Genomic DNA, 69,491 nt, shown 5'->3' with positions numbered 1-69,491 from the left:
TCAAACGGGGCGAGCTCTTTCCTTCCAGAGCAATCCTCACCTCTGCCTGTCTGCATGCTAATTTGCCAAAAAGCTCCAACTGTATTTGCATGTTTTTCCATCTAATTTAGCCGGATCGCAATTTAGAGCAGGTGCAATTCCAGCAGGCGACCTGAGCCATCCGCCAGGTCCCGTCGCGGGGTGCGCGGGAATTCACTTAAAGGGCCTCTGCCTGTCTGCAGCTGGCACAGATCGTGCAGCAAGGCCATCCACACACAAGACATGCGTGCCATGGTTGTTCCCACCATCACCTCCACTGGGTGGACACTGGGCACCAAGGACCCCTGAGGAACTACGAGTGTACCAGGGACACCCTCTGCCCTCCACATCCTTGGATGCCACCGCTGGCCACGAAGTCACGGTAGGGCGTATGCTGAGATGCCGCGGGGGCCCTGGGGCCACTGCTCTGCCTGCAGGTTGCCCGGCGGGACGGCCACAGACCGCGCTCCGTGCTACTCCGCATTTAACCTTCGCGCGTGTTGCTCAGCCCGCAGCCAGCGCCACGGAAACCAGCTGCACAGAGCCTGTCCACCGTGGCCCACCCACCACAGGGCCCCGGTGCCCTCCTGCTGTTCCACCTGCCAGAGAAGACAGCCACCTTCCCACCGAGGTACCCTGGAAGGAGTCCTCACCTCCTGCCAATCTGCATGTGGAAATGACCCGCAGCAGGGCACAGCCGGTTCTCCCAGAGACCGGGGACCAGCTGCTGCATCGAGACGGGAGGCCGACCCCTGGCTGCACCCTAGAAGGGAAGGAACGCTGTGAGCAGCCCCCCAGAAACCTTCCCAGGTGGCTCTGGGAGGCTGGATATTTAGTTAATGTTGGGTATTTGCCACCTGAGGGCCCACAAACGTGGTGCTTTCCCCGCAAAGACCAAGTGCCTGGGTTCCAGACCGGTGCCCACTTCCTATTCTGCAGCCCGCTCCCAGGTGCACGGACACACACACAGTCACACACACAGTCACGTGCTCGTGGACAGGTGCACACACTCACACCCCCTCACACTCATACACGCTGGCACACCAACGCACAATCACATGCTCATGGACACGCTCACACGTTAGTGGACACACACACGCACACACACGCACACACACGCACACACACGCACACACACACACGCACACACACGCACACACACACACGCACACACACGCACACACACACACGCACACACACACACACGCACACACGCACACACACGCACACACACACACGCACACACACACACACGCACACACACGCGCACACACACACACACGCACACACACGCGCACACACACGCACACACACACACGCACACACACACACACACGCACACACACGCACACACACACACACGCACACACCACCTAAGGTGCATGGCTAGTCCTAACCTCGGTGTGCGGAAGCGCAGAGGCCGGTTGAGCTGACGCGTGAACGCAGCCTCAGGCCCTGCAGGCGGCTTGGCCGTGGAGAGAGGAAGCTGCCGAACGCTGGCACCTGCGTGCAGCACGAGACGTCCCCCACCCCCAGGGCCCGCCCCCCATGGACGTCATCACCCAGCTCCCGGGTGTGGGCCCCGCCCGGCCCGGCTGTCCCTGTGTCTCCAGGTCAGAATTCCCCTGGGACGCTGCCGAGCAGCCACCGCTGCCCCAGCCCCGGCTCTGCCCATAGCGCCCTGGGCCAGCCTCCCTCCCGGGGACCCGCGGCCCCAACCCGGCCACGCCCCTCGGCCTGCTTCCTCCACCCACTGCCCCGCCCCCGTCGTAACCCCTCCCTCCTGGCTCTGTGGCTTAACCTGACACCCGCCCCTGAGACACACCACACACACACACACACACACACACATGCACCCCGCATACATATACACACATACACACACCCCACATACAGATACACACATGCACACGCTGAGATGCACATTCACACATAAACACACACACATCTATATACACCACACACACCACACACACACACACACACACACACCCCGCATACATATACACACATACACACACCCCACATACAGATACACACACACACAGGTATACACACACCATACACACTCACACATATACACACATACACCTAACACATGCCACATATATACATACACGCACTCACATATACACATACACACACTCACATATACACATACCACACACAGATGCACACATACACACACCGAGATAAACATTCACATGTAAACACATATACATCTATACACACCACACACACATACACACACAGCCAGTTCACTGTGCTCTGAGTCTGACACTCTCTGAACTGAGAACTTCATCACAAAGGACTCTTAAACGTCTTTCCCATCAGCCTCACCCCTGGGCAGCCCAGGGCCCCGGACCCTCCTGACTCCCTGTCCCATGTCAGGGAGCCTGAGTCAGATGGGCCTGCCCAGCACACTGTATGTAGCACCTTAACTTTCAGAAGGCCCACCATAGATCCCTGCTGGGTGAAGGAATTCAGAATCCACCCTCATGTTAATCCCACCACCACCTCCTCCTTCCTCATCTCCACCCACCACACCCCACACCTCATGAGAAATCTGTGGTCAGATTTGTAGAGGTCAGTCTTTGGTCCCACCCTCTCTCTCACACTCTCTTTTTTGCACCCTTGCCTAGACCACCAGAGGAGTACTAAGCATTCGGGCAGACTGACCCAGCAATGATGGCCATGGTGGTGATGATGGTGGTGGTGGTGATGGTGGTGGTGATGATGATGGTGGTGATGGTGGTGATGATGATGGTGATGATGATGGTGGTGGTAAAGGTGATGGTGATGATGATGGTGGTGGTGATGATGGTGGTGGTGATGGTGGACATGGTAGTGATGATGGTGATGGTGATGGTGGTGATGATGATGATGGTGATGATGGTGATGATGATGATGATGGTGATGATGATGGTGGTGGTGATGATGGTGGTGGTGATGGTGATGGTGATGATGGTGGTGATGATGGTGATGATGATGATGGTGGTGATGATGATGGTGGTGGTGATGGTGATGGTGATGATGCTGGTGATAACGATGATGGTGGTGATGGTGATGATGGAGATGGTAGTGATGATGATGATAATAATTGTGGTGATGATGGTGATTACGGTGATAGTGGTGATCATGTTGTTTCAATTCATTGAGAACTTAACCTTAAATTAAACCTTAAGTGTTTTATCAATACATCTTCTTTTAATATTTAAAACAATTATCTGAGATAGACACTATTAGTGTCATTTTGCAGAAAAGGAAACTGAGACTTAGAGAGCTTTGACAACCTGCCCAAGTCCCATAGCTAACAACGATGGAACCCAGGCCCGTGCGCCCCAAAGCGCGTGCTCGTACCACTGCCCCTGCTCAGCGGGATGGAAAGAAGCCAGGATATTTCCTTTAGGATGCAAAGAGGAGTAGACCGGCAGGGCGCCTGGGGAAAACGTGGGTGGTAGCAGGCGGCCCCCTCTCGGTGCTGTCCCAGTGCCCTGGGCCTTCCAGGCTTCTCCGCAAGGAAACCCCACCCTTAGGTTCTCCTGGTCCTTCCCCTGTCAGCCCCGATGGAAACGTCTTATCCAGAGACCCATCCCCCCCACCCCTGTCCCAACCCCATTCCAAGGTGCACCCTGCTTTTTTTTCTAATTAATGTATAATCGTCATATAACATTGTATAAGTTTAAGGTGTACTGGCCTGTTGATTTGATAAGTTTATATGTAGCAATATGGTAGCCACCATAATTAGCTAACACCTCTATCCCTTCACATAATTATCTTTTTTTTTTTTTTTGCAGTGAGAACAATTAAGATGTAGTCTCTCAGCAACTTTGAAGTTCATAATACAGTACTGTTGGCTATAATCACAGGGCTGTGGGTTAGATTCCCGGGCCTCATTTATCTACCAGGAGCAAGTTTGTGCCCTTAAACAACACATGCTCAGCTTTCAAAGGCTTCAGCTCAGAACCTGCATCCTCTCCTGGGCTGTTCAGCATCCTTGGGACCGGGCTGAGCTCAAAGCTGCCAAGATGGAGCAAGCCGCTGTCACCTCCTACCTCGCAGCTGGTTTCCCCAGCTCCCTGTTTCCTTTTTCTTCTCCTTGTCAGTTCTTTTCATCTGAAAAGGTCAGGGAGGCTTCAGGGGGTTCTGGCCCAGCAGCCCCCGCTCCACGCTGTGGGGATGGAAGCCCAGGTGCAGAGCCCTCCGGCTCAGCTCTCCCGGCAGGGGTCCTGACTCCTGGAGAGCACACCCCCACCACGCCCCCTGTGCATCCCGTCGGTCCTGGGGGGTCCAGCTGGTGAGACACGGAGGGGACGGTTCTGTGGGGAGTTCACACTGCCCCAACAGGGGCTGGGCTGGGTGGTCTGGGTGACAGGGTGTCCTGCAGAACGGAAGGTCCCTTCCACCCCCAACTCTGAGATCCTCCCACAAACAACCTATTTCAAAAGCAAAGGAGCCAGCCAGTTCCAGAAACCGAGGGTCCTGCCCTCACCCCAGCAGCAAGTTCTAGCCCCCCAGGCCCCCACCACTGGGCACCCAGGGGCTGCCCCCTCATCGCCCTTCTGGACATCTCATGGGGGTCTCCCACAGGAGAGCGAGTGCAGGTGTCTGAGCCAGTCTGGGGGAGGGGAGGTCAGATGCTCTCCAATCAGCCCTGTGCCCCCAGGGCTCTACCCAGAGGCCAGGGACCAGGAGGGCCGTCGCCCCTTTCCTCCTGACACATGCTCTCAGCCTGGAGCCAGAGCAGGGCCCAGAAGGGGAGGCCTTGGCCCAAGAACCTCCCCCCTGGGAAAGCCGCCCCCTGGGGCCTACCTCGAAGGTCTCCAGAGGTACCAAAGGCCCCACGCAGGGGTGGGGGGTCAAGCTCAGGAAGACTCCATCTGGACCAGTGCTCCCCACTCCCGCCCGTGTGTCCGGCGGTGCCCTCCCTCCCCCATGCCTGGCCGTCCACACGTGTCATGAGTACAGACAGATCACCGTGGAGAGAACACCCACAGGCCCTTGGCCAGTGGTGACAAACAGAGCAGAGAGGAGATGGGCTTGGCTGCAGACTTCAGACCCAAGCCCACCAGAGCCCTGGCAGCAGTGGCACCCTCTACCCAGCTGCACCCTCCACCCACAGGTGACTCGAGAAGGAAAATCCACCCTGCACCTCCCAGACGCAGGACTCTCCTGTGTTGTAACAAGCATGGGGTGAGGGGAGGGCAGGGAGAGCCTGGAAAGCCCTGACAAGAGGCTCAAAATTGAGTCACGGTACCCCTGGGGCAGAGAGAAGCGCCTTCCCTGGCTGGGCTCCCAGCTCAGCTGCAAAACTGAAGGAGGGGAGCGGATAAGGGCCCACCCCTCTGCAGGGAGTGTGTAAAGAGTCCTGGGGTGGGTAGACTGTGGCCCCAGTGTCCCAGGCCTTCCCACATCCATGCTCTCTGCAGCGGGACCCTGCAGCTCCTCCACCAAGAGACGCAGGCTAGCCCCCTTCCACTTGAATCTGGGCTGGCCTTGCACAGTGCCAGACTGGGGCAGGAGACCACAAGCCCCATTTCCCTCTTCTTCGCTCATGGCCCACCTCACACCAGGGGGCAGAGTCCCTTTCTCAGGAAGAGGTGCTGAAAATGAAGGGATGGACATAATGCCACACTGTGAGGTCAGACAGCAGCAACCAGAACTAAACCCTCGGCCCCCGTGTCAGAGGCAAGGCTGCTCTGAGGCCCTGAGATTTGGGGCATGCCTGTTATGCAGCACAAGCAGTCTCTGCTGACTGCTGCAGGAAAAGATGCTGGAGGGCACATGTCTCACTCCTCCCCAGCTCCAGTTAAGGCATCAGTTCGCATGGTAGCTGTATCTTTCCATTTATGTCCCACCTGCCTCCTGCCTCCCCCACCTCCTTCCCTTCCTAGTAGAGCATTTTCCAAGGACGAGGACCTACCTCCCCAAACCAGGCCAGCCCAGAATGCAGTAAATGCTCAATAAACCACTGGTGAACCAATGAATGGGTGAATAAGTGAACGAATCCAGTATCCTGCCTTGGGCAGAACACGCTATTCACAGCATGAACTGTGTCAGTGACCAAGGCACACATCCCCTAGCTGACCAAGCCCTGTGTGTGCTGAGCACACGGTCTCCTACACACAGGCTCACCACACACTCAGAAACACGGGCTTAGCTTCAGGGGGGACCCACAAGCCATGGATGATCCCATGAAAACCAGGCTGCAGCCACTCTGAGCGCAGAGTTCTGAAGGAGGTCTTGGTCGCTGTCATGGAACTAGGGCATTTCTACCCGGGGGCTGCATATACACACGTCTACACATTCATAGGTGTGTGCACATGCACACACGCACACACGCACACATGCACGTACGTGTGCATGGAGGTGGTACAAAAATGCATGTGGGCACATGGCACAAATGCATGCGTGCACACGCATACACACATATGCACACACACTCAGGATCCCAGGCCCCATGGACTGCACCTCAGTGGACATGAAGGTGTGGCACTGCCTCTCGCTACTAAATGTGGCAGTGTGGGTGGCCTGAGACTCTTCCTGAGACTCTTCCAGCCTCTGTTTTGTTGAACCAAATGTGGGTCTGTGACAACTTAGCCAAGCGACAATCGGCATGGATCTTGGTGGCCAGGCCTCAGTTGGCAGCATCGGATGACTTCACCCTTTGGTTTCCACACACTTGCACGTGTGTAGTGGGCACATGCGTGCCTGTGTCTACAGGCCAACAGACCTCACCTGGGCTGGGCCCACAGGAGGCCAAGGACAGGCGTGGCTAGGGGACTGAGTTTGCAGGACTGGCAGGAGGGGTGTCAGCCCCCAGCACTGCCCTCCTCGGGTGTGGGTTATATGTGTCTACACTGCAGAGACGCGGGTGTCCTGGAACAAGAGAAAGCACAGGAACGGCCATGGAAGCTCTGCCAGCTCCTCCCCTGTGACAGGTGAGGGCACAGGTGAGCCCAGGAGAACCGAGCCTGCTCCCCAGAAGTTCCTACCCTGTGTCCACACCCCGCTGCAGGTCTGTGCCCCTCCCTTCCTGGCCCCAGGAATCCCCCAGGGCTAACTCATCACCACTGACCTGCCGAGTTCTGTCTGATCCCCCAAACCCCATGACTGTATTGGGATTCCCATCGGTCAGATGAAGAGACTGAGGCCCAGAGAGGCCAGACAACTTGGCCAAAACCCGCACACCCCCACTCGGCATGTGGAATAGGCTGGGTCCCCAAGGCAGAATCCTCAACCCCACCACGCTGGAATCCACTTCAGTGGCTTTGCCGGGAAGCCAAGCTTTCTGATACCCAGGCCAGGCACTGGGCCCCCAGCCACACTGCTTTCTCCCCAGCGAGCAGGGCTCAGGACCCCCCTGCACCCAGGCTGACCCGCCCCAGCAGTACAGGAGAGGGCCCTGCACGCAGAAGTCGTGTGCCAAGTGTCAGGGCCGTTAACGTGAAGATAGGGGACACCCTAATTAAAGAACGTTTTATTGAACTTTAAAATGGTGAAATGCATTAAAGTCACTGCCTTTGATTGGTCACTTTCAGACTCAATTTAAGGTTGTCACTCTTCCCCTTTCGAGGTGCAGATCTAGTGTCTGTTCGCTCCTGCACAGGCGCTCTCCAAGCTCCCGTGGGTCTCAGCTTCGGCTGCCTGCTGACAGTGACCTTGCAGCTTGCTCAAGGTCACCGGCTTCTAAGGGATGTGGTCCACAGACTCCCGAGGCACTGAGATGGGGGTGTGGGTCATCTGTTCACAGGGGCCACATGGGGAGATTTACCTGGGCAGCAGTTGTGGCGTGACCAGGAGGGTCTGGGCATAAGCGGTGTCTCTGAGCACTCGGGGACCATGGGCTGTGGGGATGAGTCATCTTTCAGCCCCCGTCTTCCCCTTCTGCGATAGGGTAACCCCATCTCTTGGGCACAGTTGGGAGACCAGCGGGCACAGAGTCACCTGGAGGCTTTGTGAGAACCCAGCCGCACCCAGCAGTTTTGGGGCCGCCTCAGAGTCAGAAATCTCTGCCAATGCAGGGATCTGCCTGGAAACCCACACCTGCAGGTCACTGGCAAGGTCAAGCCACCGGTGGGGAGGGCATTGTAGACGGAGAGCCGCAAGTGCGGATTCCCGTGGTCCCAGGGGTCAGAGCGTAACAAGAAGCCAGCCAGGCCCCGCCACCAACCTGACTGTTGTCACGGGGTCGTCAGCCTCGGCCCGGAGCCCCCAGGTTCACCAGGCTGGGCAGGAAAACCTGCTCTGCCCTTGGGGAGGGGGCCCCATCCTAAGGCCGGCCCTGAGAAGCACCCAGAAAGCAGAAGCACCCTCCCTTCCAGGTCCCAAAGGTCGCCCCTTTTCCGCCTCACCTCCAGGTCCTCAAATCACCCTCCCCGAACCAAACGTGCCCCCCAGGGACTTTCCGTCCCAGCACTACCTTCTTCTTTTCTCTCTCCCACCCAGGAAACATTCCACTCCCCCACCTGCCTAACCCAGCACAGTGTTCGGAAAAAGAAACAGGCTCCGCCACCAATTCAGACTCAAGAGTGAATGGATGATGGGACCTGCCAGACCTGCCGATTAACCTAAATGCCTCTCTAATTGGTCGAGGATTGAAATAAAGCCAAACCAGGGTCCTTGACCCCGTCTGCACATAGAATCGCCTGAGGGTTTTTACGACATACCTGTGGAGGCCCGCCCAGACTATGTCCAAATGGGGAAGCAGGGCGGTGGCCTGGGTTCAGTAGTTTTAAAAGCTCCCCAAGTATTGAGGGCCAGCCGGGGCCGAGAACCGTGGAATTGGGGAAAGGTTAACACACTGAGGGGAAGGGAGGCTTGTGGGGCTGACCTTCCCATGGGAACTTCCAGGACTCACTCAGCTTCTGATTCTACCGCCCCTCCACCTCTGACCATCACCCCATTCATTCATTCACTCATTCATTCTTTCGGTCATTCGTTCCCAGCACTTATGGAGCACCTTTGTGGTGCCAGGCTCTGCCCGAGGCCCTGGAGGAACAGCAGTGAATGAGACAGACCCGCCGCTGTGCTCGTGGGGCTCAGGTCCTACAGGGGGGCTCTGGGCTGTCAGAGCACGGGATGCCGTGACGGGGTGGGAAAGGCGCTGTCTAGATGGCGTGCTCAGCCAAGGCTGTCCAGCAGGGGGGCTCGGGGCCGGGAGGGAGGGAGCCCTGCACAAGGGCCCTCCAGCCAGAGGGGCGGAGCATGCCAAGGTCCTGGGGCAGGAGCCTGCGGTGAGGGGCAGGGCGGCTGGTGCAGAGGGCGACTGGCCCAAGCCTGGGGCAGGAAGGAAGTGGGGACCCTGTAGGCCTGAGAGCAGACCTTCTTCCTCCTCAGAGGACGCTGGGCCACCCACGTCCAGCAGGCCCCATGAGGTCAGTGTCAGCGTCCCACTTGACAGATTCAGAAACTGAGGCAAGAAGCCCAAAGCTCCAAGATTTGCCCGGACCTGCTGGCCCCGAAGGCAGGGACCCGGCTCTCCCCTCACGTCCTCACTGTGAGCACCCTGGCCCCCAGTTCTCCCCCGACAAGGGCCAGTGGCTCAGAGTGACTCAGCGTCTGACCGCCTGCAGTCCCCTGGGTGACGGAGGCCACAGATAAGGAGCCCCCTAAGGGGCCCTGCTCCCCTCCCCCAGCCCCGCCCACCAGGTACAGAGCTCGTGGGAGGGGCTGGCGGGGGGAGGGGAAGCCACAGCAGGCAGGGTGTGTGTAGGCAGCAGTGTGGCCGTGTCCTCCCGGGTCGCGGAAGCCACAGGAAACCACTCCTTCCGGTAGCTTCCCTCTGGGGAGTCCCTCAGGGATCGGAGAGCAGGCAGAGGAGTTTCTGGGTGAAGCCCCCCGCCCTTTCTTAGCTGGAGCTTCCCCAGCTGGCAGCTTCGGGGGGCCCGGGCCCATTCCCTCCCCGCAGTCGGGACCTCACCTGTCACCCCCACTGGCAGGGGCCACGGGGATTTCTCCCCCAGCCCAGGGCTACGGTCATCCAGCCGCCCAAGTTCAGAGGAGAAAAGACCCGGCCTGAATGAGCTGGGGCCCCCCAGGGCAGCACGGGCCCACGATGCCCCGAGGAACAAGGAGGAGTGACCAGGAGCAGACTGGGGGCTCAGACCAGGGTTCTAGGACCCCCCCCCACCGCCTCTCAGCAACCAGACGTGACCCAGAAAGTTCCTTGTCCTCTGCAAACCCCAGTTGGTGTCTGCAAAGCGGGGCTGGCCGCAGGAGCTGGCCCCCGGCTCGGACTTGGAGGGTGAGGAGTGGACGCATTTGGAGAGCTGGCCTTGTGGGGACAGAGCCGGGAGCCTGGTCAGCCCAGGGCTCCAGTGTCCCCGGCGTCCTCCCTGCCCGGCCCCCCCCCACCCCGCACGTGAGGATCATCGATGGGGGAGGGCGTCCGGGCCCCACGGCAGGCTGCGCGTGAGCCCCAGGCTTCCACAGTGCCCCCTACCCCAGGCTGTCCCTGCAGACGCCCCTCATGCTCTTCCCAGCTGCACGGTCAGAAAGCGGGCCCAGGGTGACTGGGGGCTGGGACCAGGGAGGACCACCTGCAGCCCTGACGCCGCAGGCCCGACGCGGACGAGACTCCTCCCCGCTAAGTGCTGTCCACTGCGGCGTCCTCCCCGGAGCTGGTTCCAACGCGGGGCGCAGCCTCCACCTGCCGGGCCTCAGCCTCATCCTCAGGTGATGGCCAGTCATGTCGGGGAAGCGCTGCTCTAGAAAGCAGAGTCCGGACCGAATACTGAGCAGCTTAAATTCAGAAGTGCAAGCCCAGGCAGCGACAGCCAGGAGGGAACTGAGGCAGGAGAAGCCGCGAGGCCACGGACGCAGCGCCCTCAGCAGCCGTCACCCCCGGGCACGTGGGCTCTGCACGCGGGCTTCCACGGGGGTGGCCCCCAGGCGGGGAGGCGCAGATCCACCCCCTCCCGTCATGGCTTGCCCTGTGGAGCCTCAGCCCCAGCACTCGCTGCCCCGTGGGCCTCTCGGGATGGCAGAGCCCCTCCCGTGTGGCCTCTGGTCCAAGCCGAGCTCAAGGGGTGTGACACCAAGACGGGCACGGGAAGCAGCCACGGGGTCGTGGGGACACAGCGGCCGTGAGGCTGCCCCAGCCATTCACAGCCACGGTTGGTTTCCCACAGCCGGCACTCCTGCCCACAGGTGGTGGGCGGGGCTCAGGACAGGTGAGCCGCTCCTGCAGGCCACCTGGGCCCGAGCTGCTCTCTCACACCTTGGCGCCTGGCTCTCCCGTTCCCTCCTCGCGGGACCGCCGGGAGGAGGGGCCCATGTCCCTGCTCCACCCTGGTGGGGGCAGCCCCAGGGGCAGGGCAGCTGCGCCCCTGGTAGGGGGGCTCCCCATCTCTCACTCCCACTGCCGTGCAGGCAAGTTCCCGCCAGACCCAAGGGACTGATGCCCACCTTCCCCGCCGTCCACCTGCCTGGGAATGGCCTACGGAGAAGGCCGGCTTTGGGTGAGGATTTGCATCTCCTTGTTTTCCAAAACGGAAATCCTCCCGAGCACTGCGTCCAGGGGCCTGAGTTCATCCGTTAGCCCTGAGTCGCGTTAATTAGCCAGAGGAGAGGGAGTTGTGGAAGGCGCCTAGCGTGGGCAGAGGGAGGGGGCCTGGCCTGGAGCTCAGGGAGTCCGGTGGGTGTCCAGGTGACCTGGGGAAGAGGACCCGCAACGCCCGGGGTGGGGGGGCTCTCACAGAAAGGTCCAGCGCGGCAGGGGTCTGGGACCTGGGACCCCCAGCTCCCCCAGGTTCAGCGCACAGGAGAGAAGTCACCAGCCACATGGGGACTCGCCTGGGGGCTCCCACAGCTCCCCTCCCCCAACCCCACCCCGACTCCATCACCCACTAAACCCCGGGCTCCGGGGTGGCGACCAGTGCAGCCAGGGGCGGGAAACGCTGAGGTGGGCTGAGGGGGGGGCCTTGGAGCAGAGGGAGGGCCGCCCAGCAGGGCCGGGGGGGGAGCGGGGGCTGGCCCCAACCCCTCCCCAAAGGGGGGCTCTGGGCGCCCCACTTCCCATCCTTTACACCCCAACAGCAGGGCCACCTCTGCTGCCCACCAGGGCCTCCCTAGTCACGGCCCCGCCAACACACCATAGGGTCCCCGTGGCCGTCAGGCAGGGTGCAGGTTCCTGGGGCTGGCTGATGCGGCCCAGGCCAAAGGCCACCTCCGTGAGGCGCGCTGTGGAATGTTCTCTGCCACCCTGCAGCAGGTCTCGGCCCATTTCCGGAGACCCACGTTGCCCCCCGCCGGCACATCCAGCCCCGAAACACCTGAGTCCTCAGGACACTGGAGGAAGCGGTGTCTGAGGGGCACTGAGTTTATCACGTGGGCCCTTCCCCGTCTCCCCTTGACGTCAGGCCCCACATACGCACACAGACACACACAGAAGCCACATGCCACTGCTCCCCTCTCCCCCGTTCTCACCAGAAGTGGGGGGCAGGGCTCGAGCCCCCATCACCCAAGCCCTGGCTCTCCTCTCTGGGCAGACAGGCCGAGGGTGGAGGTGTGTCAGGAAGCCCCCGGGAGCGCCCGCCCTGGGGTTAGTGGCGACCCAGAGTCCCCTGGGCCTATCCCGGCCACCTGGGCCCCAGGCCTTCCCTCACCCTGCCCCCTCCCCGGTGCCCAGGGCCCAGCAAGGCCTCCTTTGCACTTGGTCTTGGGGGCCACATCCCTGGGCAAGGTTCCGGACCAGGTCCAGGACCGTCTTGCTGGCAGGGTGGGGATGTTCCCTGAGTGGCGCCCGCCGGTCTCCTGGTTCCGGGCAGGAATGTTTGGGGCCCCGTGGGCGGCAATAACCGGGCCCGGGTCAGCGGCTGCCCCACAGCTCTGTTAATAGCTGGTGAATCATTGACAGACACAGGACATCGGGTCATCCATGGCTGGGCAACAGAGGGTTGCCATAGCAACGCCTAAACCAGAACCCCAGGCCTCCGAGTGTCAGGATGAAGGCTGGGCTCTGGGGGAGCCAGGGTGGGGGGCACCTCAGACGTACCCACCCAAACCCAGCTCTTAAAGCAGAGGTGCGGCTGCTGAGGTGGAGGCCACGGGGCGGCCTGGCCTGCGGGGGGCTGGGGAGGGGTCACCAAGTGCATCGCAGACCCCTCACTTGCCTTTACCAAGAAATCACAGCATTTCCTCACAAAGGAAGCTTAGGAGACTGCCCTTCACTTCACGGTTACATCAACTCAGGTTAACCCGGCCAGTGGCCACGCCGGGGCTCCCCCCACCCCCAGGCCTCCTGCTCCCTGGCTCTACGTTTCTGAGCCTCAGTCTCTCCTTCTTTAAAATGGGCTGGTGTCCGTCCTGCCAACCTCAGAGACTCCCTTCCTGGACCAAGAGGAGTGGTGCACCTGAAGAGTCCCAGCAGGTGAGGGCCGTGTGACTTGGGGGGTGTCAGTCCTGGCCGTGGGCAGAATAGTGACCCCTAAAGAGCTGTCTCAGTTCTAAACCCCAGAACTCCCAAACGCAACCTTATCTGGAAAAAGGGTCTTTACAGATGTAATTAAGGTAAGGATCGAGATGAGATCATTCTGCTGCATTACCCGAGTAGACCTTAAACCCAATGAGTGGTGTCCTTAAAAGGAGAGCAGAGACACAGACGCAGGAAGAAGGCCACGTGACCTTGGAGGAGACAGAGACGGGAGGGATGCGGCCACAAGCCAGGGTTGCTGGCAGCACCGGGAGCTGGAAGAGGCCGGAAGGACCCCGCCCTCGAGCCCCTGCGGCAGCAATGACCTGCCCACACCTCGATTTCACACTTCTGGCCTCCAAATAAATTTCCGTAGCTTGAAGCCGCCCAGTTTGTGGTCATCTGTTACGGCAGCCCCAGGAAACCTGCACAGCCCTGCGGGACATGAGCTGCCCACCAGGGGAAACAAGCTCTACACTGGCTGCAGGACGGGCGGTGGAGAGAGCCAGGACCGGGCTCAGGAGGAGACAGCTGGGATTCACATCCCTGCACCCCCTCGGAGGCCAGGTGTCCTCAGACCCTTTATTTAACTCGGTTTTTCACAGGAAACAAGCAGAAGCAGCAGCAACAGCCCCTGGTAAGTCCCCACAGGTGAGCCCAGGGGTGCGCTCTCAGCACAGACCGGCACAAGAAAACCCCAAACTTCGCTGTTACCAGCCATCAGGAGGAAGTTGGCCCCCAGCCCCTCCAGGAACCGTTCCCCTTCGTCATCAGCCAGACGCTACCAGGCCAGCACGGGGCCTCCCAGTTCCCACCTCCCACCTCGATCCCCCAGGTCTGATTGGTGTCCTTGGCCGGTGCCCGGTGTCCCACCCCCCAACTTAGCAAAACTCTGCAAACCCACCCTTGCATGCAGTGAGCCTCCGTCTGAAAAGTCTTTGGAAAGCTGCGTTTTGGAGCCAGATCTTTTTTTTTTATTGCTTTCCGGCTCCTGGCAGGTGGGGTGGGAGTGGGAGTGGGGGGAGTGCAGGAACGTGCTCACGGGGCTCCGAGTAGCTGACAGCTCCAGGGAAGGAGGGGCCACCCCACTCCTCACGCTCCTTCCCTGTGACCTTGGAGTACCCTTGAGCACACCGCCCCACCTTCTCTCTTGCTAATCTCTAGCAGCGGAAGGTCATCAGGTATCTCGAGCCACACAAAGAATGTCGGGTCTCCCTAAAAGCACCTTGGTGTGAAAGGGTCTGCTGACCAGAGCACACGGGAGGTTTCTCCTCGAGGTGGAGAAACAAGCAGGAAACGTCTTTGTGTGATTGTGTCTTCAAGTACTAATCAGACACAGAGGGAAGCCAGTGAGAGGTAGGATATAGAGCCTAGACCCTGCTCGTGTCTGTTGCAGGCACATAGGGGTGGTGTGTGTGTGTCCTCTGTGTGCACGTGTGTACATGTATGTGCAGGTGTTGTGCGCGTGTGTGCGTGCCTGTGTGTGTGCGTGTGCATGTGACTTGCTCTGTGTGTATGTGTGTGTGTGCGCGTGTGCACGTGACTTGCTGTGTGTATTTGTGTGTGTGCGCGTGTGCACGTGACTTGCTCTGTGTGTGTGTGTGCACACGTGTGCATGTCCTCTATTCGGTTCTGTCTTCCTGACAGCAGCCTGCACACACAGGTGTAGGGCCGGCTGCCCTCCCCTGACCCTGCAAACTCAACCCTCCGCCCGGGATCGTGGGGTAACCCCGCAGCAGCAGAGCCCCACCCGCAGCCTGGCGAGCCCGGCATCAGGGAACTGACCCCGATGTGGGCCACGTAGGGGCTGTAGTCTTCTGCAGGCCACGCTCATCTGGCCCTGGCCTGGGTGGGAATCCACTTCCCGCACCTCCACTCCCGTCCTGAAGGCCGAGGCAGGTACTGGGGGCAGGCACCGGCCCCTGGAAACAGGTGCAGGCCTCATCCCTCAGGTCCCATCCCTCGGGCCCCCTTTCAAACTGAGGTCTGACACGTATGCATAAGCCTCTGGGTCTCAGCCCGCTCCCAGGCGGCCACATGCAGCATCTGGCTGGCGGGACCTCTGACCCCGTGATCCGGCCGCCTGTGTCAGGCTCTGGGGCTGCCTGCCGAGCCGAGTCCCTTCCTGGGACGTGGCAGGACCAAGGCTGCTCTGAGTCTTCCCAGCAGAGGCCGCGGGGGCCCGGGAGGCCGGTGGCCTGGGAGGGCTGACATACCACGTCATTCTGTGTGGGAAGAGACCCCGCCAGAGCCGCAGGGACCCCAGCACAGTGCCGGCCTGCCAGGCAGAGACTGCCTCTTTTTCAGACGATTTTGCAAACGAGCAAATGAAACAAAAACTGCTTATTATAAAGAAATACCACTGGCTCCCTTTGGGGTTTTTTGTGTCTGTTTCAGTGTCCTCTGCTGGACACTGGCTCCCTGGGTCAGGATGGGGTCTCCCAGAGCTCTGCGTGGCCAGCCCAGCCCACACGAGCGAGGCCCTCTGCGGATGTGTGCTGCGGCTGCTTCCCGAAGGCTGGACCCGTGAAGGTGACCTTTGAGACAAGATCCGCGCCTCCTTCCGGCGAGGTCTTGGCGGCCAAGGCAAAGCCTCTGCTGCCATCTGGTGGTGCCTCTTGGAATCGCAGGTGGTCATCTGGGAACTGGACACCCCTGGGAGAATCTAGTCCACCACCCTCGTGAACCAGTAAGGACGGGAATCTGACACCCAGAGGGCTTGATAAATCTGCCTGTGTTCACGCAGCGAGCCGCCTGCAGAACAACCAGCCTGGCTTCCTCAGTGCCTCCTGACTTACTGGTTAGGGGTGAGGCTGTATAATACCCATCGGGTAGGGGTTCCGAGTCCTGCCTTTGAGGTCAGGCAGACGGGCCGGGTCCTGGCCAGGCCCTCATCGATGGGGAACGCCGGGCAAGGGACTCAGCCTCCAAGCCTGGGTTTCCTCCCTAACAGTGGAGCCTGTTACAGGCGGCTGCTTGAGGGCTGCCAGCTGCCAGGGCGGTTGCCAGGGTGCCTGGCACACAGTAGGTGCTCAGTAAATGCTCTTCCTGCTGCTGAGGAGGAGGAGGAGGAGGAGGAGGAGGAGGACGTTATGACGATGGTGCCGAGCTTGCTGCTCAGGATGAAAACGGGACCCCAGGAGGGGACAGGGATCGTTCCTGCTCCAGAAGCACGACGTAACCACAGCCCAGCATCCTGGCGGCTGAGATGAGCAGCTGCCCCCTCCCCCTCCCAGAGATCCACAACGCGACCTGAGCCCTGAGATGGGAGAGGCGGCCTCTGGCGAGACTGCTCTCCCCGCACTCGCCCCACCCCTGGAGGCGACCACTCTTACTCTGGCATGTCCCGGATTAGCCTGGTCGTAGGTCTCTCTTGGAGAATTATCGGACACACAGACTCCTGGACTCCAGCCCCACACGGTCCGATTTGCTGGGTCTGGGACAGGGCCCAGGAATCTGTCTTTGTGCAGCACTCTGGGTGGGTCCCAAAGGCCGACAGGTTTGGGGGACCCATCCCACCTTCATGGTTCTGGTAGAGGGGACAGACACGCGTCCTAGAGCGGGCAGGGCCAGGCTCTGGTGGCCCAGGACTGTCTGGGCAGTGCCCCCCCCCAGGAGAGATGTGACCAGAGGTAGACCCTTGTCACCTAACCTGGGTGAGGAAGGGCCGGCAGGCAGAGGCACAGCAGCAGGCGGCGGGGGCCTGGCACCTGCCCAGGTGATGAGCTCGGGCCCTGCATCAGTAGACGGACACGAGCTTGGACGGAGCTTGAAGGGAAGGGGAGCAGACAGTCCTCGGGGTTCAGAAGTTCCTCCTGCAGCAGCCCGAGGGGCGGATACCAGTGGGAGCACCACGGTCAGGGATCTGGTGGCCGTCAGATCCCAGAGCGCGCCGGGCAGCCGCAGCCCAAGCTGTGCTCCCTGCTTGCGTCAGTGCGGCCTCCTGTCCAGCCAGCGTCAGGCAGACTCGCCCTCGGCTCTGCAGAAGACGGTGGTCAGCTGGGTGCTTGCACAGAGTCCGCGTAACTTGGCTGACGGCAACCATGGTGGGTGGGCCGTGCGGGGAGACTGTTCCAGAACAGACCCTAAGACGAGGAAGCTCGGACGCCAGCTGACGCGGCAGCCCCAGACGGGCGAAGGCCACCGGGATGCAGGCTGGGCCTCCTGGGCCCAGGAGGGGCCGACCCTGGCCCTCTGTCAATGGCCTCAGGAGCTGGTCGTGCCCCAGAGTCCCAGGCATCTCCGAAGGTGCAGAGCAGCTGTGGGCCAGCCCTTGGGCCCCTTAGCTTGAGAAACGCCCAGGCAGGGAGGAGAGCAGAGAAGGGGCGTGTACCGCCCGGGGGCCCTGGGAGGACAGCGGGGCGAGGCTTTGCCTCAGGAGTCCAGGCAAGGTGGGGTCTCTCAGAGTGCTGCCATCAGGGAAAGTCCTCTCAGCTCCCTGCCCGGGCTGGGCCCCAGTGCTCCCTGCAGATCCCCAAGGAGCTCCATCCCGGATTCCCTGAGCCTGCTGCGAGACCTCACACCCCTCCCCAGAGGGCCAAAGTCTGCATATTCAGGCCTGTATTAGTCAGCTCGAGCTGCCATGAGGAATGCCATAGACAGGGAGGCTTAAACAACAGAAGTTCATTTTCTCACGGTCCTGGAGGCTGGAAATCTGAGATCAAGGTGTCACAGGCGAGGTTCCTCTGATGTCTCCCTCCTGGGCATGTAGACAGCTGTCCCCTCCCTGTGTCCCCGCATGGTCATCCCTCTGTGTGCGTCTGGGTCCTAACCTCCTCTCCGTGTGAGGACACCAGCCCTATGGGATTAGGAGCCCCCTTCATGACCTCATTTTAACTTATTCACCCCTTTAGAGACCCTCATCTTCAAAATAGTCACATTCTGCAATGCTGTGGGGGAGGACTTACTTACATATGGATTTGGGGATCACAGCTCAGGCCGTTACCAGGCCTGGGCAAGAACCACAGTGAACGCGAGACCAGCAGCATCTAATGACAGCTCAGTTCTGGCTGCGGCCAGACCGACAGGACCTCTCAGCCCCGCAGACCCGGTGCAGTGATAGGCCAGGCTGTACAAAACGGAAGGTGCCCTCTGGGGGGACCCGGGAGGAACAGGGGCTTCAGAGACTCTGATTTTCCAAAATACCTGCCCAGCCCCCAAGTGCAGTGGCCATTTATGCCGCCTACCCAGGGCATGCCCTTCTCCACGGGTGTGGATGAAAAGGCGGGGCGGCGGCAGGGGGGCTTCCTGTTGGAAGGAGCCTGGGGGGGCGGGTGGAAAGGAGTCTGGAGAAGCTCCCACGGGGTGAGGACCCTTCCCTAGATGGGGCCAAACCCAGAGTGACCCCAAGCTACAAGGGCGCAAGTGTGTGTGTGTGTGTTCTCACGAATGCCCTGCTTTCCACTTAAATCCACGTGACAGCAACGGTTTCCCTGTGTGTTAAGCAGGGCTCACTTTTGGAAATTCTCCCGTGTGCCCTCCCCTCCTGGTGTCCAGTTTCTCCCAGGAAGGGAAGCGTGGCACCACCGCAAGGAGCGTCCCGCTGGGCCCCATCGGGGTGCCCAGGGCCCCGGGCCTCCGCTCCCCAGGAGAGCGCCCTCCACATGGCCTGGCAACACCTGCAGTGCCCGCCAGCCGGGGCATCCGCTCGCTCTCCGCTCCCAGAGGCCACAGCTGGCCGCCCACTGCCCTCCGCACGGTCACCGAGCAGCGGGCGGGCCCTGGCTGGTCCGCCCACCCCCTGCCGGCTCCCCCGAGGAGGCCGCTAGCCTCTCGTCTCCTCCCACAGCGGGGGAGTCTGGGCAGACAGCACGAAGGCCGCCCCTCTGGGTGGGTGACGCTCAGACCTGGTCACCAGAAACCCCCGAGGACCCCGTGCCTGTTCTGGGAAGGGGGAGCCAGAGTGAGGGGGGCCCCCAGGGCGTGGTACCTAACAGGGATGGACACTTCTGACTTCCAGGGAGCAAAACCCCAAGGGAGCTGGGACAGAAGTCCCCAGGGGGAGGCCAGCGGTCAGGAAATCCCCACCTGGCACCTCAGTTCCCACACAGGGTTACAGAAGGGAGCCCAGATCCTCTCCCTCCCACGTCCCCCGCCCCCTCCCCTCCTCCCTCCATCCCTCAGGGCTCTTGGAAGAACCCCCTCCTGCCTGCACAGCTGACTTCGAGGAAGCACCGGGTCTGGGAGCCAGGAGGTGACCTGGTCACTTAGAGGCAGCCGGGGCTGAACAGGGACAGGCGGACCAGTCTCCCCCGCCCCTCCCTGTCCCTCGCCTCCCCACTACGGGTCCCCTCACGCCTTCTCCATCGCTCCCCAAACCCCGTCCCTGAAAATAGCACGGCCAGCCCAACCACCCCCGCCCCCCAGAAAATAGCACGGCCAGCACACAGCTAGTTGCTTGTGTCATCTGCTCTTTATTGACTGCCACGGGCTGCCTTCTCGTGGGTGACCAGATGCCCCAAGAGCGGCACTACATAGAGGAGGGTCGGAGGGGAGGGGGTCTGAGAGGTGCAGCCTGCAGAGAGCCCAGGCGCCCGGGAGCCCCCGCCAGATGGACCTCACGGCACCCGGCTCGGCCCTGGTGCAGGCACCTGCCACCAAGGGCTGAGACGCACCTGGCTGGCCCTGGAGACCAGAGGTCACCCAGAGATTGCTCAGCGAGGGGTGTTCTCTGACCTCCCGGGCAGCCTAGATGGCCCGCAAGCCCGGGAGGACGGGGAGGCCGTCTAAGAAGCTGGGATGGCGGTCACTTCCACCGACTGGCTGGTGTTGGAATCGGGGTCGCTCTGAGGTCTCAGCACCTCTGGCCAAGGCCCCGAGCTCTCCAGGCTACTCTCTCAAACCCTCATGCCCTCGGAGAAGAGGAAAAGGAAATGGAAAAGAGGGAGGCGGGGGAGACAGACGCCCCACTTTCTAGGGCTCCCCCGGAGGGATGGGTGGCAGCCGAGGCCGAGGCCGAGCTTAGGACGAGGGCGCGGAGCTGGGCTTCTCCTCCCGCGACACGGGGATGGCCCGCTCGCTGTGGCCGGCGTCCATGCCAGACGGGACCTTGGGGCCGGAGAAGGTCAGCATGCCGTCCGCAGACAGGGAGCAGGAGAGCGCGGACTGGTCCACGTTGGAAGGCAGGCGGTAGCGGCGGTGGAACTCGCGGGAGATGTAGCCGTGGTCATCCTGGGGGGCCAGGGGAGGGCGCGGTCAGAGACGCCGCTGCAGCGGGTGGCGGCGGCCTCGCACAGAGGAGGCCCTCCTGGACCGCACGAGGATCAGACCCACGATACCCTCACGGGGCGGCGGCTGGACCGTGTCCAGGGCCCTGGAACCGCCCTGCATCCCTGCATACAGTCTGGGCCTGCCTGGGGCCCCTGGCTCTTCACAATAATGTCACCCTAACGTCGTGTGAGTGGTCCTGTCCCTGGCCCTGCCCTTGGCTCCAGCTATCCCTTCACCTCTGGCCTCACAGACTGCTTGGGCTCAGGTCCCTGCCGTCCATCTAGCTGGGTCAGAAAGCCATGCTTCGACGTTCCCTTCTCCTGACGCCCTGGACCCAGCTTAGCCCCTGGCCCGACTCCCTCCCCTCCAGGTGGAAAGACCCAGAGCCTCAGCGTAGTGTCCGGGCATCTCCAGGGGCCCAGGAGGGGAGAGCAGCAGATGCAGCGGGGTCTCTCCCCCGCCTCCAGCTTCCCCACTACTGGACAAAGCCCTGGTCTCCGAGCTGTCCTGGCTGGGCCCCTGCCCCCTCGAGATAATGGGCTCCGGGCCCTCGGGCTCCGACACGAGTCAGCTGCACCGTCCTCCCGAGAGAAGCTGGTGTGAAAACCTACGTGGCTTGGAGCTCGCTCCCTTGGTGCTGGCGTCTCCTGGGGCCTTTCCTAGTCCCACCCCATCACCCAGGGGATTTGGACAGGGCCCAGGATGCCGAGCAGTTCCTGAGTGGGGCTCCCCACGGGCCCCCGCTGGCCGTTCACCCGCTGCCCAGGCCTGCTGCGGGCTCGGGGTGGCCTCCTGGTCACCAGGAGGGGGCCTTGCTCGGGGATGCAGCCCCTCCCTCCGGGCCCAGCCTCACCTGCCGCTCGTTGTGCTTGCCGTGGATTTCCACGAAGTCCTCCTGCACCTTCACGGTCAGGTCCTCGGGAGAGAAGTGCTTCACGTCCAGGAAGATGACAAACTTGTCCCGGTCGGATCGGACCTGAAACCAAGTATCTGTGTGGGTCTCCACAGGGCTGTGGCTCAGGGAGGGGGCTGGCCGAGGCCCCTGCAGGGCTGGCCAGAGCAGCTGGAGTGCGGTGGCCGGGGCTCAGTCCCCAGTTATCAGAACAGAACCTGCGGTCAAGGCTCTAACCTCTCCCTCCACGTGCCCGGGGGAAAGAGGGACCTGGGACTCAGGACACTGTGGCCACTCGGCTGACACCCAGAGCCCCGGGGGTCTGTGGCCGCCTGGTAGGTGAGGGGTTGCCTGGCTGACTGGTACGGGTTGAGTGGCCGGTGACAGATTGGTTGGCTGGCTGGTTATGTTGTTTGGCCGGTCGGTGGGACTGAGCACTTGGAATGAGGTCGCGGCCCCTGGCCTCTGCCCGCCTCTCCGTGAACAGCCTGGGGCCTTGTCTCTGCACACGGGCGTGCATGTGATGTGCCCGGCGGGCTACGCAGGTCACCCAGCTCCTCGCACAGAAAGTGCTTCCAGCCTCCTCCCCTCCCGCTCCCCTCGCTTGGGACACTCCTGTGGGCCCTGTCGGCCCCGGAACGTTCGGCGTTTCACCAGCTCCGAGCAGGCCCCTGTGTTTTAGGCAGTGCTGACCCCTGGCACCTCCAGAACACTGGACCCTGGGAGCGAAGGCCGGTGGACCGCCCTGCCTGCCCTCGGGGCCTGGCCTCGGGCGCCCGGGCAAACTCGGGAAGAGCCCACACACTGCAGCTCTGTGGCCGCAGAGGGCTTCAGACAGGAGGCCTCCTGCCAGACCTCGCTGCTGGAGGGCAAGGGCAGCCCCAGGCTGCACAGAGCTCCGTCCACCAGCGCCCGTTCCCCGGGCTGCTCGGGGGTCTCCCAGCATGTGGAGGGATGCCACCCACCGCATACGGGTCCTGAGCTGATGACAGGAGGAAAAGGCAGCAGGCCGGCTCCCCCTCCCACCACCCCCGGAGGCACGGGAGGCTCTGCCGGGGGGTAGTTGGCCTGGCCTCTGTGCGTCCAGGACGGACGAGGCAGGCTGAGGCGGGAAAGTGGCCCCGCGGCCGTCACCAGCCGCTCCACAAAGCAGGACAGGAGCGCACAGAGCAGAGGTGCCACGCCTGCCCCAGGGCCGGCCCTCACAGAGCCCCGCTTCCCGCCCGGGCCCCCTTGCCGCCGCAGGAGGGCGCAGCGCGCAGCGGGTCTCACCTCGGAGATGCCGGAGTCCAGCACGGTGCGGAAGAGGGACTGACGGTAGTAGGGGCTGATGGTGGAGGACAGGAAGGGCAGCAGGTCGTACTCGAAGAGCCCCTCGCCGAAGAACTGGTCAAACAGCCGGCTAGGGTAGAAGGGGCCCAGGGCACGTTTGAACCAGGGGTGCTGGATGGCGATGTCCATGGCGGGCGTTGACTCTGCAGGGACCCGGGGCTGGCGGGGAGTCAGGGCAGGGGCCTCTGTGCAGCGCACTGAAGAGCTGGGGCGCACGCCCTCCCTATATACGGCGGGACAGAATGGAGGCATTAGGGGGATTTGTCTGGAAGGCGTGAGCTCAGGAGGGAGGCCGCCCAGTCAGCAGAAACGTGGGCTGGGCTGAGCGCGCACCTCTCCCAGCCCCGGCTGCAGCGCTGACCAGCCCAGAGCTCTGGACGCCAGGAGAACGGCGTCCCCAAGGGGCTTCTCTGTGCCCCCCACACTCAGCCGGTGCTGCAGAGAAGGCTCGCATCTCCCCTTTCCTGGGCGAGGGTGCTGTGTGCCAGGTACCTGTGTCTGCATATGTGGTCCCCTGTGACCCCACGGCCACCTTACGAGTGGGAGCTCATACCCCTGGTTCACAGACGAAGAGAGTGAGACACAGAGGCTAGACAAGTGGTCCCCAAATCCCACCGCTGCGAGGCAAGGCTGCATTGTGTTTTATAACAGAATTACCTCTATTACTTCTTCCTGATTACAAACATTATACATACTTGTAAAAAAATCTCAACAAAGACAGAAAATGCAGAGAAGAAACTAAAACGCGCCCATAATGCCAGCACCGGGGAGCCCTGCTGTGGGGTCTGTGTGCATCCAGAGGGGAGGCAGGTTTGGTTTGACAAACATGGAAACCCTGCATCCCGGGGTCTCCTCTGGACACCATCCCTGAGAACCTCGGGGCCTGGGAACAGACAGAGCCAGGGTCGTTAGAGCAGGTGCCCTGTCCCTGTTACTGGCCTGGTGACTGGTTGGCTCCCGTCTCTGTGGCCCATCCAGCTATGGCCCAGGATGCGCTCCGGGGGGACCGGCCACAGTTGGGGCACTCCTGGTTTTAAGGCTTTCATACTTTTCAGTAGCTTGGCCTCTGGGAGCCTTAGACTGACTCACCACCCCCTCCACACCCGCAGCACAGGAGCGTGCCGGACCCACGCCCTACCCGAGCCAGCTTTTTCATGCACAGTCCAGACGGTGAGACGCTTCTAATTCACCCTGCGCCTCCCCAGGTCCTCGTGCAGTTTCTGACCAGCGTCCACCTCCTGTTTGTGGGGTCAGCGCACCTTCAAAGCACTCAGGATCTTTGCAAATTTACCTCCAAGCCCTGGGCTTAGTGGGTCAGGAAAGAGCACTCACCCTGTACCTAAGGAGGATTTTGTCTCACACATCTAAGAAGCAACTGGTGTCAAAAGTGGGAATTTCAGCGCCTCCCTCACACAGCCCCTCCCTAACTAGCGGTGCACAGTATCAAAGCCCACCCCCCTGCCTCTCTGAGCACCTGTGATATGCATCCAGCCAGTGGTAAAGGGCCCAGAAAAAACTGGAAATGCCACCCTTTGCCCTGCACGTCTACAATTCCCTAGGGTGTCAGGCAACAAGGGCCAAATTAGGGGGCAGATAATCAATACTCTGAGGGGGTAGAGGGCACTCTCCCTGCCCCGGGCCTCCCTGAGCCCACACTGATGGTGACCTCATGGTCCCTTGCAGCCACCCTAAATGGCATGTAGGTCCCAAATCTCCCCACTTCATAGACAGGGAAAGCAGGGTATAGAAAGGTTAAACAGGTCACTTAGCATGGAGGAAGGGGAGGGGGCTTGGGTGCAGGCTGCCCACCCAGGCTGGGAGTCAACCGGGGCATGGGCAGGGCTGTGGGCGACCCCACACAGCATGGGCTGCCTGCTCCTGGGCGTGGGGCAGGGGGAGGAAGGGCACAGGCATCCAGCTGGCTGCTGAGGAGAGGGTCCAGCTGGGCCAGGCACACGGTCAGTGCGGGCCAGAGCCACACTGAAGCTGAAGACAGAAAGCAAAGCCAGCAGTAAGGATCCTGCCTTTATGTACAATTTGATCTTTTGTTCATCATGGATTTTTTGCACCCATTTTGATTTGTTTAAACATCACATTAAGATGTGATGTATCCTGATGACTGCGTTTGGTCCCCCTGACACTTGGTACCTTCTCATCCTACACCTGGCTGTCCATGTGGCCCTTCAAACAGGCTGGGTCTGCAGGCAGGGGCGGGGTACAACCTCGGCCCACGGGATGCACGGCCCAGGGTCGCTGAGGGTCCTCCAAGGTCCTTCAGACACATAGGGGTGCCCAGGCACTCACCCATGCCCCCAACCCGTGGGCTGCAGCCAGTGGGAGCCCAGGGCTGGCCTTCAGAGTGAGCCAGCACCAAGGTGGCAAACCCAACCATGCAGGCCCCAGACAGGGGGCCCAGGATGGTCACAGAGCCCTTGGGGACCTTTCCAACCCAAGATGACGGTGCTGTATCAGTTTCCTGCAGCTGCTGTAACAAAAGACCACAAACTTGGTGGCTGAAAACAACACAAATGTATTACCTTGTAGTTTGGAGGTCAGAAGTCCAAATGGGTCTCACTGGGCTCAAATCAAGGTGTCGGCAGGGCTGGCGCCTCCTGCAAGCTCCAAGGGAGACTCCATTTCTTGCCTTTTCCAGCTTCCAGAGGCTGCCCATCCCTTGACCCATGTTCCCTTCCTCTGTCTTCCAAGGCAGCCATCACATCACATCCCTCTGGCTGTCCCCCTCTGCCTCCCTCTAGTAAGGACCCTGTGATTTCTGAGCCCACCCGGGGAATCCAGGATCACCCCCCAGTCTTACAGTCTGCTCTTGAAGGAACCTTATTTCCCCCCTTGCCATGTAAGGTGACACATTCACTGGTCCTGGAATCAGGGTGGGGAGGCCATTAACCACCTGCTGCAGGGAGGGAAGCACTGTGATGACAGGCGCCCTCCCTCAGGGCAGTTGGAGGGACCCTCAGCTCAGGAAAGGCCCACCAGTAGTGGCCAATACAAACTCACACCACTCAGAGCCACCACCTCGTTCAAGTCAACTTACATCTCCATCAGGTGTCTGAGCCCTTCCAACTTCCTCTCTGGTTTGCTGACCTCGCCTATCGGCCAAACCTGTGGCCCACACGTGCTATGGCAGGCGGTCCAGAGCTCCGCAAAGTGGCCACAGGGATGGGAGGTGATGCGGGACGGAGTGATGGGCGACCGGCTGTTGCCAGCTCACCTGTGCGAACTCACCCTGCCTCACACCTGACCTCACACAGCCCAGACCCTCCCACCCTGGATTCTTGGAAAACAAGACCATTTTTCTCCGGGCCTGTGTTCCTCCTTGAATTCACGACCATGTGCTAAGGGGTGCGCTGTCTGCATCTGCGGAGCTTTAAAACAATAACAAACCACCCAAAAGTCCGTTCTAATCATGCAGGTGCAAAATACCCCTCCTCTTCTGTTAGTCTGAGGTCTGAGCAATCCATACATAATAATACAGTTGGTTCTCCTCATTGGAGGTAGTGATGTCCTATAAAGTTGCCGTGAACAGTGGACTGGTAACTACTGAGCCATTTCTCCCAGGGAAACACAGGGTCAGGTCCTACCAGCCTCTGGTCACAACATTTTCATCAGTCACTACGTGGGCAACATTTTCATCGATCAATACATGAGCTTGTTTGGTGTGTGTTTCTGCGCAAAGACAGCTAATTTCATACGTGTTGTTGATTCTTTAACACTGAACCCACGCCAGCAGCCCCATAACTCACTCCTGTAGCGAAGCTCACCTGACACGTGTTTTCTCCGGGGAGGCACGTCCCAGCCTTCCTGCACTTGGGACACTAGACAGCCCTTCCCGCTGTGCTTGGGACCATGTAAACAGTGAAGCCACAAAAAGCAGAAAAATGTGGGAAACGGGATACTAAACAGACCCTGGAAAGGACGCTGGTTTGCAGCACAAGCTGAAACAAGTAGGCGGAGTCGCCCTGTCACCCTCGGCCGGGGACGTGCACGTCCGGCCATGCAGATTTTTCACCTCTGCCGCTCTGCTCAGTGAATGACTGTGAAAAGGGCCATGAGCATGGATTTGAGGTCAAATTTCAGAGAGCAGATATTATGGACTGAATTGTGTCCCCCCCCAAATTCTTATGTTGAGGTCCCAACCCCCAGTACTTAGAATGTGAACTTACTTGCAGAGGGGTCTTTTAAACAGGTGATCAAGCTAAAATCAGGCTGCTAGGGTAGGTCCTATTCGAATCAGATGGTGTCCTTATGAAAAGAGGACATGAGGACACAGATACACACAGGGGAAGACCTTATACAGGAGGGCTGGTGTCCTTATAAGGGGAAGAGACACCAGGGGTCCCCAAACACATGAAACACTGTATGAGGACACAGGAGAAGACAGCGTCTACGCGCCAACGGGGAGAGGCCTCAGGGGTTCCAGCCCTGCCCACACCTGGATCATGGCTTCCAGAGTCCAGACTGAGAGATAATTTCTGTTGTTTAAGCCACTCGTGTGTGGTTCTGTGGTGTGGTGGCCTGGGCACCTAACACAGGAGACAGACCCTCAAACGCAGGATCGCAAATACAAGGAGGGCCTGCATGTGTGTAATCTTCAAACAAGCAGAGTTTTCTTTCTTATCCTTCTCTAAACAGGTGCTAAGTGGAGATCACCCAGAGAACTCACAGTGACACGGCCAGCCCGAGGCTGGCCCACCCTGCTCTGCGCGTTTGTTCTGGAGCCGGTTTCCAAGGTCAGGAACTGCTCAGGCTCCCAGGGCGGTTCTTACCTCCAGCCTCTGACTTCTGTGCTTAAACACGGGGTTTCAGGTTGGCGAATGACAGCCCACGTGAAGACAGCACCAGAGTTATCCCAGTTCTGTCATGCTGTGTGACATCTTGGGACTTTTATTGCGTGTTTAAAATATAAAACTGTGAAACAGAGCACAGGCTGTGAGGTGTGATGTTTCAGGGCAAACGATAGTCCTCAATGGAATATTTCACTGGTTTTGAGGAATATCTTTAAGATTGAAATATATTCTATTTTATTGTTAATTGTTTGTTTTAAAGAACAAATCAGGAAACTCATGATTATTCATGATTATTCCCTGATTACACTGGAAATAGCTGTGTCGTGTGGAGGAGGAAGGTGACCTGCTCCAGGTGTCACATGCACCAGGCACACCACTGGCCTCAGGCTCCTCCAAGCTCTCTGCTGGCATCCCAGGAGCATCTTGCAGATCTGCAACAGTGACGTGGGCCCCGCAGCTGTCCAGGGCAGACCTGAAGCCCACCGTACACGCCCCGCTGCCCGCAGCTCTCAGAAAGGTCTTGGGTGGACACACACACATGGAGCCCTTTGGCCAGGACCTCAGCTCTGCCTCTGTGAGCCCCAGGCTGCAGCCCGCTTGGTCACCAGCAGCCTTGGAGCCCCCGGGCGGAGAGGATGCACGAGGAGATCACACCAGCGTGTCACAAGAGTGAAGTGCCACCCTTCCCTTGCCTCTCGGTGGGAGGGCCGCCTGGTAAACCAACCTGGGACAGCGGCTCCGGCGCCACAGCCCTTAATGGTCAGACTTGAGCTCTGAGGACCACACAGCCCCATGGACGTCCCCGGGTGCCCGAGGCCCCTCTGCACTGTCCTTTCTATCATTCCCATACACAAAAGCAGACTGCTGACGAGGAGATGCTTTCTCGAGAAGGTCTTTGTGTACTAAGTCTTTAGAAGAGGACCGATGAACCCTGTGATGCTCATTCTATTTCAAATAACACTGCTGTTATAAAAGCGATCCGTTGTCATTCAGAATCTGGATAAATCCAATAAACCTAAAAGTGGGGGGAATACCCATAAGCCTACCAAACCCTGAGTATTTGTTACAGGCTGTCTCAGAGGAGGTGGCGAGTCTTCCCCATTTTGGTTGTTGGGCTATTTATCAGGGTCTTGGGAGCCGACCAGAAAGTTGTGCCCGAGGGAAGCCGGAGCCACAAAATCCCAACAACGTGCTCCTGAGACGTGGAGGGGCCAGCAGCTGAGGACGCCCCAAGGGGAGGGGTGCTGGGGGCCTGACCACCCACCCTCTCCGTGACAAAGACGCCCCCTTCGTGTCTGTGCAAGGACCCCCGGGTGCCCTCGCGCTGAGCCCTGAGCCAGGCCCCCCCGGGCAGCACCCTGCCTTGTGCAAACCCCTAGTGACCAGGACGGCTGTGCTCCAATGCTCCCCTCCCTCCAGCCTGTCCTGGAGACGCCAACAGAGGTCTTCCCACTCGGCCCCGCCATGGCATCTGGAAGGCCACAGAGCTGACCCCAAAGCCACCTGCAGCGCAGGCGAGGGAACAGAGTGAGTGCACAGGTGTGTGTCTGGCCTGGGCCCGGTCTGTGCAGGGGCGGCCCTGGAGCTCCCGCCTGCAGAGGGGGGACCGGGCCCACGGGGGCTGCAGTGGGGGGCGGGGGCTGGGGCCCTCAGCTCCCAAGCGTGTGGCTCTGTGTATGTGTATCTGTGTGTATAGAGGGGGTGCACTGTGTGCCTGTGTGTGTATGTATGTCTGCGTGTGTGTGTCTGTATGGGGGGTGCATGTGCGGTATGTCTGTGTATCTATGTGTGTGTTGGTGTGTACGTCTCTGTGTGTGTGTGTGTCTATATGGGGGGTGCGTGTGTGTGTCTGTGTGTCTGTGTGTGCTTGTGTGTATGTGTATGTGTGTCTATATATGGGGATGCACATGTGGTGTGTGTGTGTGTGTCTGTATGGGGGGTACGTGTGTGTGTCTGTGTGTCCGTGTGTGCTTGTGTGTATGTGTGTGTGTGTCTATATATGGGGATGCACATGTGGGGTGTGTGTGTGTCTGTCCAGTGTGTGCATCTGGGGAAGCGAGAGCCCCAGTCCCTGAGACCATCTTTCTCTAACATCTAAACGGATCGGGACCTGTCAGGAGTTTGGTGTCGGACGCTGGCAAAGCCCTGTGCCGGCAGGAAGTGGGGCCTGGAGGGTGACCCCCAGAGACGCGCCGGCCCCTCTCGCATTGTTCCCGTGGCGGGTTAAGCCTGCTCTCAGCAGTTTTGCGTCCCGCTGCACAGCAGCTGAATGCCAGCCCTTCTCACACAAAGGCTGGTATTTGCTTTATCTACAGGATTCCCGGACGTCAGCAGTCTGCAGGCGCAGTCACAAAGCCCCGGCACCCCGATTTTCCACTCCAGGGCCCAGCGGGGCTCACCCACAAATCTGCCCAACGCAGGCCAACAGGCATTGCTGTGGGTCAGCGGGCTGAGCCCTCGCTCGCCCGTGACCCTCCGTGAGGCCGGCAGGCTGGACAGACAGTCCCCTGCCCACACCCACTGCAGCCCCAGGGAGGGACGGGAGGGCCGGCCATCCTCCTCCAGCCCCTTCCAGGACACTGGCATCGGCAGACCCCGCAGAGGCCCCCCAAACACCGCCTGAAGGGGAAACGAGCAAAGCTGGGGACTTGAGACAGTTCTGTTCCAAACACACCAGGTCGTGTTTGACCCAGTGAGTCACCCACTTCTGCCCACGACACTTGGCATTTTCAATAATTTTTGCCATGAGAGTAAAGTACTATTTCATTGAGTTTATTTTTGTTACAAAATTTTTCATACATCTAAAAAGTAGAAAAAGTTGTACAATGAACCCCCATATACTCATCAGCCAGTTTCAACAATTGCGATGATTTTGGCCCCATCTGCTTCATCTTCGTTTTCTTTCCTAGAGTATTTTATTTTATTTCTTTAATTTTTATTTTATATTGGAGTATAGTTGATTTACAATGTCGTATTAGTTTCAGGTGTACAGAAAAGTGACTTAGTTATGCATATACATGTATCTATTATTTTTCAGATTCTTTTCCCATATAGATTATTACAAAATATCGAGTAGAGTTCCCTGTGCTATAAAGTAGGTCCCTGTTGATTATTTTATATATATATTAGTGTGTGTATGTTAATCCCAAACTCCTACTTTAAAGCAAAGCCCAGACTTCCTGTCATTTCACCCCTACATACTTCAGTAACTTCTCTTAAAAGATGAACATTTCCTTGTATCAGCACAAATACCATTTCATATTTGATAGTCATCATTTCTTGGTATCATCTACCACCTGGTCCCTAATCAAACATCCTGATCATCTCAAACATGTCCTTTTACAATTGATTTCTTTAAATCAAGACCCAAACCAAATCCACTCCCTTCTTTGGTTGTTAGGGAGGTATCTTTTTTCCAAAGCTTTTTCTGCATTATGGAGAAGGTCTCACGTGTTTTCCTCTTTTGATCTGTTAAATGGTGAACCATATGGATTCATTGTCTACTGTTAACCAATCTTCCAAGGCTGGAATCAACTCAGTTGAGTTGTCTTAACCCAGGCTTCCCAGAAAACCAAGCAGGGGCAAAGCGTGGGTATTAACACTTCACCGGGAGGTGCAATCCCAGGGAAGCAAAAGTGAGGAAAAGGAAAGCGGGATATGAAGGGATGCAAAGAGGGTGTGACATGATACATGATAGAATAGAATAGAATAGAATAGAATAGAATAGAATAGAATAGAATAGACTAGACTAGACTAGACTAGACTAGACTAGACTAGAATAGAATAGAATAGAATAGAATAGAATAGAATAGAATAGACTAGAATAGAATAGAATACAGTATATGGTGGTGCTCTCTGGAGCTGGCAGCAGCCCTCACAGGAGCACAGCTGGTAGAACAGAATTTAACTGCCGGTTGCTTCCCATGTTATCGCTCTCATGGGCCAAATCTGCTCCAAAGGGCACTAACTCCCTGCATTTCTGCCCTGTCTTCCCTGGGCGCCTCTGGGCAGCCTCTGGAGAGCCCAGCCCCTGATCAGGGAAGTCGGCCTGAGGGCCAGAGCTCCCGCAGCCCCACCGTGTGGAGATGGGGGCCCAGGCCCAGCCTTGCCCCCAGGGCTCTTAGGAGACGGCCAGTGGGTTTATAAGTTTGCTTAGTATGTTTATGACTTTGCATCTATGCTCCGAATGCAACTGGCCCATAATCTTTCTCTTACTCTCCTTATCTGGTTTTGATAAAAAGGTTATGATTCATAATAAAATGGGGGGCAGGGACATGTTTTCTATTTTTCTTTTCTCTGGAAGAGTTTCCTTAAACGTTGGCAAACTCACCTGTAAACATCTGGGCCTGATGTTTTCTATTTTGGGGACATTTTTTCTACCTATTCAATTTTTGTAATGGTTACAGGGGACTTCCGATTTTCTATTTTTTTTTTTCCTGAGTCAGTTATGGCAACTCGTGTTTTCCCTTCTTTTTACACACAGTTTTGTGTAGGTGCCCAGAGTCACCAGCATTAGGAGCTCCTGCTGGACTCTGACTGCACCTCCTCTGGGCCCCATGAGCATGACGGGGGGCCCGTTCCCCTTTTCCTTCCCACTGCTGTTTACTTAGGTCCGCTTGTTTTTTTCCCTTGTTCATCTGGAGAGGTCTGTCAATTTTTGTTTGATTTTTCAAGAATCAGTTTTTGGCTTTGTGGTTTTCTGTTGCACCCACTCCTGCCCCTATTATTATATTCTTCCTTCTGTGTTTTCCGGATTTATGCTGCTATTAATTTCCTTAACGTTACGCGGTTACTTAGGTATTTGGTTCTTCCCTTTTCTTCGTCTCTCATGTGGGATATCAGTGTCCCCATCCCCTCAGCTGCATCTCGCAGGAGTCGGCGGGAGAGTCAGGCCGCATGTGACGGCAGCCTCCCAACACGGGAGCCCAGCACACCGCCCAGCTCATGACACTTCAAACAGAGCGCAGAGCAGGCCAACCACAGGAGTCTCCGTGAGACCCCTTGGCTTGACTGGAGGCCCACTTACATGTTTACCTTGATTCCACGCTGACCCCAAAATGCTTAGAGGCAGGTAATGCGGACTCAAGTCCTGGCATCCGCTCTGTTCAGAGGAACTAGCAGTTCTGGGGGAAATGCTGAGATGAAGGGAGAGGCCTTTGGAAAAGCCCCCCTGTGACAGTGAACTTAGCCACCCTTCCATCGGGGTAAGTTTCATATCTGAAGAGCGTGTGTGCACGTGTGAATAGCAAACGTTTCTGAGCGTTGTCGCCACGCCTGGGGTGGACTCAGTGCTAGCATGAATGACACTGCAGCCCCCATCCTCAGCGCAGGGGCCGAGGCGCGTGGATGCCAGGAGGCCCATGGGGCCCACAAGCGGGCTGTGTGTCTCGTGGTCCCAGCGTAAAACGCTCTGCTTTTCTGGATCAGTTACGCCTCTCTGACAGTCATCACAATCGGATAGCCAGAGCCCACACCGCCCAAACCTTCACTTGACCTGCCCAGACTTTTCGGCGGACAATCTCATCGTGACCTCCACCTGGATGGGAGCGATCAGGCGGCCGGCAAGAAGCGACGTGAGTGTGTATCGGCCTGGCCGTGGCCAAGGGGCTGCGCGCGGCTGTGCACACACGTGGGTGCTGGTGCTCAGGGATGAGAGGAAGTGGGCACAGGGACAGGGCAGCAGCGTCCCAGGGTCAGCATCCAGGGAGGGAGGACAAGGCCGGGCGGTCAGCCTTTGTTTCCTGAGCCACAGACACAACTTCCCTAACCAGAGACTCTACCCCGCTGACTTCACACGGCAGCCAGATGCAAAACGGGAGAAGAGTGTCTGCAGCTCTGTGTCTGCTTAGAAGAAGGAGGTGGTCAGCCGTGCACAGCATCTCCCAGCCTGGACGCTGCACCCAGAGAGAGGTCCTGACCCCTCCGTCTCCATTGACGCTGTCACGGAGAAGCAGTGGCACAGGAGGGGATCTCTGCCTGGCCCCCCAAGAGCAGACCCTGAGGGAAGGTGCAGGTGCTGGTCCCTTAGCTGGGGGTGTGGGGGAGGACCCAGGAAGCAGAAGTGAGGCAGGGCAGTGAGACAGGAAAGGAGGGAAGCCAGTAAAGTGTCCCCTGATGAGAAGGTCACTAAGGTGGGGGACTGGGGCTCAAGCCACAGGGACCCCTGAGGAATCATGTAGGATACACATCAGGATCTCCCCCCAACCGAGGGACAGAGCTGGGGCATTTATCCTGACACAGCCCCTCCTGGTTGAAGGTTGCTCCTGAGGACGCCGACTCTGGGAGTTTCAAATGGGCTGAGTGGATGCGGGGGCCCTGAGAACAGAGAAGCAGGGGGACCATGCCCCCCCCAAAATGGTCCATTAGCTGCGGTGGGTTCAGAGGCTGCCCAGGGCTCTGGGCAGGGCAGCAACAGGATCTACCAATGGTGTGAATGGTCAAGGAGTTAAAGACCATGAAAGAGACCAAACCAGGTATGTGAGTCAGGGCTCTCCAGGGAAACAGAACCAATAGGATGGATGGATGGATGGATGGATGGATGATGGATGGATGGATGGATGGATGGATGGATGGATGATGGATGGCTAGATGGATGGATAGATGGATGATGGATGGATAGATTGATGGATAGATGGATGATGGATAGATAGAATGATGGATGGATGGGTGGATGGATGGATGATGGATGGATAGATTGATGGATAGATGGAAGATGGATGGATAGATTGATGGATAGATGGATGATGGATGGATAGAATGATGGATGGATGGACGGATGGATGGATGGATGGATGGATGATGGATGGATGGATGGATGGATGGATGTTGGATGGATGGATGGATGGATTTTGGATGGATGGATAGATGGATGGATTAGGAAACTAATACACCTCCCATACCTGACTTTTCAACAAATCTTGTCACTTCTCCCTGCAAAGAATATCCAGAATTCACCTACTACTCACCAGCCCACAGCCCCCCATCTGAGACACTACCGCCTCTTGCCTGCTTTTTCGCAGTTACATCCTCACTGGGCTCCCCATTTCTGTGCTTGTCCCCCCAGAAGCTATTCACCCAGCTGGCAGGGTGATCCCTTAAAGTCACATAGGCCACTTCTGTGCTCCAAACCTTGCTCACTTCCCGTCTCACCCGAGCAAAAGCCCAAGTCTTTACCATGACCTACGATGCCTTTCAGGTCTGGCCTCACCCTCCCCTCACTCCTGAGGCTCCAGCCACGCTGGCCCCTGGTTGCTCAGATGTGCTGCTGCCTCAGGGCCTTTGTACCTCCTGCCCCCTCTGCACAGAAAGCACTTCCTTCAGTTACTGCATGGCTGGTTTACACACTTCCTGGAGGTCTTTACCCAAAAGCCACCTTGTCAGGGAGAGCTTCCACTGTGACGTTGTCATGGTCCATTGCAGGCAGAGCTCACTTCCCCACTCCTCCGACTTGCTGCTTGGCATTGTGACTCTCTCTGGGTAATGAAGTGTGCGTAGACATAACTTTGGCCACGTCCAACTGGAGGCTTTCGATGTGCTTGTGTGGTTTGACCCTGCACCATGAGAAGAGGATGTCCAGTGGCCACTGTTCCCTCAGCCTGAACCCGAGCAGAGAAACACCTGGAGCAGACCTAAACCCAACCTGAGGCCTGAAGCAGAACCCAGCCAAACCACAGGCCCACGAGCAAGAAATAAATGTCTGTGGTTGTAAGCCACTGCGGTTCGGGGTGTTTGTTACGCCGCATCACCACAGCAGTAGCTGACGGATACACAAGGGTTTCCCCCTCCCAGTTCAATTGTTTCTCAACGAGCATTATTCTCTAATGTGCATTATATGCACCTTATTTATCTTCATTGTCTGCCTTCCCGAGTAGAAGGTAAGCTCCATGAGAACAGGAATTTTCACCTGTTTCATTCACCACTGGATCCCCAGCACTCAACAGGAGGCACTGGGCAAATATCACTGAATGAGTGAATGAATATGATGGGTCTGACACTAGAGCTAAGTCCTGGGTGCAAGGGGAGCATATAAGGGGACCTGTAACCCAGCCCTGGAGATCAGGGCAGTCTTCGCAGAGGAAGCAACAGAAACCCTAGGTGGCCAGGTTGACCTACCAGATGAAAAGTCCCTGGAGATTACTCCTGTCCCCAAAGTGAATAAAACCACTGGGAATAGGTAGGGGAGGGTGACATTAACAAGGAGAGAGGGAAAACATAAGATTCCGTGTGCGTTGTCAAAGGTCACTCATCCATCCGTGCAGCCAGGAGCAGCTCTCTCCCATGTGTCTACTTCTATGTGAACACCGTGAAGTCAGAAGGTAACTACACTTTAATGAAGCACCTACTATGTGCCACACCAATTGAACACAACTATGAAAAGGACAGTCCCTGCCCTCAGAGAGCTTAGAGTCCCGTGGGAGGGACAGACATGCAGATGGACTATCAGACATGGAGAAACAGAACCAACGGGAGAGAGAGGTGGGTGGCAAGTCCAAAGTCTGCAGGGCAGGCTGGTCAGCTAGAAACCCGGGCAGGAGCTGATGCTGCAGGCTTGAGGCAGAATTTTTTCTTCCCAAGAAAAACCTCAATGTTGCTCCTAAGGCCTCTCAGCTGATCGAACGAGGCCCACCCAGATTCTCTGGAATAATCTCCTTTACTCAAAGTCCACTGAGGGTAGATGTTACCCACATCTACAGAATACCTTCCCAGCACCACCTGGATTACTGATGACTGAATCTCTGGGGTCTGCAGTTCTGGCCAAGCTGATGCACAAAACTGACCATCACGTGCTGGTGACAGTCACACGACAAGGTGAATGTACTTAATGCCACTGACTTATACACTTAAAAAATTTTTTTTAATCACTAAATTTTTTTTTAATTTTTTATTTTTAAATTTAAATTTTTTTAAATTATTTTTAAACCACTAAATATTATTACATATTATATGTATTTCACTAAAAAAAAAAACAAAACCTGACCATCACAGGCTCTGATCAGGGTGAATGCTGACGCCTGGAGACCACCCAGGAGGTGTGACAAACTTCACCAGGAGCCCCAGAAGACACCCCCGAGCCCCGCCAGTGATGGCTACGACCAAAGGAAGCTCCAATCAGCAAACTGTGTTCGGCAGCAGCGGCTGAGCTATTTCTCGGGCTGAGCCGCGGCCCTGTGCACACAGTGACCTGTGCGGCCTCCCTCCTGCTCGGACCCCCGCGTGTCCCTGCCTCTCCCTCACCAGCCGAGCAGCAGGTGCCACTTGGCTGCAGAAGCTGAAAGAATCGCACTGAGGTCACGGCTGTCTGTCCTTCCCAGCTGTTTTTGCTTAGCCGCTGTGGTCGGCAGAATACAGCCTCCTCCAAGATGTTGGGTCTTAATCACCAGAACCTGTAACTGTGCTGTCTTGTCTGGCAAAGCAGGTGTGATCACATTAAGTGGCTTGAGCTGGGGAGGTTACCCTGGGTGATCCGGGCGGGCCCAGTGTCATCACAGGGGAAGGGGGAGGAGATGTGACGAGGGAAACAGGTAGGGGTGACGCCGGGGCCGTGAGTTAAGGGATGTGGGTGGCCCTCAGGCGCGGGACAACATGAGGACTCTCCCCGAGAGCCTTGGAAGGAAGGCAGCCCTGTAAACACCTTGATTTCAGCCCAGCGACACCCATTTTGGCTACCTCACCGCTCCCGTAAGACACCACAGTCGTGCTGTTTTAAGCCACTAAGTTCGTGGTCATTTGTCACAGCCGCCGTCGGACCAGGTGTCGCTGTGCATGAGGTACACTCCTGCTCCGTCCGCGAAGCCTTGCAAAACGTAACAACCACATTCAAGGTGTAGATCCTGATTCCAGTAAACTCGCTGTAAAAAGACAGTCGTGAGGCAATTGGGGAGATTTGGACACAGGCTATCATGTGTCATTGAGAAGTTATTGCTGATTTTGTTCAGTCTGTCGATGGTGTCACGGCTCTGCACGTGGGGGATTATTCTGCAGCCGGGAGGGAGCGGGATGGCATGATGTCTGGACTTAGTTTGAAATACTTGAGGGGCAGGAGGGGTAAGAAAATGGGGTAGATGAAGGGAATATAGACATTGTGATGACTATGGAATTGCGTGATGTCCCAGGGGCTTTTCCAAACCCTTCTGAGAGCCTACAAACGTGTCTCAGAGAAACGGCGGCCTGAAATTTCCACAAAGTTACCGTTTCTATATCCCCAAGTGTAGCCGCTGGCTCTTTGGAGCCAATGACTGTCTGCACGGACAGCTCACTCATGCCTGGCACCTGGCAGTTCGCGAGCCCCTGTGTGGAGTTGAATCACGTCCCCCCAAAGGCTATGTTCACATCCCAACCTCCAGAGTCTGTGAATGGGCCCTTATTTGGAAATACGATCTTTGCAATGTCGTCAAGTTAAGATGAGGTCAGACTGGGTTCGAGTGGACCCTAAATCCAATGACCGGTGTCCCAGTAAAAAAAAGAGAAATCGCACACAGAGACACACACAGAGGGAAGAAGCCACGTGAGGACGGGGGCAGAGATGGGGGTGAGGATGCTGCCACAAGCCAGGGGATTCCGGGGTTTGCTGCCACCACCAGAGCTGGAAGAGGCACGGAGGGTGTTCCCCTGGGGTCTTCAGAGGCACCAGCCCTGCCCACACCTTGAATTCGGACTTCGGCCTCTAGACCGGGAGAGAGTGAACGCCTTGTTTTAAGCCGCCCCGTCTGTGGTACTTTGTTACAGCGGCCCCAGGACCCTCACACACGCCCCTTCCATTTTCCCCTGCAGGGTGTCATCGACCCCGTCCTCCCCGAGGCCCTAAGAGCTGGGTCCAGCACGGTGAGGGGAGAGCTCTGCCAGGATGGCCAAATCCACACCCCTGGGGCTCCCGCCCACAGCTGGCCGGCCTGGGCAGGCTCCATCCCCGTTTCTGGGTCTCCGTTTCCTCTCCATAAAGCAGGGGGCCGGACCACCGCCGGGAGGTCCCTTCCATTCCAGCGACCCCGGTTCTGAGCGGGTCCCGCACCTCTGTGTGCTCAGAACGCAGTATCCCTCACCCGCCCTCCCCGGTGAGGAGCAGGGATGCACGTCCTGCCCAGAGACGCCTGCAGGGAGGCACAGGTTAGACGGAGAGCCCGGCGTCATCGGGGCAGCAGGCGGCCACGAGCAGAGCACACACAGAGCACGGCCCCAGGGCTGCCCCAGCACCTCGGGTGGCTTCCGGATGGGGCGAGGTGGGAGCCGCAGGCAGGGTGGCATGGTGGGTGGGGTGACACCGCAGCCAGGGTGGGTTGGCTGCGTCCCCCGGGGGCAGGGCTGCTGTGCAGTGTGGGGCGTACGGCACGGCAGTCGGGCCAGAGCCCAACACAGGGTGACGGGGACCGAGGGCCACCAGGCAGGCAGGGCTGTTTGACAGAGTGACCTTGCTGCAGCGGGGGGGAGCAGGCAGAGCCGTGGCATCGCCACCACGTGCAAACCGGCTGAAAGACAGATGCTTCCGGCGGCAGGGACTGGGGCTCTGGTTCACGTGGACCGTCAGGACCTCGTCCTGGGAAGGAGGAGAGAAGCCCGCTCTTGCTACGGGGAGAGGGTCGTCAGAGAGGCAGGTTTCCAGACGGGATGCTGACGGCCTGAGACCCACGCGGGCAGCGGCACGGCAGGTGGGGGAACTGGCCGGTGAGGACTGGGCCAGGGCACTGAGGAAGCCCTCCCTCTGCGCACAGCCGGGAGCCCTGCCAGCCTCCATGCAGCCCCCAGCCAGCCTTTCCATACCCCACACCCCACCCTGGAGGCAGCACAGCTCTGTACCAGCCTCTCTCCTGCTGGCAGCCCCCCAGTCCCTCTGGGCTCCTTCAGACACCCCGAAACCTAGGATCCCTGGACAGCCGGCATGGGACGGTGGCCCCTGCACGTGTGTTGGCAGGCGGAGGAGGAGAGGAGGCTGCACAGGCAGTGAATCCCCCGCCACTGACCCCCACTAACATCCAGGGAGGAAGGACCTGGTGCCGCCCCTCCTGCAGCCCCCATCCCCACCCCCAAGCGCTGTGGCCCACGGCAGGCATCCCACCGGGAGTTCTGACCCAGGGCCAGAAGCCACCTGCCCGCAGTGAGGCGGGGCCGTATGGCCCATCCTGGTCAACAGCCAAAAGGAGGTGAGCTGTGCCCTGCCACTGAAGGCCAGGCCACTGGATAAATTAGACAATAAAGAAATACACCATTATCTGTTTAAAAGAATTGCTAGTAGCAACCTTGGGTCCTGTTTCCGACGGGGCCTAGGGCACGATGCCCAGGGAGAGGCAATGGCTGGGGAGCTCGCGCTGGGCTAAGGCTGGGACGGAATCACAGGAATCTCTCTGTCCCCCAAGTCGGTTTCCACCTTCAATACTTCTCCTCCACCCAAAACCAGAACAACCAGTCCTGTGCAGGCTCTCTTCAGGAAACACCATGCTTTTTTTCCCACTCGAGTCCTAAATAATCACCTGCGCAGCTACGGAAGCAGAGAATTGGGCTGAGCCTTCTGGCTGCCTAAAAGCGGGAGAATAGCACCCCCTTGTGTCCATTGCCGCAGCAAGTGGGGAGTTTCCGCTTCCTGGTGTCAAAGGTGCAGCGCCCACTGCGGCAAAAGTCTGAATTTTGTATGAAAAAGTCTGTCCATGATTGCTGCCTGGTAAATACTCCCACGACCCTCACGCCATCACCCATAAGATTTGGTGCATCTGAAACCAGCTTCCAACAGATGCCAAATGGAAAGAGTTCAAAGACACAGGTTTACAGAATTACAGACCTCCCGTCTGACGCAGCAATTTCACCTACAGGAATGCATCCTACAATATAGAGTCGCACAGGTTCGCAGCAGCCAGTGCAGGAGGTCACTTGGTGCAGCTGTGTTTGTGACAGCAAAAGCGGACAGTAGCTAAAGGCACATCCGTAGAGGGTAGGTGCACTAAATTCCACTGCAAGGAATATTCTGCAACCATCTAAAAAACCAAGGAAATCTGCACACCCACGCCCATAGCAGCATATTCCCAAAGAGAAAAGGTGGAAACAACCCAAACATCCATCAGCAGATGAATGGATAAACAGAATGTGGTCTGTTTATATTTCTCAGCCTCAAAAAAGAAGGACATTCTGACACCTGCTACCACATGGATGAACCTTGAGGACATTATGCTCAGTGACATAAGCCAGTCACAAAAGGATAAATACTGTATGATCCACTTACTTGAGGTCCCTGAAGGAGTCAGATTCATAGAGACAGAAAGTGGAATGATGGGTGCCAGGCACAGGGGTTGGGGATGGGGAGAGTGTTTAATGGGGATGGAGTTTCTGTTGGGGAGGATGGAAAATTCTGGAGATGGATAGTTGCACAACAATGTAAATGAGCCTAATGCTGTAACCAAGCAGGAACCTATGGGGTCTTCCTGGGACAGACCACCCCCCATGTCCTCTGCCTGCCTCTTGTCTGGAGAAAAACTTTAGCCTCCTAGGCCTTCCCCTGAGTTCCAAAGAATGAATTTAATCAGAGAAGTGAGAAAATGTAGAAAATTCAGTCAAGCAAGACAAAGTAATAATAGTTTAGCCGTTAAACAAAGTCAAGGACCTTTAGTTCCTCCTCAAGGGCTATAGATAATATTCTGAGTCATGCCCTTTGAGCTGTTTTGCAGACACGGAAACCCACACGAAGTGGAAGAAGTTCACTGTGTGCTGTCCACAAGCACAGAGACCCCAGACCAGTTGGAACCAGAAGGTTGATGATGCTGACTCCTGATTACATCACCACCAACCAATCAGAAGAACGTCCACAAGCTGATCACACAGCCCACGACTCCCTTCCCTCACCTTGTCTTTAAAAACCTTTCCCTGAAAGCCATCAGGGAGTTTGGGCCTTCTGAGAACAAGCTGCCTGGACTCCTCGCTTGGCATCTGCAATAAATGCTGCACTTTCCTTCACCACAACCTGGTGTCAGTAGATTGGCTTTACTGTGCACAGGCGAGTGGACCAAAGTTTGGGTCGGTAACAAGGCCTCTGAACTGTACACTTAAACATGGTTAAGGTGGTAAATTTTATGTTACGTATATTTTACCACAATAAAAAAGTGAGACAATTCTTTTACCTTGTGATATGGAAATATCTCCAAGTTATTACCCAGAAAATATGGTCGAGAACAATGTGTATTGTGCGCTAACATTTACGTCAAGGAAACACACGTGTAGCCACTGCAAAGACTATCTCTAGGACCCACTGGAGTGAGTGATAGGGCTGCCCTCGGTGAGGGGGATGCAGGGGGTCTCACTTCTGAATTTCCTACCATGACAACAGCACCCACACATAAAGTCATTAACTAAAGTACAAATGCGAAGAATGAAGATGTAGGGCACACCACAGAAAGCCATGGGGGCAGCGGAGGTTGTGTGTGTGATGGGGGAGTGGCGGGTGTGTGTGGAGTGGTGTGTATGTGCTGACCGTCTTTACTCTGCCAGAAATACTGGTGGCCCAGAGGCCCAGGTGCAGACCTGAAGACTTCTTTTTTTTCTGTTTTTTCCCTTAAAAAATTTTTTTTTGATTGAGGTATAGTTGATGTACAGTATTATAAGATTTCAGATGTACAACATCCTAAAGCCTTCTTAAGGGTCCAACTACACGGTCTGGTCTATTACACATACTTATAAAAGAAAACACAAACGTGCTTCTTTGGCTGCGACCGGGTTAACTGATCCCCCTGGAGGGACTCGGAGTACCCCGTGTCACCCGTTCAGGAGCTGGTGGAAATGAAGGTCTCTCCATCCCACTCCCCACTCTCAGAGGCCCTGCTTTGCTTCAGGGCCTCCAGGGAGATAGACTCTACCTCCTTAAACATGACTGGGGAATGAGGTTTCATGGCTTTCCTCGGACCGGGGAGGGCAGCTATGTTCCCTGTCACAAAAGCACTGAAGGAGCTTTGAGAGGAGACCTCAAAATTCCAGCCGCATTAGACAGAACAACAAACCAAGGCCCAGGGGAAGGAAGCGACTTTTCCGACCCTCCCCGCTGGAAATGCCCCGCCCCCCGCTCTCACCGGGCCTGTGCTCAGCCTCCCCCCCGCCTTTTTGCATCTAACCTAACCACAGCCTCGGAGGAGGAAACGTCATCCCCATCTTACACGTGGGGAAACTCACCTGAGAAATGGACTCCTTCCACAGCGGAGCCAGGATTCAGTCTGGTCTGAGGCTGGCGGGTGTGCAGACACGAGGTCCCAGGACATTGTCCGTCCTGATTCCTCGCACAGGTGCCCCCCCACCCCGCCTGCCTGGGGGAGACACGCAGGCAAAAAACCCCTTCCTTTCACACCCTCACCCTCCACATCCAACCCGTCAGCTGGGCCCATCGCCCCACACCCGACATGCTTCCTTCCCCCCCCCCCCGCCCCCACCCTGGGCCAAACCTGGTCACCCTCCTGGGATCAGCGCCCTAACCAGTCTCCCCGCTGCCCTACCCCCAATACTCCAAGCTCTACTTTTTAAAGAAACAGCTTTACTAAGATATAATTCACATATCACAAAGTTCACGCTTCTACAGTGTACAATTAAGTGATGTTTAGAGTATTCACAGAACTGCACATCTATCACCACTGGTAAACTCCAGAACATTTGCTTTACCCCAAAAAGAAATCCATGCCCGTCAGCAGTCACTCCCTATTCTCCCCTCCCCCACCCCAGCCCTAGGGAACCACTAATCTACTTCCTATCTCTACAGATTTGCCTACTCTGGACCTTTCACATAAATGGAATCTTACAATATGTGGTCCTTTTGTCTGGCTGGCTGATTTAACTTAAAGCCGTGTTTTCAATATTCATCCATGTGGTGGCATGTATCAGAATCCCCTTCCTTTTCATGGCTGAATACTATTCCACTGTAGGGCCAGACCTCATTGTGTTTATCCATCATCCGCTGATGGACATTGGGTTGTTCTCACTGTCAACTAAAAACAAAGCAAAACAACAACAAAAAACGCACAACCTAAAAGTTGAGAATTACGTTTTATTCAGGGACTTTACTGAGCACTACAGTCTGGGAAGGCAGCCTCTCAGCTCTGAGGAACTGCTCCAAAGAGGTAGGGGATGAACGAGGATGTGCAGGAGTTATTGCTGAAAAAGAAAGCCATGTATTTGAACATGAAAAGATTACTGCAAATCACAAAAACCAGACATCTCAAGTTAATGATCTTAGTGCTTTTCTCTGTATGGGAAGACGCAGGAGTCTGGGCTCACTGAAATCATTCCTTTGATGTGCACCTCAGCTCTCTGGGGCCAGCGTCCTGTGCTTTCTCATCCTGAGTCTCCGCAGGGTGCATTGCCGTGGGGATGGGCGCGGAGCTGCAGTGGCCGACGGCGGCGGGCACCTGCATCCACCCCGACTTCTGGCTGCTACATCCTTTGTTTACTGATATGGCAGGCAATATTTTTCATTCGCAGCGGGCAATGTTTTTCTGTGCACATCACCTATGGCTACTGTGAATAACGCTGCTGTGAACATTCAGGTACAAGTTTGCGTGAGACTAGATGTCATTCTAAAATCAGTAGGCGCCACTGGGGAGTTTGAATGATGTACTCCACCCCCTGAGACTTTTAAAAACATGGATCGGGCCTCAGTTCTCCTCCTTCACCCTCCCCGGTGACACCTATGGATTTCACAACGACATCCAATCTCGGGGTTCCGGCCACCTGGCCTGGCCGGAGCACCTCTCCAAACTCAGCCAGCCTCGCCTTGCCCTCCGCTCCCTCCCCAGCTCCAGGGACACTGGTTGTCCGCTGAGCACCGCCCTCACCAAGCTCCCTCCCTCCCCAGGTCTCTGCGGTCACGGTTCCCTCTGATGCTCATTCCCAACTCTCCACACCTGTCAGGTCTCAGCTCAAATATCAGGACCTCAGAGGCCGCCCCGACCCGCTCAGCTGCTGGGGTCCTCCTCCCGAGCCGGCCCTCCAACTGCTCATTCACTCTTTTTTTTTTTTTTTTAACATCTTTATTGGAGTATAATTGCTTTACAATGGTGTGTTAGTTTCTGCTTTATAATGAAGTGAATCAGGTATACATATACATATGTTCCCGTATCTCTTCCCTCATTCACTCTTAACTCCCTTCACAGCTCTTGGCGTGGTCTGAAGTTAGCTCGTGCCTTTTCTTGCTTGTCTCTCTCTTCCCCTGAATGAGGGCTCCCTGACATTTTTTTTAAAAAGCAGCAACAGGCCCCAAATGGTGCCATTTGCACACCCCCGACTCCCCACCCCACCCCCAGCGAAAGGAACCAAGACTTAATTGCAGTTTCAACCCCTCCCAGGAATGTGACCATTAAACAGGTAATCTGAAATTTCCAGATCAGCAAGACTGAGGCAGTCCGCAGGGTACAGACCCTGCCATTCCCTCCCCCAAAGAAGGTGGGAGGCCAGAGAAAATCCTTTCTTTTCTCCTGCTAATATCTTCTTGCCCCGCCCTTCTTCTGTGTATCAAAAACCCCCATTTCCTACAACCCCCTCGGGCCCTTCTGGTTACTAGATGGGACATTGCTCGACCAGGAATAGTTGAATAAAGCCAATTAGCCCTTCAAATCTACTCAGGTGAGCTTTGCTTTTTAACCCTGAGGACAGGACCTGCTCTCGCATGCCCTGGTGTCCCCAAGGCCTCCAGCAATGAATGTCTGGTCCTAGAGGTGCCAGGAAAACATGCGACTTTGATGAAGAAATGAAAAATAAAAGAACTGGAAGCTCCTGCAGTCCTAGCCCTGCGGAGCTGCTTTGACCATAACCAAAGCCTGCTGTCCACTTCCTACCCCGCCTGCTGTGTTTGTATGTGGTTTCGCTTGCTGGTTCGTTGGTGATTTTGATTTGGGGGCTTTCTCCTGTGTCATGAGAGCACATCCGTCCTTCCACGCAGAAAGATAAACTCTCCTCCGTCAGGCCTGTATGACTTGTAACGCAGTAGGACTTGGGTGCTACCAGCACGTGCACGCAGCGTTTTCTTCTCCGTTGAACGTAAAATGAGAAAGATCAGGCACATGGCTTTGGGATGGAAATGACTGCCCAGCAGAAGCTGCAAAGGCACAACGCAGCCTGTCGGTTCCGCCAGGAGGTCATTCCCACCCAGGGGAGAGAACGCTTGGCTGATGTGCCCAAGCCCCGTCCCCCTGGCAGCTGTGGACGCCAGCGCCCGGTCCACCTCTGCTGCATCAGCTCCTGATGTGTCTGCCATCACGGCCAACACACGCTGTGGTATTGTCTCCTCAACAGTCACAGAGATGGGTGTCAGTGGTCAGGTCAAGCGGACACCAGTCCCTGGGTAGACCTATCATTACCACGATGGAACTAGGGTTTAATTCCATTTGAAAGGCCACATGTGGCCAAGAGCCTGTATCAGCTATCTTCTGCCACAATCAACACTGTGTAACAAACCACCCCAAACCAACAGTGCTTTTATTAGCTCTCGATTCTGGGGATCGACCACTGAAGCTGGTCCACTGGGGCTGCCCACTGGCAGCTGAGCACCCTCGCACGTCTGCCATTGGTGCAAGTGGGCATGGCTGCCCTGGGCTCCAGGCTCCAATAGGGTGGCCCCCACGTTGGCAGTCCCTAGAGAGTAAGTGTGAAGTCCTGCAGAGGACTTGCCAGGCTGGGAACCACACCGCAGCCCTTCCACCACGTTCTACCGCATAGAGCAATTCTCCTGGACGTGCCTCACTCGTGGAGAGGGGACACAAGACGCCACGGCTTGATATGAGGAGTCGTGGAGTCACATCTCTAAGTGACAGAGTCTGCACACAGCCTTGCGGAGCCAGAGCACAGAACCAGCCTCAGACGCTGTCAGGAGGCCTGGAGCTTAACCTGCAAATTCCTCTCCCCCACTTCCGATCCTGTGGGGTGAGGCCCAGGAAGCTGTGTGCTTAGCAAGTGCCCAGGCCATTCTGACATGAGGGGTCCTTGACCACACGTTAAAAGACATGGACCCAGGCTGATGGGTCTTAACCCAGATCCACAGACCTCAGGACGCTCATGAACCCCCAGAAATGTACAAAGTTTCATGCTTCGGACCAGAGCCTTTATTCCGCATGGGAAAGGGCTCCATGACCTGAGAAAGGTTAAACTCGCCCATAATCCACAAGTACTCACTTTCCCCCTGGTCTTAACCCTCTTGCCCAAGCCAAGGTGTGACACTCCACCCCCTCTACCACACACAGAAATGTAAGGATTGTTTGCCTGATTTCAAACGCAGGGTTTTGTAGCCAAATGCCTCAGGTGTGTGGGAAGGAAAGGGGGTGGCTTCAGGGCACGTCCAGTGGGGCTGTTCTGCGGGGGGCATGGATGGGCAGAGGGGCTGAGGCTGGGGACCAAGGAGCAGCCCCTGGAGACGGCTTACAGAACACGCTTAGGTGGACGAAAATCTTTGTAGAGATAAAACCCTCCTAAGGACAAAAGAGGCCTGAGGATTTTGTTTCCTCGTCTAAAATGACCCAAGGCCTTCGGTTTACTGTCCCAGCCCCACTGCGGCCGTCTGGTGGGGCTGACGGAATCCACGTGGGTGGAGCCGTCATGAAAGGGGCATCGTCTGTCCACGCTGGGGTGAGAATCACATGACTTCTCCAGCCCCTCCCTTAGGAACTGAGAGGGGTGTCCGAGTCTCTAAAAGAAAACTCTGTGTCACCAGATCATGACCTGTAACCTGAGTAGGACATCCTTGGTAAAATCAGAAAACAAACCTTCTGGGGAGTTTTTGCAACAAGTGTGGGTTCAAAATGCTCCCGTTAACCCAGACCCTGGAGGGGTCAACTCAAAGGCCGACACACCGGGCAGCTCCAAGAAGAGCCTGCCCAAAAAATACAGATTCAGAGGCCTCAGCACGGAGATATCGATTGAAGCTGAAGGACACCAGGGGCTCTCCCAGGGCCTCTAGGGGCCCTGCTATTCCCCCAACTCCGCCTTACTGGAATAAGCCCAGAACCTGGGTCTCAGGGCCCCCTTCCAGCCATGGTAAGAGGCAGGGACCTCCCCAGAGAAAGGCCAGGAGAGCCCAGAGGGGTTGAGGACCATCACTGAGGATAGCCCGAGAGGCCCTGGAGCCCCCAGACTCCTCCACTGACCAAACCAGGCCCCCTTCCAAGACCTTCTGGCTGACGGGGGACCCGGGCAGTGGCTGCCCTTAAGCCACTGGTCCCCGTCTCCTGCTAGGGATCTGCAGGGTGTCAGCACCGGCTGGGGACAGGTTTTAAGGTTGTCAAAAGAAGAAAGTCGGGCTTCCCTGGTGGCGCAGTGGTTGAGAATCTGCCTGCTGATGCAGGGGACACGGGTTCGAGCCCTGGTCTGGGAAGACCCCACATGCCACGGAGCAGCTGGGCCCGTGAGCCACAACTACTGAGCCTGCGCGTCTGGAGCCTGTGCTCCGCAACGGGAGAGGCTGCGATAGTGAAAGGCCCGCGCACCGCGATGAAGAGCGGTCCCTGCACCGCGATGAAGAGTGGCCCCCGCTTGCCGCAACTAGAGAAAGCCCTCGCACGAACCGAAGACCCAACACAGCCAAAAATAAAAAAATAAATTAAAAAAAAAAAATTCTAATTTAAAAAAAAAAAAAAGAAAGTCCCTCAGAGGCCCCCTGTGCCCTAGTCTAGTCACACCAATCTGGATTTTTCTCCTGCTTGAAACTGTTGGGGACGGAAAATTTCCCCCGTTACCCGTCTTGGGTTCTTATGGATGGACTGATAGTAAAATTGACACAGACAGATTAACAGGAGAGAAAGAAACTAATTTTAACTCATGCACATGGAGGTCTCACAGAAATGGAACCTAAGAAGTGGGCAAAGCAAGCAGCTTTTATATTTTTTAGACAAAGAAATGGTAAATTTGTGAGGAACTGAAAGGACAAAGAAACTTGCGTTTGGGTGCCCAATTAGTGAAGACTCTAAACAGTTTGGGCTTGGGGCAGTCAATGAAAGAAGGCACGGGGTTTTTTTATACAGGCTTCTCGGCCCCTAATTCCCTTTCTCTGGTGATAAGGGTGTCCTTCGACCTCCAGGTGCAGGGGGTGCACCCTTCACATGGGAGATTTCTTTCCTGCTCTCAGGGAGACAGAAAGGTCAGAGTGTCCCTCTTGCATTGGTCGTTTCTTAGGCAACTTTAATCCAAAACAATCACTATGCCATTGAGGCGCATTTGGGGGTGGCCTGCCGTGGGCCCCACGATCCTGAACCACTGGAGTCCGCACAGGAGCTGCCTCCTCTGATGCGCCAGAAGGGACACGGAGCGCCTGTGGGCTCCCATCACGGTAACCCAAAGTTCCCAAGTCCGCCTCCCGGGGAAAAATCTCGCATCACGTTCTCTGCATCTCTTTACCGCCAGCCCCGGCCCCAGGCTGGCCCAGCTTCCCACCCTAAACCCAGGAGACCTGGCTCCCCCGTTTTCCTTCAGCCAGGGGACTGGTCGGTGGTAGCGAGGCTGTCACATGAACACCACTTCTCAGGAGGTAGACAGTGGCCTAAGGAGCCCTGGGGAGGCCTTTGGGCGGCATTGGGTGTTGGCAGCCCTATTCCCATCAGAAAGCATCAGGCCAACTATCAAAACAGAGTCACCTCCTGAAACAGAGAGGCAGCCTAGGTTCAGAGTGGAAACAGAAGTCTAAAGATGCTTCACACCTGGCCAGCAGGGTCCAGTCAGGAGACAGAAACCACAGGGTGATTTGAAAGGGACAGTTTATTACAAAGAATTATGAAAAGGGCATTGGAGTAACAGAGAATTGGCAGCAACAGGTACAGAGAACACTGAAGGGTACAGGAAAAGCAAACACAGGGAGCAGCCCTCAGGCTGACATGGGGACCCACGGGAGACCCCGCCCCAGGCCTTGCTGAAGCAGGCACGGCGTGGCCCGGTGTGGCCGCCAGCGTGGGGCAGGCACGGGGCTCACTGGCTGGTGGAGAAGTCGTGGGGGGCCTCACCAGCGGGGCTGCTGCAGGCTTGCCCCCTGGGATGCCAGGGGGTGCCGTGCCCCAGAGCTCTCTACCAAGCCACCCCAGGGGATGCAGGAGAGGCTGCTCTTGGGACCTGCCTTTCCAGGTCACTCCAGTGCAGAGACCCTGGGAGAAGGGCCAGGGGAGGTGCTGGCCACTGTGCACTGCAGGGCCTGAACACTGGAACAGCAAGAGAAACCCCCCCTCCCGTGTCCCTCCGCGGTTCTGTACTGACGAGGCTCCACACGGCTCTGGCCCCAAAGCAGAACCACTGGCAAAGCCCAGAGCAGGCAAAGAAGGGAGGATCTGAGGCTGAGAGGGAACAGACCGAGAGCTGACACAAGCCCACGCGCTGGCGAAGTCCGCCCCTACAGTCAGCCATTCCCCCGACGTCCACCGCGTGCATCTCGAGGCAGCCCTGAGCTAGGGGGCCGTCTACAAAGGTGACTGAGGCCCTCGCGAGGGCACCAGATTTAGTACATAAAAGTGCAGGACAAAGCTCAGATAAATGACAGATAATTTGTTAGTATAGATCCCATGCAATATTTGGGACATACTTATACTAAAAAATTATTCATCCTTTATCTGAAAATCAGATTTAGCTGGGCATCCTGTGTTTGTTTTTAATTGAAGTACAGTTGATTTACAATGTTGTAATAGCTTCAGGTGTACAGCAAAGTGATTCAGTTATATTTTTTTCTCAGATTCTTTTACACTAGAGGTTATTACAAGATACCGAATATAGTTCCTTGTGCTATACAGTAAACCCTTGTTGCTTATCTATTTTATGTATAGTAGTTTATATCTGTTCATCCCAAACTCCTAATTTATCCCTCCCTTCCCCTTCCCCTTTGGTAACCATAAGTTTGTTTTCTATGTCTGTGAGTCTGTTTCTGTTTTGTAAATAAGTTCACTGGTACTATTTTTTAGATTCCGTCTATAAGTGGAATCATATGATATTTGTCTATCCTTGTCTGACTTATTTCACTTAGTATGATAATCTCTAGGTCCATCCATGTTGCTGCAAATGACAGTATTTCATTCTTTCTTATGGCTGAGTAATATTCTATTTTTTTATATACATACACACACACACACACATACACACACATATACCACATCTTCTTAAACTAATCGAATGTTAGACACTTAGGATGCTTCCATGTCTTGGCTATTATAAATAGTGCTGCTATGAACAGTGGGTTGCATGCATCATTTTGAATTAAGAGTTTTCGTCTTTTTTCCGGATATTTGGGCATCCTGTGTTTTATCTGACACTCTGACCCCGGCACTGCCCTCAGGGACACAGAGTCTGATAGACACGGTAAGTCCCATCAAGGCCTTTACTTCGGCATCTTCAGTTCACAAGAGCGTCGGTCAAGTACAGAGACTGGCTGAACTGGCTTATTCCCTGCGCCCCTTCCCCCTCCTCCCCAGGGGCTGGCCTGGGCCACGGCTCCTTGCATCAGAGTGTCTGTCACACCCCACAGTGATCCCCCCTCACTACGCTTCATTCGCTCACAAATATTTCCTGGGATGCTTTTGCCGAGCTCCAGGTCTGAGTCTTCCGGGGCAGGCTGGGCTTCGGAGTTCAAAGCATTCAGAGCTGAAATAAGAAGAAGAGGACATACAACATATTATATAGCCTCCATCAGGGCCTGGGGCAGGACCGCCAACATGAAATACACTAACACCTCTGCAGCCAAATCTGTCCCACTAAGTGGGATAAATACCCCATAAATAGTATTACACCTTGCTTCCGGCTGACTTATATAGTAATAAAGTGGCTCGTGAGATGCTGAGATAACTACAGACAATAAATTCTCTAGTACTTCTTACTCCCAAGGAAAATGTTCTAAAGCTTCGAGCTTACGCCAGTTCAAGCGAAGCTCAGTGCCCGGACGTACGTGTGCAGTGAGTCATCTCCAGGCCTGGCTGCCCCAGCTCTGCGAGGAGGCCCAGCAGCGCTGCACGGCCTCGGTCACCAGGCTGGAGGTGGGCAGTGGAGGATGGTCATCTCGAGCCACTATGCAGCCCCAGAAAGACGGTGCCTCTCAGCACGTCTCTGCGCGTCACCAGCTCAGAACTAAGCCATCTCTTTGGCTCCGTGATTGCCTGCTGGCTGATAAATGTCCTCGAAGCCAGTGATTGGCAGGTCACACATCATGACTGCACAGTCCCCGGGGGCCTCCTCAGCATTCACAGCGCCTCATCGTCTTCTCCCCTCCTTGGTCTCATCTGTATTTAACCCAGTCCAGCGATGTCTCCATCCCTCAAGGGAGGCAGGAGACCTGCTCCATTTCCATGCCCAGCATTTCTTCCATGTCCCTTTCCCCTGACTTAAGCCCTGGTTTACATCAACTGCAGGAAGCGTTCACTTACCCACCCCCCACTCCACCTCAAAAAAAAGTTTTTACATTCACTCTTCATGGGGTGTAAAACTCCTGTCACAAATCGGGGGAAAGTGAACGTCAGAAATGTTACTTTTCAAAAAACATCCAGGAAGGCACCGTGTGCAGGAATAATAAAATATCCGTTTTCTCCCAGTCTGGGCTTCTCTCAGTGAATTCATGCTGCTGATTGAAAGGGATCATCAAGCCAGGCAGAAAACACTTCTTGGGTTACCAGTACACGTTCGTTTGCATAAGAGGACACACACAGGGACGCATTCGCCCGCCACCTGTGGCTTTTTCCAATCACAGCCAGCTTCATCCTGAGTCGGCCTGTGCTTTTCATCCTGAAACCCTGCCTGCACCCTCAACCATTCTAATGCCTTTCTAGAAATAGAACACAGGACCCAGCTGCCTCGTCAGCTCTGAAGACTAGTACAGACTGAGGTTTTAACCCGAAACAATCTTAGCAAATCCACCACTATGATTTTCAGATGGCTCCTGAAGAGAAGTTTTTCTACCACAGACATTCAGATTGTTCTACATCACTGCCTAAATTTCCACAGCCAACCTTCTGAATATTCATGCTCACCTTTAAAAATCAGTTCTTCCTGTGCTATCCAAGCTGTCTCGTGAGCAGCAAATGCTGTTTGGCATACGCTGGCGTCCTCACTGCCAAGCCCACCATCCACTTCTGTCAGCACCCCTGCCCCCCCAGGCAGTGGTTTCCATGTCTCAGTGGGTCTTGGTCATCACCAATCCTGCAGAACTTCAACTGCCCGCCCTTTGATTTCCAAAGTCATATGTCATGGTGGGTCCCAACATCACCGGCTTCCTGATATCACCAAGGACAGTGTTATCTGTGTCCCCAGCAAGCAGTGGGGTATCTTTAACTCTTTTTTCATGCATGAATAGTACGACTGAACACAAAGTCACAAAAGGAAAAATAAACTTAAAAATTTAAAACACACACAACACCAGCAACTGATAGAGGCGCCTGCACCCCTGGGAGCATTGGAGTGCTACAGTCAGGTCAGGTCAGATTTTGCAGCAAAGAGAATCTTGGCACCAAACTTACGGGAAAAAAACTTCTCAGTGTCCAGAGCTTTCTGCATTTTGGAATTGCAGATAAGGGACTGCAGGTCTGTTCTACCGGGGAATCAAGGAAAAGACAGAACCAGGGTCTTCAAAGAGTTCCCAGTCGAACAAGAGAGAGCTGTCTGCAAACAGAGCACAGTTCAGTGGTGAAAGCAGCTATCATTCGGCAGTGTCGGGGAGGAAGACCTTTGCCTCTGCCCTTCTAGGGTTTTCCAGCTGCTCTAAGAATTAAATTGACCTGAGACAGATTAATAGGAGAACATCAAACAAAAGTTTAGTAACATGTATACATGGGAGAGGCACTGGGAAAATGAGTATCTCACCAAAATGGCTGAAGCCCTCACCTTAAACACCATCTTCAGCTGAAGACAAAAGAGCACGTTGAGGGTAGTGGTTTGGGACTTCAAAGGGGTGGAAGGCAATTCACAGAGATGGAAAAGCAGATGTGTGGTAAGCAAATGTTCGTGGGCCTTGCAGAGACAGTGGGACACAGAGCGGACTCTGACCTCTAGGTTTTCCCACCACATTGGGCCATGTTCTTTGTAGATATCTGTGGCGACGGCTCTATTCCAGGAACGGGCCCTTTATCTAAATTCTTTAGGCAGCTAAGGGGGAAGTAAAAAGAAACACTTTCTGAGTCTTCTTTCTTAAAAGCAATCAGCCTAAATTAATCCTCATGCCAAAGAGACACATTTTGGGGTGGCACACTTTGCTTACCTAGAGTGAGCACCTACGAAGTGCTCCCTCCAAGGCAAGCATTGCTGATTCCATTAACAAATGGAAACTCTGAGTCCGGAGAAGTTCATAACCAAGTGCTATAAAGACTTACGTCTCCCCGCCTCAACACATTTAAATTCTAACCTCCAATGGGGTGAGGGCCTTCGGGTCACAATCAGGCCATGAGGGCAGAGCTCTCACATATGGAATTAATGCCCCTATAAAAGGACCCCAGAGAGCTCTCCCTTCACCCACGTGAGGACCTTTGGGGCCCAGGATAGGCCATCTCAAAATGTGCCTTAACGGCATATTGATTATTTTGAATTAAAGTACTTAAGAAACGGCCAATGCAAAGGGACACTCTGACCCTCCTTTCTGTCTCCCTGAAAGCAGGACATAAATCTTTTCTGTGAAAGGAGCATCCCCTGCATCTAGAGGCAGGACACCCTTATCCCCAAAGATGGGGAATTGGGGGCCGAGAAACACAAACAAACCTCATTCTTTAACTGGCACCCCAAACCTAAGTTTCTTTGTCCTGTCGAGTCCTCACAAATTTATTGTTTGTCTAAAAAGTATAAAAGTTTCCTGCTTTGGCCACTTCTTAGGTCCCATTTCTACAGGGCCTCCGTGCACATGAATTAGAATTAGTTTCTTTTTCTCCTGTTAATCTGTCTTGTGCCAACTGTACTATCAGTCCAGCCACAAGAACCCAAGAGGGGTTGAGGGGAAGTTTCCCCCTCCCCAAGAGCACAGATAGGATCATAGCTCCTGCTATGACACTCATCAACCAAAAAAGTGGTTCTCAGACTGTGTCCAAAGGAAACCAAGAGGCCTCAGATCTGCTGTGAGAGCTACACAAGGACCTGATTATCTTTTTTTACCCTTCACCTGCAACCCATTCTCAAATGTGTTCTATACCACATTTTAACACACTAGAGACGGCCAAAATATCAAACATTTCTGCCAGGATAACTCACTTTTGTGAGTTATCCTGGCCTCCCCCCAGGATAAAACTTTGTTGCATTCTGTTTAGCTATGAACACCCGAGACTGCAGAGCTTGGTTGGCAAACACACCAGGTGTGCATTTGCCCCAAATACAAAAAGATGCCTGCAGGTGGCCACTTGATGCAGGACTGCTAGTGGAGACGAGGCTGGATCAACCCACGGGCCCATTAACAGGGGACGGGTTGACCACACAGTGGAGCTCTGCGCAGCTACAAAAGCAGTCAGGACCTTGACCACGGATCCCTATGGAGCCTCCTCAAGGATGGACGGTTACATGAAAAAAGGCAAGGAGGAGGAAACAGTGGGTAGAAAGGAGGGTCCTCCAAAAAACGGAATAAACTAAGAAAACCGGAGGTCGGTAGCTCTGGGGGAAGGACCTGGCGTCCCCGTAGGTCTGTAACCTCTGCTCGGCTCCCGACCGGCCCCCTTCCCGCAGCGGCCCCCGCGCTCCAGCTTTTCCGCGGTCTTTAGGGTTTACGCGCTGGGCGCTGCGGGCCAGTCAGCCCGGCCCGAAGACGTGCGGTCGGCCTTCTGGGCGTCGGAGGCTCTCCGAACCCGCCGTGCTTTCCCGGGACCGGGCCCAGGCGGCGCACCTCCCGGACCGGGGGCGGCTGGGCGCCCCGATTTTGCTCCCCGCCTACGAGGGTGCTGGAGGAGGGATCTTCCCGGAGGAAGAGTTCGAAAGACGGTGGGGGTCCCATATGGAAAGTGCAGGGAGAGGGCGCCTGTCCCGCTGAGAGGACAGGCGCGCCCCGGGCCCAGCCCCAGGGACAGGGTGGAGAAGCTCCTCGTCCGCCGCCTCCTCCTCCTTGACCGCCGTTTGCGCGCTCGGCTTTTCTGGGCACCAGGGGACGCCGGCGGGGGTCGCGAGGCCTCGGCAGTGGCGCGAGGAGCACGGGAGCGAGGCCGCAGAGCGCCGGGAGGGGGCGCCGGGAGAGGGCACAGGCGGGCGGCGCGCAGGCTCCTGGGCCGCGAGGGTGGTGCCGCCCGCGCGCGCCAAGCCCCGCCCACGCGCAGGCAGCGTCTCTTCCGATTGGGCAGCGCCGCCAGGCCGTCGGCGTGGGGCGAGAGTCGTCGCGTCCGGGTGACGTCTCCCGCGGGCGTCGGGAGGGGTCGTCGGCGTCCGCAGCAGTGTCGGCGGCCGCGGCGGCGGGTGGGAAATGGCGGAGTATTTGGCCTCCATCTTCGGCACCGAGAAAGACAAGTGAGTGAGAGCCGGCCGCCGGGGTCCCGGGTCAGGGGGGCGGGAGGCGTGCGGCGGGGCTCGGCGGGGGGGCCCGGGAGGCGGCGGGAGGCCCGGCGGGCCGGCGGGGGGAGGGGCGGGCGGCTCTTCCGGCCTCGGGAGTCGCGCGCCGCCGCCTCGTGCGCCCGGGCGGGCGGGCGGGCGATGGGCTGGGCGGGTGGCGGGCTTCCGCTCGGGCGGCGCGGCCTCTCCCGCCGGGGGCTGCTCGGCGGCCCACCTACAGGCGACCCTGGCCCCCGCGCCCCTGGCACTCGGAAGCCGCCTCGAGTTGTGCTGAAGTTGTCAACATTAACGATTCCCCCAACTTTCATCTTTTAATGTCGAGTCGGGCAAGCGGTAGTACAGGCTTCGCCCGCGTTAAATCGTTAGATAACTTAGAGTCCTAACTGTTAGGGTTTTATCCGCTTCACGAGCTTCTTGTGTGAGTTAAGCGGTGATCGGGCTGATCATAAGGACATTTGATGTGAAAAAGTATTTTGGAGATGACGGGTTTAACCAACCATGAAAGACATAATCTGATTTTAAAATACTTTAAGATGCAATTCCAATATAAGAGTAAGATGGGTGTTTTTTCTTTTTTTAGGTTGTATATCTTTCGTAATCAATTGTTAGATTAAAAGTAAAACATATAATTTTGACTTTGCCACGTATTAATTTCCAGTTTATTCATTGAAGTTTAGACTAAAGGGAATGTTTCCAGACATTTTGGAGGATAATTCTTACTTTGAAAACCCAAAGATTAAGCTTAATCTATTTGAATAAATGGTTAACATTTTGGGATTCTTTAGGGCTGTACAGGGCTTACGTGAATATGTTTTTAATGATAAACTCCTAAGTTTGCTGTAGATAATGTTTTAATACCACTTGATCAAACACTTTAAATTGTTTCTGTTTTCCAGGATGCAGTTTATCTTGTAGAATGTCTTCTTTTACACATTCTAGAATCTCCTGTGTTGTTTGGAAGAGGGGGTTATATTTTTTCCTAGCAAAACTCACAAGACAAAAGCATCAGTCATACTCACTCCAGAAACATTAATTGAGTCAACTCAAGGCCAATCTCTGGGGACTCAAAGATGGGTAAAATTTGGATCTTGTTCTCAAGGAACTCAAGGAGTGAGGGGGGTACTTATCATGTAAAGGATAACTAAAGTAAAACGCATTAAAATGTATTAAGTGCTATGGAAGAGGTGTGTGCCCCGAAGGCTGTGGCTCCAGAGGCAGCAGCTTGGGGAACATGATCTTGAATGGATTGGCCAGCTCTGCTGGAAAAAGAGGCTTCTCGGAGTTTGCTGAAGAGCATGCAGTGTTAATTTCACTCTTGAGCTTATGTTAGTGTGGGCCATGACTTAGGTCCCATGCAGTTTTTTTCCGTTGTTCTGGTAAAAAGCTGCATAAGGTGGTGTCTTCGCTGTTGCTCTATGAAACTCTTACTTCAGAGGTTCATTTCATATATTCATTCTATAAATAACCACATTTCAATCTGTTGGTGGTGTATTGTAAAAATCATGGCTATAATTCAGGAAACTTGATTATTTAATCTAGGTTTCTCATTTCAGGGAGACGTGGGGTTTTAGTTTCCAGGAAACACCTCGACTCGTAAAAAATGAAGATGATGATTCCCGCTTACCTTTTTCTTTTCTTTTCTTTTCTTTTTTTTTTTTTTTCAATTTAAGCTGGAAGTAAAATGTAGGTCTATACCAATTAAAAATATTTAGCTAATTACACATGTGAGGTTATGGACATTTTCTAAATCTAAGCATAGATTAGCCTTTCTAATATCTTCTCTGTGATAGTAAATCACGTCTTTTCTTTTACATCTTTTCATTTTATTTCAGTAGTTTAATGAGCACACTAGAAAAGTTTTGACTGATAGACTAAATTCAGTAATTAACTGGGCATAATGAAAAGAGAGTCATCTCTGGAAGTACAGGACCAAGGATTGTTTTAATTATATGGAATAGTTGGGTATTAATTGTTGAGATGGGTTTTGTCTATTCTGGGATATTCTTAAAATAAGCTTTATTTTCGAGTGACTTCCTGAAGATGTAATTTATATACTCAAGTGAAATAATCTGAAGCAAGAGCTATAAGTTTGCAAATACATGTAGTAATCATTTTCCTCTCCTGATAAATTCAGACTTTTCCACTTTTATTGCTATCTAATAGTAAATCAATGGCTAGTTGATCTTCATGGTCCATCAGATTTCACTGAGGCCCTTTGACCTTAACTCTGGATGGCCCTTGCTAAAAACTTGAATCTACAGGGTAACTTTCCCACCTCTGCAAGTCTAAATTTGAATGGGGCCCACTAGTAAGAGTTCATAATTCATCATAGATGGATTATGCTAAGCCACCTTGCATTGCTGTCACGCTGGCTGGAGTGCTAGTTTTGATTTTATCTGGATGGCCCAAGTATTGGAGCATTTTAAGGGAGGGCTTTGCGATATGGGGACAGAAGGTGGCCTTGTGTACTTCCTGCAGACGGGGGGTGGGGGGAGTTCCCCAATAGCTTGTTTTCAGTGTATTGAAACCACGGGGAATGGTTTACTTAGACCTCTTTTTGGAAATTTCCTATTGGTCTAGTGTCTTGGATGAGGGAACCTGGACTTTGTGATTACTTAGATAATAATGACTACGTGTAATGAGCACACAGATGGTACATCTGATTCTGGTTCTCGGGACAGTGCCATGTTGGCATTTTCCTCAGTTTACAGATGGCTCCTGAGACCCGGACAGGGACGGGCTACTGGCCCAAGTCCAGGCAGCTAGTAGCAGACTCAGGATCTTGACCCCTCGCTACACTGTGTTGATGTCCTCAAGAGAAAATTTCATCGTGGAAGACTAGAGAACAGATAGGTTTTAAGTTAAATACAGTTTTAGATTAACTTAACATACAGTTTAAGAGGAAACGATAGAGAAGTACAGTTGACCTTTGAACCACGTGGAGGTTGGGGTGCTGACCCTCTGCACAGTCAATAATCCAGTCTGAGTTTAACTTCTAGTCAGCTCATGTCTGCTGTTCCGAATCCTGCGATTCATCCAGCCATGGGTCGTGTAGTACTGTAGGATTTAATGACTAAAAAACCTGAATATAAGTGGACCTGCATAGTTCAAGCCCGTGTTGTTCAAGGGTCAACTGTAGTTGAAAGTGGAGGGGATTCCAGTGCGGAGGAACCAGGTTAGAATTAGAGTGTTCTTCATTGAAAGAGTACCATGTTTTTAGAGGGGCAAATTGAAGCTGAGTAGCTCTAAAATATGGGAAGGTACCTATTACCAGTAAAAACAATGTGCCTATGTTTTTGTGAAGTAAAAGAAACTTTTTTTAGTTTGACAGCATTTATCATGTTGATGACATATTTCCATCTATTTGTTATCTTCCCAGCAAAATAATCAGCTCTTATTTTCCCTTACAGAGTCAACTGTTCATTTTATTTCAAAATTGGAGCATGTCGTCATGGAGACAGATGCTCTCGGTTGCACAATAAACCGACCTTTAGCCAGGTTTGTTTGTTTTTCCTTTTTTTTTTCCGTTTTCATGTAAATGATCAAAACTTCGTGTACTTTACAGAGGCAGTTAATTTCCATGTGTTAATAAGCGGGGGTTTTTTCCTATAGTTTTATTTTCCATCTGTGTTCATAAATGTGTTTGTTTAAATGAGAATGAGGCAGGTGAACCACCCCTAGCGGAAGGTCTGAGAGCACCATTCCCTGTTTTTGTCATTAGAAAAACTTGTTGGCTGTGACTGGTTTTCACTGCCTTACCACCCTCCCTGCCTCTAACAGGCGTGGGCTGGGAGGGGCGGCCGGGCCTGCGCTGCCTTCGCCTCTGCTCCGGGCGCTGGTAGATGCAGAGCTGGCTTTCTGCTCGTTGCTCTCCAGGCAGTAGAGGAGACGCTGGCGCGATCGTCAGCAGAGCCGTCACTCTGCATGCAGGGGCTCTCCAGTACTCCCGGGTGTGTCCCCTCTGAGACCCCGGCCAAGGACACAGCAAGTCGTATCATGTCATTAGAAACACGAACAATGAAAGTTAACGTTAGAGACAGGCATTTACCTTCAGTTGTTCATGGCCAGTCTGTTCAGTTAATTGAGAGATGCCTGTTGCCTTGGGCTTGGCTATGTTGTGAGTTCAGATCAGTCAGAAATGGTGATTTTTGATAGTTTATTTTTGGCTAATTGAAGAAAAGCCAGGGGTTTACACCCTGCAACAGATCCAGTGAATTAAAGGGAGAAAGCACCTCTGGGAGGAACAGAAAACTTCTGTCCGTGTTTACCTGAATGTTTGGATTTGAAAAGAATCTGTACTTCAGTCTTTCCAGACTGAGGGCCCTTGAGCTCCTTCAAGCCACCCGTGAAGTCTGAATGTGCAGCCTCAGAACCACTGAGTATAAGTATTTAGGAAAGTCAGTCAGTTGTAAGAAAGAGACGGTATTTTCTAACTTAATAGCTTTGAACATGTCTCTTTCGAAATTCAGAATATTGGAGAATTCACTTTACGTTTTCTGTTTGTTGTATTTTTTTTTTAAGTGCTTCCATTTATGAACTAAATCTTCCCCACTAGGCCAGTGGCCATGATTCCGTTAAAGTTTGGTGGGGTCAGGTGTATGTGTTAACTTGAACATCTTGTTTTGATTCATTTGGTTGGATTTAGGTAATCCTGACCACCTGTGATTTTAATGGAACTGAATTACTCCCTTTAAGTGAAGTTTCTTTTATTATTAAACAGCCACTGCCAGATGACCTGAGTGAGAGCTAAAGTGAATTTCCTGTTGGATCACTGGGCTCAGTATAGCTTTCCATCAGAGCTGTCACACACTGGTGATTCCAGTTAAAAACCAAGTGCGGTTGGCTTTGGGAACATCGGAGTCCTGAAGTGGTTGACTCGGGGTGGTGTCAGTGGCTTGCAGAGAGGCCAGGCCCTGGGGGTGGGTCTGTGTGGTGGCAGCGGTGCTGCGTGGCTGGCGGGCATCCTCCCAGCTTGGTTTCCCAGAGCAGACTTGCGGCTGGGGGACCCGCACGACCACTCCCCTTGACCCCGCAGCTAGAAGCGGAGCCGGCCGGTTCTGTGAAACCACTTACAAAACTGCTTTGGATACACGTTGAGACTGAATGTTTATTTTCTTAAATCATGCGGTTTATTGGCTCAGCTTGTAAATCTCTAGCGTAATTGAGTGTGGGCTTCTTTCTAAGCTTTTACAGTGATGTGGACGTTAAGATTCATGTGATGCTAGCCTACTAACTTAAACATGGTTTGTTTTTTCAGACAACTTGAGTTTGAGAAGAACGGTACAATGTAAGGTTTCAAGTCTGCCTGATCCAGTTTAAAGCACAAGGGCTAAAAGGATTTTTTTCCCTTAAAAGAAGGATTGGAAAAGAGCAAATGTTTTAAGCTATTGTATTATGTAAACAGAGATCCCACCAAGAAAATGTAAATATGATAGGTGTCCACGAGAGTTAGGAAACCCATTCGGTGTGCCTGTTTCCTACGAGATCAAGAGAGCTTGATGGACTACATATACTTGGGTTATGCATTTGGTTTTAAAATTTCTTTTCATATGGGGAATATGATTATAATGTGAATTTTTCGACATCGTAGCGTCTGCTAGCTTGAAGTATGAGGAAATGTTAGCGCTCTATTATTTGCCTTGTCTTAAAACACTTCAGTGGCGTGGGACTACTCAAAATAACAATTACAGTTTCTTCTTGGTTGCTGGCTGACTTGACCTAAGTCACTTGACCTAAGTCACCGCTCAAACTCTGTTTTCATAATATGATGGTTTGGGTGTACTCTTCAGAAGACAAGTGTCTGACTTGCAGGAAACAAACAGCAGGCGTTGAGCCATTTGCAAACAAGTTGTCTCTTTGCAATTGTCTAATATATGCACAGCAGCCAGTAGAATTCCCCTTTTTATTTTTTTTTCCCCGCAGACCATCTTGATTCAAAACATCTATCGTAATCCCCAAAACAGTGCACAGACGGCTGACGGCTCACACTGTAAGTCCCACAGTTGGAGAAATTTTTTTAAAACAATGGTGTTAAAGAGCCCACTCTTAATTGAGACAAATAATGTTGGCTTCTGAGCTGCTGACATAGAGCTGTTGCAAACAGGACACGGTGCTGGAGGTCCTTGGCGCACACAGCAAGAACTTGATACTTGGCCGCGTTCAGCAGGCTGGCCGGGAGGTCACTGGCCGGACCTCTTCCCACCGTGGACGTTTGTTAACGAGAGGGGTCCGGCCCTGTGACACCCAAACGTCACCAGCCAGTCATTGGTCTTCACGGTGACTGAACCCTTGGCAATTATTAAGTTCTTTCTGTGAAATCAAAAACCTTAGGAATATTTAGGATTTAATAAGGTAAGTGGCCCAATAAGTGTGGGTTTTATTTCACCATTATAATTTTTCCTCTAGGAAGTAGAGATTTCATGATACGTAATTATTGTATTTCTCTAATCAGTTGATACAGGCACTCTTTCTCAGTTGTTCATTAAAAGTTTCCTATAACAGGAATATTTTGGTAGTAGCCTGCCGAGTTGTTTGCATTCTTAACTGGATTGGAACTTTGAAATGGAGAATTTTTACAGTCTGTGACAGAAATACAATATGAGCATGTCATGGGATCTCTGTTGCATTGCAGTGTCAGGGTGCTCCAAGACAGCCATCAACTAAGAGAAAACATCTCTGCTTCGAAAGAAAATAACTTGATCTTTTTTCAGCACTGAGTCTTGACTGAAGTGATCGCCACAGGAAACCGGTTAAGTGTTTACATTTAATTTTCCATGATATAAAGTTGTTGCGTTTTGTATTTCAGACCATTGCCCTCTTGAACATTTACCGTAACCCTCAAAACTCTTCCCAGTCTGCTGACGGTTTGCGCTGTAAGTTCATACAAGTTCCTTCCCTGGTTCCCTGGGCTTGCGTGTCAGAGCTCAGCGTCAACTCCATCTGGTCTGCCGCTGTAGTGTCAAGGACCACCTTTCACTAGAGGTGTCGAGAGCTTATGTCCCACTGACCCCATGGAAACCTCTGTTTGAGATTGGGACTCGTGCCCACTTATTTAGGAAGGAAAAAGGGACTGGAGAGGGTGCCCTTTACAGAGCGTGGAGCTGCTGCTCTTCCTTCCGGTACCTTGGCCGTCATCCGGGGGGAATGTGTGTCAGCTTAAATGCGGACTCAACGTTCTTCCCGCTTAACAGGGAAAGTTTCTCTGACTTAAAAAAAATTGTTCTGAAATTGTTTTTCAGATTTTTTTTCTTATTAGACTTTTTCCCCCTTAAACTCCGTTTTGGAGATGATGCTTTTAACTGCGAGAGCCCTGTTGTGAGAACGCTTCCCACGTGGGGCCCTCCACGCGGCACTGTCCCCGAGTGCAGCACAGTCCTGGTGGGCTCCTGTCTTCCTCAGATGCTTTATGTAGGTGTTTCCAACTTCAGGAGTTAGCTTATTACATTTGGGAAGTAAAGGATACTTGGTAGGGAATAGCTCTAGACCGGGCATTCAGTAGACATTACTGGTTTCTTCAGGTAATGGGAAATGCTGAATTTAAGTTATGGATGTGGTATTTACTGAGGGGTATCTTTTAGGGAACAGGAGAAATATTACTATCTCTGGAAAGTTAAACTACAGTTTAAGTTTTACAGCTGTTGAACCATAGAGTGGATTTAGTCATCTGAGGATAAACTGAAACGAACATCCTGGACTCGTGTTAAAATCAAGGGGTCCAGACCAAAGGGTAGATGCTTCTCATTCACCAATTTGTTTTGAAGCTGTAAAAAATAGATCACAGAGTAACACCACGAGGTACCTTTGGATAGCCACAAACCTGGATCAAATACACCCTTGGCCCGGAGCCCCTCAGTTTATAGGGTGACCTACAGTGGGTGAAATGGTCCCAGCAGCCACCACCTCCTCAAGCTGGCCCCAGACTGGGAGGCCTCCCAGTTCCGTGTGTGTGCGTGCACGGTGCTTGTGTCTGCAGGGGAGGGACTGGTACATTTTTCCTGCCGAGACACTAAATGTTTTTCGATGCTAATGCTGACCTGATAGAGAATTAATTTCTTTGCCTGAATCTGATGGTAGCAGGATTTACTTGGTAGCCCTTGATTTAAAATACCTGGTTTTCTGTTTTTTAAAGAAATAAGTCAATGGGTAGAAGAAACTGTTTCTCTATGGACTGATTAAATAATTTTTGTAACAGCCCTACCCTGGGGTAGAAATGAATGAGAAGTAGATGACTGAGTTATGACAGTTAATCACTCTTTGCCCTGCTTGTTTTTTCGGGGATGCGTATGCTTTATTGACAGAAGAATGTTGGATTAGTTCTCTGTGTCTATATTTGCGATTCACAGGACTCTTGTTTTGCATATGCTACAAAAATAAAAGTTTAGCTGTACTAAAGACTACAATTCTGGGGTCCAGATTGTACAAATTAAACACAATTTGGATTCTACAATTTAGCTAGGTTCATCAGTTTCCTAAAATTACTGGCTCTTTTTAACGTACCCTTTTATCTGTAGAAAAATAAGCTATCTTTGCTCGGATTAAACTTAAATATGAACCCCAGTTTAAGAGCGTTTCTGTAAGAAAACTGGGTACTTATTTAAAATATATTGAGTCGTGTAAATACTCTTTTAGTTGAACAGTTTTTTAATCACTCATCTCTGCCTTTTAGGTCATTTTGATTGACTCAAAAATTTTAACCAGAGTATAGGAGATAAGATATGCCCACTATCAAGCATTTTAAAATATGAACTTGACATAAATTTTTAAAATACGATATTCTGTTATATAGTAACAGAATAGAAATTCTAAGAATATAGCCAGTATTTTAACAGCCACCAAAATTTGATTCTCAATATTGCTAAAACTTTTTGAGTGTGTGAATATTTTCTGTCTTCTCATTTTTTCTAATGTGGAGAAGGAAATTTTAAACATTAAAATCTGCCCTTGGAATGGGCTTCACTTGACTAGCTTTTCTGTTGTTCAGAACTTGATTTCTGGTCAGGGAAGAAGGTACGTTCACAATAGCTTTTAAATCGACACGAGCTGTCGAGTAGCCATTGTTGCCTAATGCATTCAGTAAGTTCTGTGTGCTAATGCAAGCTGGATTCCTAGAAATTCAAAAATAACTAAAATGCAGGGACACCCCCCCCGCCCAGCTCCAGTGGCAAGAAAGTGAACTTAAATCATTGTCAGAATCAAAAACTGAAGTTCTTATCCTTGAGGTAAAAAGTTTCCCAGAGAGCTCGGGAACTGCTCTCAGGCAGCGCAGGCAACGCAGTGTGGATAGAGCCCATGGCCACAGCCCAGCGCCCTTGGCGGGTGCCCAGAGGGGACCACCAGTCCAGGAGGCGGCCTGTGGAAGGTGACAATTAAAGACAGGCTGTCCCAGCCTCGAAGCCACTCCCTGGTCTGGCTGTTTGGAATGTCAGTTTACTGACACACCAGCTTTGTGCTTTCTCAGATTTAGGTTCAGAGAATGTTAGAGTTTGATGGTAAGATTTGGTAGGAGGATGACGAGGATAGAATGTAAATTTGCAAAATCTATCCACACACCTGACTTGATTTCACTTAGTGCATGTGGATTACGAAGAATAAACTTGATGAAAATAGTTTGAAATATAAAATAATGCTTTCTTCAACGAAGCATTGTAACTTTCCCTTTATGCGAAAGAGGGCGTTCAAAATACTGTAATTGAACTTGGTAATTATCCTACTGAGTCTTTATTTTCGGTCATTTGGGTTTTAATCGCATCAGAAAGAATTTTAATAACATTCTGTGTGGCTGCTAATTGGTAAAAGAAACTAGTCAGGAACATAAGCTTTTAATCATTTACCCTGATTTCAGCTTTCATTTTAACCTAATAAAGGAAAGGAAAAAAATCAGTGTGATTACTTGGCCTGTATCTTAAATCTAAAAAGGAAGAAAATTTTCATTTAAAAATTTCTTAATTTGAGAGTCAACCTTTTCCTCACACTTTCTGAAAATGTTGGCCCTTTGATGCTGATTAAAACTTGTTGTGATTTTAACATTTTAACAGCCAGAATTGAGATTGTCGTAAGGGGCATTTAAAAATCTCACCACACTTTAAAATTCCAACAAGTGGCTGTGTAATGCAGAGTCTTCAGTCTCCAGTAGGACGCAGCTCTCCTTTTCTCTCTAGATAATCTGATGTGTGTTGTGTAGCAGTTTGAGTTTAAGCGCAGAGCTGTCTCAGTCACAGCTCCCTGCTCTAACCAGCAAGATTTCTGTTGTTCACAGGTGCTGTGAGCGATGTCGAGATGCAGGAACACTATGATGAGTTTTTTGAGGTGAGCTGTTGACTGAAACCCCCTGACCTGTCGTTCACCCTCTGGAACTAGGACTTTTGTCCATTAATAAAAATTCCTAGACGTGAGTTATGTTCGGTTACTCTTTTATCTCTGTTGTGACCCTCAAACCACTGTCCTCCCTTCAGGAGGTTTTCACAGAGATGGAGGAGAAGTACGGGGAGGTGGAGGAGATGAACGTCTGCGACAACCTCGGAGATCACCTCGTTGGGAACGTGTATGTCAAGGTAGGAGTGAGACGGCAAGTGGGACTGAGGAAGGGTTAGTGCCCTGAGCCGCTAACCTCGAAGTTCCACGTGCTCAGACCTGCCCATGAATTCGATGCGCTGACCGGCCCTCGTTGGCTGTGGCTTGGGTCCGGTGGCCGGCCTGCGGGTGCCGGGAAGACGCAGGGAGGGCCCCGGTCGGCAGGTGTCTTCGGCTGTTGGTTAGCGGCTGTTGGACTGGGGAGAAGAAGCTGGTTTATATGTTTGGTTTCTTCTCCCCCGACCCCTTTTTTTTAATAAAACTTTCATCGCCTGCATAAATCAGGACGTGTTCTTTTAACCAGTTGAATTTGAAAACCATGGCAACATACATGGCATGAGCTTGGACCGTAGAAAAATTAACTCATTGTAAATAAAGGGTGGGCTGGCTCTTAAATTGCTCTCCAACGTTATCCCACCTGAATTACTTTACCTGTGAACATGTGACGCATAGTTGAGTCAGTAGTTGATGACAGTTGTCATTGAAGTGTGGGCGGCGGCGTTTTTGCCTTGTCTTTTCAGTTCCGCCGTGAAGAAGATGCGGAAAAGGCCGTGATTGACCTGAACAACCGCTGGTTTAATGGCCAGCCGATCCACGCTGAGCTCTCCCCTGTGACTGACTTCAGAGAAGCCTGCTGCCGCCAGTACGAGATGGGGTAGGTGTGGGCAGGCCCCAGGGGCACCCTGGGCGGGTGGAGGGCATGCCCCGCATGACCCCGTCTATTCTCCCGCAGGGAGTGCACGCGGGGAGGCTTCTGCAACTTCATGCACCTGAAGCCCATCTCTCGGGAGCTGCGGCGGGAGTTGTACGGGCGCCGCCGTAAGAAGTGAGTACTCAAGTGAACCGTGACCGTTTCTTAACCAAAATACTGTTTTCAAGTAAAGCTTGGCTTTCATGTCATTTCTCTTTAAAAGGCACTGCTTAGAACGTAGTGCATATTTTAAAATATAACACGTACTCTTTGAAGGACATTTTCCACGCACGCACGGCTTCCTCCTTGTTAGGTCGAGATCAGACCTTAGTAACTGAGGGAACCGTTAAGCTGGTGACCACTAAAATTAGGTTTGTTTACACAGTGTTTATTCTCAGATATCTGGACTTCCTTTACATGCTGCCTGTTTCCATTGGGGTTCCTTGGTTTTTATTGATTTGGGCAGGTTTCTTTGGCTGGGGGTGGGGGCACCGCCCTGTGGACCACCGACAGTTGGGCACCGTTACGTGTCTGGTCCTGTTGCTTAAGTGCAGGGGGTCGTGTCACCAAGCAGAGAAAAGGCCAAGGTGTCAGCGTAACGAGTGACTTCTCCTACTCAGACTGAGTTCTGACCCCAGAGGGCTTGTCGTCCCTCTCCTGTCAAACAAATATTTGGAGATGCAGACCTTATTGGTGATTGTTTCATTGTCAACAAAAAGAAGCATAGGAGAAAAAGAACCCTGGCCTCCCCTCGCCCACAGTGGGCCCGACGGACCCCGTCGCTGAGCTGCGTACATGTCGGGGCAGCGGCTTGGCCGGGGCGGGACCTGAAACGGGGGTCAGATGTGGGGTGAGGGGTGTGTACGTCCCGTTCGCTCTGGATTAGGGTTTCCGCTGGCCGTTTGAGTTGGCGCCACAGGAGGATACGATAGAGAAGATGTCATAGCTCTTCAGTCTTCAGGTGCCCCTTTTTATCCCTGACACTTAAACATCTGAGATGAGGGCACGTCGTACAGCTCAAGCTTGTGGCTTAATTGGCAGCGTTTTTCTCCTTTGTTGGCCTCTTCGGCACAGTGAGCTGCAGTGTTCAGCCGTGTCAGTCCCCGTCCTGTGTGTTGCGTCCTGCGGTGTGGGTGCCATGGTGTCCTTTCCTGTCCTTGGTTGCAGGCATAGATCGCGGTCCCGCTCTCGGGAGCGTCGCTCTCGGTCTAGAGACCGTGGCCGCGGCGGCGGCGGCGGTGGCGGCGGGGGACGGGAGCGCGACAGGAGGCGGTCGAGAGACCGAGAGAGATCTGGGCGGTTCTGAGCCGTGCTGTTCTTGCCGCGTGTCTGCTGGGAAGTGTCGTCCGTCGTTGGTTGACCGAGCCAGTTCATAATGGGAGTTTTTTTTAAAAAAACAACAAAAAAAACAAAGATGGGTTTCTGAATAAAATTTGTAGTGATACAGAATTCCTGTGTGATTTCTTGTGCCAAGTCTTTGTTTCCAGTCTCTTCCTTTACAGACCTGCACATACATCATCAGCCCTTGAGGTGAAGGTATTACATCAGTCACTTCGTGTATAAATGACACACCTACCAGTTAAGGGAAAATTCATATGCGAAAAAGGCCTGTTTCTTGTGATCTGCATGTTAACAGGTAATCCAGTGTTTCTCTTCTGAAGCTGTTAGCCGACTGGAGTGGAGCCTGCAGTGTTGGGTTCTTATCCGTGAGCTTCTGGTTTTGCTCCAGGGGCCGCCTTGTGTCCTGAGACACGGGTGGCACATAACACGGGGATGCGCTCAGGCCCTCGCGTTTCTGTTTCACCTACTGGTGGCTGCGTCGTAAACCGCTAAGGGACAGGAGCACGAGCCCTGTGATCACATCTGCCTCGGCAGAACCTTCCTGTCTGGTGTGTCACCTTCCCTAACCATCTTCGTCCTGGCAGCGCAGGGCAGTGTGACTCGGGGCAACCGTGGAGTTGTGTCCCGGTTCCTGCCGTGGCCGCGCCTCGGCTGGGAGCACAGGGATTCTCTTAAGAGAAAGTCTTACCCAAAGGCAAACCGAAACACGGTTCCAGGTGACCAGCGCGCGGCACCGCACGGCATCCCCGTGTCTCCTCACGACAGCCCCGAGCACGGTGTCCCGCAGGCGTCCCACCCTCTTACCGTCCCTGGGAGGTG

The 69,491-nt window shown here is 54.2% G+C and overlaps 2 protein-coding genes and 1 long non-coding RNA gene across 8 annotated transcripts; 1 reads left to right on the top strand and 2 right to left on the bottom strand.

The window, feature by feature from the left end:
- Positions 1–20,175: 20,175 nt before the first annotated feature.
- CRYAA (crystallin alpha A) lies at positions 20,176–23,018 on the bottom strand. Of its 2 annotated transcripts, XM_036850918.1 has the most exons (4): positions 22,850–22,994; positions 21,783–21,809; positions 21,495–21,631; positions 20,393–20,602 (listed from the first exon to the last, which is right to left on the bottom strand). In XM_036850918.1, exons 1-4 carry the CDS (start codon positions 22,992–22,994, stop codon positions 20,393–20,395), a joined length of 519 nt encoding a protein of 172 aa, XP_036706813.1. The 2 variants fall into 2 exon arrangements, with proteins under 2 accessions (XP_036706812.1, XP_036706813.1); XM_036850917.1 differs by lacking the exon at positions 21,783–21,809 and having other exon boundaries at positions 20,176–20,602; positions 21,495–21,617; positions 22,806–23,018.
- Positions 23,019–50,740: 27,722 nt separating this feature from the next.
- On the bottom strand, positions 50,741–55,751 carry LOC118893882. 2 transcript variants are annotated; one of them, XR_005019628.1, is made up of 3 exons: positions 53,447–55,751; positions 52,597–53,340; positions 50,741–51,220 (listed from the first exon to the last, which is right to left on the bottom strand). It is a non-coding gene; the product is annotated as an uncharacterized LOC118893882 (long non-coding RNA). The 2 variants fall into 2 exon arrangements; XR_005019629.1 differs by having other exon boundaries at positions 52,597–53,707; positions 53,820–55,751.
- Positions 55,752–55,808: 57 nt separating this feature from the next.
- On the top strand, positions 55,809–68,780 carry U2AF1 (U2 small nuclear RNA auxiliary factor 1). Of its 4 annotated transcripts, none has more exons than XM_036850529.1 (8): positions 55,809–56,029; positions 59,482–59,569; positions 62,877–62,943; positions 66,327–66,376; positions 66,523–66,621; positions 67,162–67,295; positions 67,374–67,466; positions 68,499–68,778. In XM_036850529.1, the coding sequence occupies exons 1-8, from the start codon at positions 55,986–55,988 to the stop codon at positions 68,635–68,637; spliced, it is 714 nt and encodes a 237-aa protein (XP_036706424.1). In that variant the 5' UTR covers positions 55,809–55,985; the 3' UTR covers positions 68,638–68,778. The 4 variants fall into 4 exon arrangements, with proteins under 4 accessions (XP_036706424.1, XP_036706427.1, XP_036706425.1 ...); XM_036850532.1 differs by having other exon boundaries at positions 55,896–56,029; positions 67,162–67,283; positions 68,499–68,780; XM_036850530.1 differs by lacking the exon at positions 62,877–62,943 and adding an exon at positions 61,994–62,060 and having other exon boundaries at positions 55,896–56,029; positions 68,499–68,740.
- Positions 68,781–69,491: the final 711 nt, after the last annotated feature.

Source organism: Balaenoptera musculus, chromosome 4 (assembly GCF_009873245.2).
Source record: "Balaenoptera musculus isolate JJ_BM4_2016_0621 chromosome 4, mBalMus1.pri.v3, whole genome shotgun sequence".
Taxonomy (NCBI): domain Eukaryota; kingdom Metazoa; phylum Chordata; class Mammalia; order Artiodactyla; family Balaenopteridae; genus Balaenoptera; species Balaenoptera musculus.
The sequence above is the reverse complement of the archived record's forward strand: the minus strand, read 5'-3'. Positions and strand labels throughout refer to the sequence as shown.

Excerpts from the sequence above, each read along its gene's own strand:
- U2AF1 (XM_036850529.1), top strand. The coding sequence starts at position 55,986 with ATGGCGGAGTATTTGGCCTCCATCTTCGGCACCGAGAAAGACAA. Across the intron at positions 59,570-62,876 it reads ATAAACCGACCTTTAGCCAG|ACCATTGCCCTCTTGAACAT; the intron begins GTTTGTTTGTTT and ends TTTGTATTTCAG. Across the intron at positions 62,944-66,326 it reads GTCTGCTGACGGTTTGCGCT|GTGCTGTGAGCGATGTCGAG; the intron begins GTAAGTTCATAC and ends TGTTGTTCACAG.
- CRYAA (XM_036850917.1), bottom strand. The coding sequence starts at position 22,994 with ATGGACATCGCCATCCAGCACCCCTGGTTCAAACGTGCCCTGGGCCCC. Across the intron at positions 21,618-22,805 it reads TGGACTCCGGCATCTCCGAG|GTCCGATCCGACCGGGACAA; the intron begins GTGAGACCCGCT and ends ACTTGGTTTCAG. Across the intron at positions 20,603-21,494 it reads GCAAGCACAACGAGCGGCAG|GATGACCACGGCTACATCTC; the intron begins GTGAGGCTGGGC and ends CTGGCCCCCCAG.